At 40.7% G+C, this 72089-nt stretch overlaps 1 protein-coding gene and 1 long non-coding RNA gene across 4 annotated transcripts; one reads left to right on the top strand and one right to left on the bottom strand.

Annotated features, from left to right (window-relative positions):
* Nucleotides 1-13278: 13278 nt before the first annotated feature.
* Nucleotides 13279-24593, bottom strand: LOC147654244 (uncharacterized). The gene is made up of 3 exons (XR_015284778.1): nt 24470-24593; nt 20453-20517; nt 13279-15729 (listed from the first exon to the last, which is right to left on the bottom strand). It is a non-coding gene; the product is annotated as an uncharacterized LOC147654244 (long non-coding RNA).
* Nucleotides 24594-24847: 254 nt separating this feature from the next.
* On the top strand, nt 24848-64243 carry ZC3H12C (zinc finger CCCH-type containing 12C). 3 transcript variants are annotated; one of them, XM_086881910.1, is made up of 6 exons: nt 24848-24945; nt 45140-45906; nt 58009-58148; nt 60790-61024; nt 61861-61967; nt 62716-64243. In XM_086881910.1, the coding sequence occupies exons 2-6, from the start codon at nt 45212-45214 to the stop codon at nt 64113-64115; spliced, it is 2577 nt and encodes an 858-aa protein (XP_086738036.1). In that variant the 5' UTR covers nt 24848-24945; nt 45140-45211; the 3' UTR covers nt 64116-64243. The 3 variants fall into 3 exon arrangements, with proteins under 3 accessions (XP_086738036.1, XP_023775751.2, XP_023775743.2); XM_023919983.2 differs by lacking the exon at nt 24848-24945 and adding an exon at nt 25745-25835; XM_023919975.2 differs by lacking the exon at nt 24848-24945 and adding an exon at nt 39459-39901.
* The last annotated feature ends 7846 nt before the right edge of the window (nt 64244-72089 follow it).

The raw sequence follows: 72089 nt of genomic DNA, 5'->3' as shown, positions 1-72089 counted from the left end.
GAGATAATTTTCTGCCATAGGTTGAATTTTACATATTCTTTGAAAAGGAGCTAAGATATAATTCTGTACTAAAAGACTTTTTGGCACTAGATAGAGGGGGCAAATATGAAAACAAACCTTGAAATTCCAAGTCTATATACTTAAATTCTGACTGGTGTTGCTTTTCAGAGCCAAATTTAATATTCAAGGTCAAAAGAAAACTTGTACAGAAAATCCCTTTCTAAGCCAGGATAGCTCATTAATCTGATTGATTGAAAAAATAGCTTGGGAAGCGAGAAGTGTGCCTTTTGCTCCTAAACTTAAATCAGTACATTTAGCAGTCAATGTTTCCAAAGTTTAAGTTCAACTGAATGAAAATTGATTTTCAGAGGCTGGGAGCTGGCACGTTTGTCAAATCCAGCAATTTTTGTCAAAGTGTCAAGGTATTTATTTAGGAAATAAGATGTTAAGTGATTTGTCAGCTCTGAAAGGTACTGGCCAAAATCTGCATTTTAGAATCTGATAATTTCAATTACTCCTAAAATGCTGTGTAACCATAATAAAACTTAGGGCACAGTTGGTAACAATTGTCCATTTTTTTGATACTTCTGTTATATTCTCTTATTTTAAATAATAACCCTTTGTAAATTTGTAAAAGGCAACCAAGGTGGAAAATCAAGGTTCTTGGTGCCATCATAAAGAAGCCATAAGCTCAAATGATTGAAAATCAAGGTCCTTTTAGGAGTTTCAAACCTCACTCTAAAATCAGAGCTGATGATCAAAATACAATCAAAATACATGTCATATGATTCATTGAAATGGAAAATGAGTGTTAAAATCACACTTAGAGAAAAGTTAATATCAGGTAGAAGAAAAAATCTGCCTTTTGGCAAACTTTTCCCTGTTAAACAGTCTTCAGAGATGCTGAAGTCCAAACCAACCTCTCCACTAGCACCTTTAACACTAAGATAATTTTATTTAAAGTCCTGGAATGCAAGAGACTGGTAAAGGTAATGAAGCACAATTAAGGCAACTTCAGAAAGAGTAGCAGTGATTGATAATGTTATGCACAGTGGTACTTGTCAGTCTCAAATCTCTGGTCTAGATGAAATGAGTAAGATAATAGGCTGAGTAACCTGCTATACCATGCAGAAATTAGTAACCAAACCAGCATTAGTTACTCAGTGCACAGATAGAAATACATAGAACTTTAAATGGTCTTTCCAGGTCTCTCTGTTCGTTAAAACAATTTTAAATGTCAAGCTTATTACTCAAGCCTCAATTTTACTAACAAAAGACCTTTACTTCTTTCAGTTCACCCTAATATACTTGCCTACTGCTTGACTAAGTTTGGCATACACAAGGATTTAGCGCTCTTTGGCATGACATGGGACACCCAAGACATGGCTGGCAGACACTCTCTGCAACCTACAAAGGACCCTGGCCTGCTGGAGGCAAGGCAACTTAAACAACACTGTGTGCTGGCACCATCCAGGTGTGCAGGTCTCTAGTGCCCAGCCACTGAGCAGCTCCCTCCAGCCCAGGGATGTCTCAGCTGGGACGCCATGACCTGTGATGGGTTCCTTGGCACTACAGCTTTCATTCCCCTGCACTGAGGTTTTGTAATCTCAAACTGACTCCTACCCTGAATGTTGGACTGTTGTGTCTTTTCTTTTACTTTCTTGACAAAGAAGTTGGGGCGGCCTCTAGAGACTTTTAATTCTCAGGGGTTTAGCTATACTGATGGGTTCAAAAGGCCTGGAGAAACTCTCTTTTCTACTCTCTTCACAGGTGCAGGGAACTCTAGAAGTAGATAGTGCCTGCAGCTCTCAAGCAGAGGACTCTTAGGTAAACTTTTCCTGGTGTCAGCTTTTCTCCCCTGACCTACCCTCCTTTTCCATAGTGCATTAATCCAGTGAGTTTTCAATACCCCAACACAGTTTCACCTGAAAGGCATCTGCCTCTTACTCCATGTGCTGCAAAATTAAGCTGCCAAGGAGGAACAGCAAAATAGGAGAGAAAGGGGAGGTATGTTAAGGAGTTGTTTGACAGATTGATAACTCTACTAAATTCACTCTTGCTGTAATCCCACAACCTGTAATAAACTGCGGAGACAAACTCACTCCAAAGCCCTTGGGCTCTCATAAATTGTCTTCTATGGGCCCAAACCAAAGGCTATGGAAATTAATGAATCTCCTCTCCATGACTTTAATGATCCTCAAATGACCTTGGCATAATTTCTTCTACTTCCCATTTTTCTTCTCTATTTTCCTTCTGCTGCAAAATTTTACAGGCTCGAATATGCTGTGAATTATGGCAACCAGCTACAGAAATCTAATTCTTCAAGTGTCTGTATTATGTTCTGCCAGATAATCCATCTGTGCAAACCAGCCTCAAAACAGGAATTCAGCCCTGTTGAAATTAAGCTGAGAGGAAACAGAAAGAAACTACCTCTTGAAATGTAGGTTTGCTACTGAATTTTAAAAAGATGTGGCCATGATCTCATTTAATCTGTTCCATCTGTGACACTTTCCTATAAATAATACTGTTCTCTCTGGATGTGCATGCCTTCATAAATCTGGTGCAAGTTGACCGTGTCAAATTTTAGCTAAAAATGCTAACATTCTTTATTCATCTATTGAACCAGCCCCAAGTGCCACTTTCTCTTATTATTTCAAACTTAGGGTGTCTGGCCCAGGCTTATAGCTGAGTAAAAAGCTAAGTCACTTTCCATGTTCCTCCTGCCTTGGGGGAAGTGATAGCTGATGCATCCACAAGGCATCCAGCATGATTTGCATCATCCAGGCAACCTAGAGGAGCAATAATGGCTTTGATTAAGTACAGCTGGGAGCTTTGCTGTGAATTAGCCAAACCAAGATGAGATGTGCCACCTTTTTTTCCCAATCTCCTGTGCTCAAAAACAAGAGAAAAAAGATTTCTGTTTTTTCTTAGCATAATATTTATACTTCCATGATTCCTTTTTGCAAATGCTATATACAGGCAGAAAGACAAAGGACTGCTCAGGAAATGGTAAAGCTAGAGAAGAGCATGGGATAAAAAAATCAAAGACACATAAACCACCTCATGGTGAATAGACTGAATGTAAACCAGCAGGAAACCTGGGGAAGATATTCACAAGCAGCTCAGAGCAGGTGAGGTCTCAGCTGAGGCCTGTTCATCCCCATCATCCTGAAGAACTTACTGGATAAACATGTTTCAGGGATGGCATAGTTCCAGCTCATTTTCCCTTGGGTAGAAGGACAAGTAGGTGACCTGTAAGGAGCCATCCAGCCCTGGTTTTTCCAGATATAATTCACAGTCACATAGGAAACTGGCACAAGAAAAGGGGCCAGGGTGTCCAATATCACACCTGGGTTCCCATATTAGGAGTATAGCATGTCCCACAACACCCCCAGCTTTGACACTGCTAGAAAAACATCTGTTTACGAGGGTACTGAATCTGACGACATTTAAAACAGCACCGGGTTTCCTACGCTTATCCTAAAAAGTAATAGTTAAAGTGGCTTCTTAATAAAGTGTGAAAGATTTCTTTGGCTGGAAGCTATTAAATACTACAGCTGATTTACAATGAAAGGCATGAGTAGAAAGCAAGCTCTGTTGCACTGATTTCTAAGCACATAGTAAGGAGTGCATTCTATGACCAGGATGAGAGTTTGCAGCCTTGAGAGCTAAGGTTCACTGCAGAAACAACCTGCTGGATTTCCTGTTCTGCTATAGCAGGGTAATAATTTAGCAATTACACTGAGTTCAACTGAGGTTGAAGTTAACCTAAATAATCCATGATAGAGCATTTTCTGTGACGGATGGAAGTCCACTTCAGTAATTTCCTCGGTTTTGAAGGTCCATGGGATCAGGCCTTTGTACTCTTCCAGAGTCAGGATGTGGCCAGGAGAGTTAAACTCAGATTTTATGCTCAGGATTTTGCACACAGTAGATGTACAGCAGCCCAGACACCTGGAATACAAATCCTGTTCTCTTAACAGTGAAAAACTGACCTTTTACTGCCACCTGTAAAAAAAAAAAATGAATCATTAATTAAATTGTTGATATTAGGGTTGTCAAACAAATAGCAGTAAATGACTGAGAACTGGGGTTTTTTCAGCTTTGCATCCTATTTCATTCCAGCTATGCAGCATGTGCCCTTGCATAACAACTGGATGAGGAATAGTTTGCATGGTGTAGCAGCAGAGAAGTGTTGCTTTGTTTTAGGGACACTGTACCCCCTGGAGGAACCAGGATTGTGTCTGGCACTTAATGATCTTCCTTTAGTTCAAGTTCTCAGATTTTCCTGATTGGCTTGGCAAGACAGCGAACAGGGCAGTGAGTGTTTCTTTGCTTCATCTCAACAAAAACCTAGGTGTCTTTGCTGGAAGGCTTCAATGAAGGGGTTGAGGACTTTTTAACCTCCAAGATAGCCCACAGTCCTCGCAGGCTGAAGTAATTTTAGAAATTACTTCATTTCTGATCCCAGTTCCACTGTTAATGGGAATTTATCTGCACCCCAAAGCTGCCAGCTTCAACCAGCAGGCTGGGACAAAGGAAAAATGGGCAGCATAAGCCAAATATCGCTGCTACCATGTTACCAGTACCTGAGAGAGCTGACTAAGTTAGCCCATATTTAGCCCTGTATGGCACTTACACCTGAGGCTGTTTGATAGACAGTTTTTCAGACAGACCAAAACCATGACAGCCCTCCAAGAAGGGACTTTGTGAAATAAAACTTACATCCTATGCATAATCTTTTGGACTACAAATTTATATTATTTAGGGTTTGTAAGTAAACGGAGAATATCAGCCACTAAATTATGATTCTGCATCAACTCCTGAGCAGACAGTGATTTACAGGTTGCTACTCAGTAGGTGATACAGTATTCTTCGCTAAATTTGGTGGGAAAGTGCTTGAATGTGATTTGCTCACAGCACAAGTAAATGGCCAACAGTGCAATTGCCATTTCTCACAAATTTTGTGGGAAAATCCACTGAGGGGAAAAGAAACACTTGCAATATCTTTTTAGCTAACAGGATAAGGAAAAGAACATTAAAGGCAAATGTATATTTCCATAAATACATAGAATATTTTCTCCATCCATATAAAAGCGGAGCTATTACCAGAAAATTGATTTTTGCCCTCAATGTCTTTGAAGAAAGAAAAGGAAGGTTACATTCAGGGTGAAGCACAAGGTACTGAATCAGGGAACAGAGCATGGGGAATCATGACCAAGGAATTGCTACTGAGGCAAAGCTGCTGGTAGGTAAGGTTGATTGAACAGGACAAAAAACAAGGATGTGCTCAGGTGCTCTGGTTCCTACAATGTACTTGGGAGAAGGCTGTTATGGGTTTGCATCCAGGAGATTACACCAGAGATGTCAGTAGTTCTGGTTCAGAAAGAAGATTAAAAATAATATTAATTAGGGATTTAGCTATGTTATTAACTTTTTCCTATAATTTCAAGGACAAAATGTTCAGTTCCCCTCTCTTGACTATTGTTTCTACAAATTAGTTCTGGGTATCACTGCAAGAACTGACTACAGGAGCCTTCAGAGGTGTTAAATGCAAGGACTGTTCAGCCCTGTAGCTGGAACTGACCCACCAGGAGAGGAGTTCAGCTAATAGGAAGTTATATTTCATAACAGGGACAAAAATTATTTGTATTCTGTTTTTAGGGCTCACCCATTTTACATTTCTTATTTAAAATCTTCTTAGCAAAAAAATCTAAGTGCCTAATGAATGATCGTCTGATTTTTAAAAATTTTATGTGCAATTTTTGGCATCTTTAAGGGATATATTTTGCAGAAGATGAGTGATGAGCACTATTTTTATGCACTAATAGTTGGTGGGAAAAAACATCCTGCCATCTTTGGCTCCAACCACCAGTATCCCCTTCAAAGCACAGCACTCACCTAAATTCTTTTTGAGTTTATCCTAATGGTCTTTCAGGTCTAGATAGAAGGATGCAGTACAAAATGGACTCAGAGCAAGCCCATGCAGGACACCAACTAACAGCAGATCTAATCTTGACATATCCATGCCAAAATGTCTGCAATAGGCTGACAGCAGCCATCAGCAAAGATACAAGTAAAAACATATTTTTCTATGCATTTTAATTACTCTCAGGAAATAAAATCCCAGTCCTGGACCAATTGTAAAGTAAGGTAAGCACTTGCCATAGGCAATCCCACTAATGAGTCGGGAAGGCACAAACACCTTGATGCTGCTCCTTAATGCTTTATTTTTGCACAGAACTACAAAACTGCTCCTTGACTCCCCCATTCTCAGCCCTGTTCCTCTGTCCCTGTTAAGATACATTTTCCTGCATTTGTTTTTGCCTTCTCCCTCTGCCCTTTGAATTTGCATAAGGTCTAGGAGTGGGTTCTCCAGCTGTGGCTGAATTCTCTGGTTTCAGCTGCCTGGCTGCTATCAGAACTTCCGCCCATGTCCAGCTCAAAGCCTGGTGCCAGTGGTCACATGAGGAGCTTGGCCTTTAGCACAAATTAATCCCATTTCTGACTCTAACCGTGCAGGAATTAAGTATAGACACACGAGCAGGCAATGGGAAGGGATGGCTGGAAGAAAAAAATCAGTATTTTAAAGAAAAAAGCAGCAATCTGAGTGGGGAAGAGAGAAGGAGAGGGAGATGTAGGAATCTAAGTCACAACTTTTCAAAAACTTGTGTCAGTAATTTTGTGAACATCTTTCCAGTCCTTAACCCTATGCTGCCTCCCCTGGGCTGCTGCCCTTCTAAATAATCACTTTGCAAGGGCTACAAGCAGCTAGTCCCTGATGAGTATGAGGAATGGACAACTTGCTGCTCAGAGACCAAGGAATCTGATGGGCAGTGTCCACAAGGAACACAGAGAGGTGGAGCTCAGAGCTGTGATATCTTGTTGGACAGGAGAGATAAGAACTTCAGATCCCTGTTCCTCCATCCCACGCTTCACCCTGGGCCAAGATGTTTCAAATATCTGATTAGTGGCATCTTGTTCTGGCTCCTGAAATTCTCTGCTGGCACATCTGATCTTTAATTTGGAAAGGTAACATTCAGCCTGGCCTTCTACCTTGGAAAGGATACTGACACCTGCTACCTATTTTCACTGGGAAGACAAAGTGATTCCTGGTTTCATTAATACCGTAGATAACTGGGGTGACCCATGGGACAAACTAGATGGATATTTTGGGAATGCTGACTCCTAATTAAAAGCCCGGTTTGAAGAGAGTTTCCATATTTGTGAGTCTGCAGTTAATTTAGTATTTATTTAGCTCCTAGTATGTGCAAGTTCCTCTGACCCTAAACCAACTCCAGCACACCCAGGGCTTTAAATGCACCTTCCTCAAAGCATGGCACTGCCTTTGACCTTGAGGAAGCTGCTATGGGACAAGTCCAGCATGCCCCCTGTGGAGGCCAGTGAGCCAATTAACAATGAATCCACAACTCTCCCTTGTAGAAAAAGCTCCTAGGTGAGTTCTTCTTGGGACAACAAAAGCAGCTGCCCCCAGCATGCCTTGCAGCCCATGCAAATTTTATGTACTCCATGCAAATTATATGTACCCCATTGGTCCTTCCCCTTTGCTCTGCCCCTGAACCCTCAGCCGACTAGTCCTGCTGCTCCCATATAAACCCCTGTTTCCCTTGACTATTCTGAGTATTCTGTCCCTGACTCCTTCATTGTAGCTGGAGTTTTCCTCATCCCTGGACTAAGAATAAAGGCTTCTTGTGGAACACCACATGAGGCTCCCATCCCTCGAGGCTCCCATCCCTCCTTCTGTGTTGCCTGGACATGGGAATCACTCAAGAGCCCTTTTCAGGGCTCAGAGGTGAGATTGCTCTCAGCAGAGCAGGGAATGCCTGTGTGCCCAAGAGTGTCCTTCCAAGGACGCTTCTCTGGGAAAGTCACAGCACCCCGAGCACCGCCCAGGCTGCGACAGCTCCCTAGAAGAGAACGTCATTTTCCATCACACACCACCCCAGAACAGCAGGAGCCGGGACCAGGAGGTTCATGCTAGGGGCATAAGGGTCTTTCAGGGGATGTTGTCCATGGACCAGGCACTGTACTGGGAGGGCAGACAATACAGGATAGAGCACAATCACAAAGAAAATACACTGTCACTTGGCACAATCCGCTGTTGCTGTCTTTAAGCTTACTGAGACCCATGTAAGGGCTCTGATGTATGGCAAACCACAGCTTCGGGATAGCAGGGATGGAGCAGCATGCTGTATTCTTCTAGTCAAGATGTGTGTTAAAAGTACTGCAAGAGAGACCAAAAGGACTCCTTGGATGCAGAAAGAGCTGCTTTTTTTGGATGGCAGCATGTAGCACACTGCCTAATTTTTTAAGAGGGACTTAAAAATGCTTTTCCTTATGTCAAAGAGAGTAACAAAGAGTCACAATGGGTGAGAACAACTCACTCCTACAGGAATAGAAACTTTCACATGCTTTGCAATACAGTAATATGTGCCTTTGATGATAAGGCTAGTTTTCTATCATTTATTTAGAGGAGGGCTTATATATTATCCACTTACTTCTCCATGCTTTTTGAGTTTTACTTATGCTGAGCATGGAGGAACATTAAAGCAGAAAAAGAAATGGCAGAGATCCATTAAGTACTCTGCTCCACTTAATCAATAGTGCTTAAGTAGTCCTGATCCAGGTTTTCTGAGGATCTCACAGCCTTTTCTCAATATATGCTTTATCTCAAAGCCCTTCTGTAATACTTTCTAAACTCATATGACAGAGAGTAATTATAGACAATAAAAAAATATAGACAACGAGGCTTATGTGATGATCTGTTACAGCTTAGGAACTCCTGTCTGACCAAGTGGCTATCTGACCCCAGCTGGTTTGCAAATAACTGCAATAAGCCTGTGATAACTTTGTTTTAGTTTAATGCAATACCCATTAGTATTTGAAGTGAACAAGGCTCTTCCCAAAGCCACTAGTGCAAATCCTCTATGATCAGTCATTTTCCCCTTAGATGTTAGTATCATTATTCAATGTTTTCTCTGGACAGAAAAACATACCAGCATTTGAGATTTTGTGCCTGGCACAAAATCACCAAGCAGAGGGGGAAAATAATCCTCTATCAAAATCTTTCATGGTGAAACCACATTCATCAAATATGAAGAAAAATATGGCAAGATAGAACAATTTTTCAAGGTATCTGTTAAGTACTGCACTTCTTGAGAATGAAAAGTAAAAAAAATTAGCACAATCAACAGGTGCAGAACATCACAAGATATGTGTTAGTAATGCCACCCTCCCTGATACTACATAGCTATCAGGGCACAGTGAAACAAAAAAGACAGTTTAAAACATATTTCATTTGATTTCCACTCAATGAATAAGTTAGGAGTTCAAAGATGAATAAGCAGAAATTATTAATCTTATATTTTTATATGTGTATATACATACATAAAGGCTTTATACATAAAGCCTCTCACAAGCAATAGCTGGAGGTCTTAGAAACACACAGGCACCAGCTGGAGTTATCATAATTTGCAATAATGGAAATAAATATTTTTTAAAAAGACAAAAGTCCCAAAAGACTCCATTTCCTCCACAACCCCTCAACAGAACACTGAAGTTATGAGTGCCATCAGGCCAGGAATGAACAGTGAGAAACTGCACTATGAATCTGCTCCCTCAGCTGAACCAGGCACCTCCAAAGTAAAGACTTAGTGACAATATCTGCACAGTGTAAAATGTTATTTCACGTGCAATAACCAGCACAGAACTGCCAGAGGTTATATCAGCTTTCTAGTACACATCATGGTATCCCAGTGTCAGAAAGGCAGACCTGGGAGACCATAGGGAAAGAGGAGAGTTATTTGCTATCAGTGTTATTGTTCCCAGATGAATTTTGGTATCTTCATATCTTCATATAAAGCATGAGTAATCACTTATATTTACCTTTTTATAAACATAAACATTCTCTCTCAGATTAAATACTTAAATAATATGCTAAAACAAAATTTCATTTTCAGTGGCTACAGTTTTAATTTTACAGTTTTAAACTGTACTCCAAAAGTCCACAAATAGCTTTACAGAAGTTCACTTGAGGACTTCCTCGAATTTTTCCTTGAATGCTTCCAGAGAAAAGCAGTGATAAAAGTTTGAACCAGAATAATCAGAATCCATATCAAGCAAATGTGAAGGTGGGTTGTTGAAGAACTGGAGCCAGTGAGCAACCTGAGACTTTTGTAGGTGAAAAAAAAGGAAAGAACCTCACATATTTCTGTATGATTTTAGGGTAGGTGGAAAAGTAGACACTAAAATACACCAGAATTAGGAGTGATCCTGAAGACAACAGATTCCCTTTCAGGCTCCTTGGAAGCCTCATAGATGGTTCAGGAGTGGGATGAAAGACACATGCTAGCCTTCTTCCAAACACACAACTCTCACTCAGGCAAACAATAAATCACACTAAAGAAGGAAACATTTATCTACTCTCAAATAAAAAGTGTTAATCCCAAGGTATGACATCATTTCAATCAAATTTAATTAATCCTCTAAATAAGAACTATATGGGAAAAATTGTTGAGATATCTAAGGCAAGGACCTGTCATTTTCCTAATACAGAAGATTGTCACCTGTGCAAAAATGGCAGATGGATCATACTGATTAATTACAATGCAAATATACATGCAGTACTACTTGAAGGTGATCTGAAAATGTTTTAACAGAAAATGAGGCAAGAACAGCAAGCTTTATTCAGGCTTGCTGCAAGCTCTTCTTAGATAACAGGATACAAACTTAACTTTATGCAAAACATTATTGGAGTATCATCCTCCTGCAACCACAGCCTTCGGCAACACATTTGGAGAAGCATATAAATGCAGCAATATGTCAAGAGCCAGTCCTAATACATATTATGCTCATTTTTTGTCAAGATAACTATAAACAGTTACAAAGATGGCTAAGCTGAGCTGGGCTACAAGCATCTATTCATTGGTTAGCAATGCCTCTTGCAGGAGGAAGTCAGGCTAAACTCAAAGCCTGGCTAATGTCAGGCAGCTATCTCTTATTTTAAAGTCTCACTGCTACCTACTAAAAAGCAGCAAATATGAGACCAAATGATTCCTTTTTGAGTAAGACCTGGATGAGGCAAAGACCTTGTGATTTCTTTTTAGTACTTGGTTCCCTCTCACAGGACATGAGATTGTTCCAGGAACACCCAGCTCTATGTCTAACAGGTTATGGCTCTAAGAATCAGCTTGGGGATTTGTTTTCTCCATTGTAGGGATTAATTCTCCTGCTCAATAAACAGGCACAGTTTGGTTGCCAATCAAAAACCACCCAAAGATTAAAAGTGAACATAAATTTCATGCAGGACACATAGGTAGAAGCTCCCTGAACACACACCCCTGAAGCAGGACTGTTAGCTGCCAACCAACATGAGTTAAAATCCAAGCTGTTTAATGTTGCCATCAAGCAACTCCTCCCAACTCCAACAAGAGGATCTTCCAACATCACATAGATCTGGAACACCGTATCTCCCATCTATCCCAGGAACAGAGCAGCTCTGTGCTCACCCCTTCAAAACACATCAAGGCAGATATACTTCCAGTAAGACAAATCCATTGAGGATTTTGCAACATAGGCTTGTCCCAAACTGGGCAGCATTACATTAAAATCAGAAATACAAGTGCTCTGATGCTAAGACAGATACACAGCCCAGATTCTTCCTGCCTCCCCTGCTCCTACTGCTTTAGCAATTGTACTAATGTTGTTTCATTACCAGCCTGTGTCTCTCCTTAGGACGCAGTCTGGATATTTCTGGTATATGACGGAACCACCACGAGCTGCTGAGCTCTTTTATGTATGATCAATAAACAATTGTTGAACTCCATAACCATTTGAAGCTGAGGATATGCTTGTTAGCCAGCCCGTGTTGTGGGATACATCTAAGGTGTATTGCTCTTGGGGCCATTGACACAGTGAGCAGCATGGATTCGTAGCTCTTCCCAGAATAGAACTCCTCAGAAGTGCTCATTTTCATTTGAACAGTTGCCGCAAGCTGTGAGGCAGACGAGCCTTCCCCCTGCTGTGCATGTTTATGTATAAATGCAAATCTTTCTTACCTTTCATCTGTGAAAACTGAAACTTTACCAAATGTCCTCCTTTGCTGAAAACCCACATGCTGGGGGTTTTCAAAAAAGCAGCTTTCCATCCAGCATTATGTATATTCCTCAAGACCTGTGCTAAATTAATCCTGGGTTTCAATAAGCAATTGCACTATTATTTTTACATGAATGCAATCACAATATATTGTAGCTAATGTGTTCTGTACACAGTGAAATGCAGGAATACTTTCAGGGACTTGAAGACATTTGAAAGATTAATCATCCCTTTTTAGGGCAGGCCTAGCATGGGCCAAGTATATTTGGGTTAGGAAAGGATTTGAGCTGTTTTTTCTTCTCTGCCTAAGATTCCACCCTTTCAAATCATGTTTTGCATAAGTAATTTTGACAAATTGCCCACAGAGCAATCAAGCCATCCAGTTCTGCAGTAGGACATACTAAAACATCAAACTGGAAATGATTATGCCTCTCTAAGGTGTTCATCTTTTTACACCACCATTTTTAAATAGATGGGGTGAGATTTCACCCCATAACAGTATGCCCAAACAATAGCAAATCTTCTACTAATACAGAATCAACTCAACTTAGTGTCACTCTGCCTTAAGTTCAATAGCCTGTAGTGCTCATGAAACCAACTATATCAGACCAACTACAGATAGGACAAACATCAAGTAAAAGCAATAGTAACTAAAATTATCCTGACAGCTGACAAGAAAAAAGAAGAGAACCAGATTCAGGGCCTTTTCTACATTCTACCTCTCAAATGCTAAGCAGTGAGCTGTGGTTTCAGTTTGTTTCTCATGGTGTCCATCAAAAGAGATGTCCTTTAAAACAGGTGACCTACAGAACAGTTAACTTTAAATTTTGAGAAGTACTAGTGACATGCCTCATAATTGCCATTATATATTACTTGGAAGTAGTCAAAATCAGGGAGATTGACTATAAAATTGCTCAATATTGATCCAAAGCTGTAGAGTTTACAGTATGCAACCATGTGTTTGTGAAGTCTATGCTACAAAACCCAAACAGCCTTCCCTCATCCCACTGTCCTCTGGGAAAGAAGCAAACCGCAAATGATTTTCCCATCTGAAAAAAATTTTCAGGAACTGAGAAAAATTCTCCACCCCTAATCAGCATAAGCATTGGGAAATAAGCATAACTGGGAAAAAAAAATACAAAACCAAAAACAAACAAACAACAGTTTTAAAAAAATCAGTTTTGATTATTTGGGTTTTTTTCATCATACAGTTTCAGTAGAAAAGTCACTTTCAAATTAGAAAGATGGAACTGTCTACATGTAAATCTTGAAATCTCTCATTTTGTATCTCCAAAACCAACAGTTGTTCAGATCACATGCCTCTGACTGTGGCACTATCTTCTCTTGTTCTGAGTTAGGTATGCTATGAAGGGGACAGAGATACTTTTTTCATTCCCCATATAACATCCAGAACAAGTCCTCGATGCACTACTATTAACAAGAGTAGCAATAATACAAACAATAAATAATAACTGAATAACTGGAAGAACAGATTATCCTTTATGTCAGCAAGTCATGAGCAATGTAAAGCCTTATAAAGACAAAACCCATACCCCAAAGGCCAGGGAGAAGTATAGAAGCAGTTGTACATCACAATGAGGCAGCAGTGCCCTGGCAGCCAGGAGGGCCAACCCTGTCCTGGGGGGCATCAGGCACAGCATCACAGCTGGGCAAGGGAGGGGATTGTCCTGCTCTGCTCTGGGCTGGGGCGGCCTCACCTCAGTGCTGGGGCCAGTTCTGGGTGCCACAGTATAAAAAAGACATTAAACTATTGGAGAGTGTCCAAAGGAGGGCAACAAAGATGGAGGAAGGGCTTTTGAGGGAAAGCCCCCCCTCATGGCTGAGGTCACTTGGTCTGTTCAGCCTGGAGGAGACTGAGGGGAGACCTCACTGCAACCTTGGAGAAGGTTCTTCACCCAGAGGGTGTTTGGGCACTGGAACAGGGAAGTGGTCACTGCACCAGCCTGACAGAGTTCAAGGAGCATTTGAACACTACTCTCAGGCGCATGGTGTGACTTGAGGATGGTGCTGTGCAGGGCCAGGAGTTGGACTTAATTATCCTCTTGGGCCCCTTCCAATTTAGAATATTCTGTGATTCTGTGATTCTATGAATAAATGATTCTGATTTGCCAATAACATAATTTTCAAATTATATCAAGTAGCAGTACCAATAGGAAGAGAACACTGCAGGAGAGATTTGCTAATGAGTAGCAATATGAATTCAAAGCACTACAGTGCCAGTAGAAAATCTTACATATTATTAGACAATACCACTAAGCAGAAGGTATTCTATCAAGATGTTGATTTATCTTCAATTTCAGAATCACAAAACCAAATAATTCTAAGGTTTTTTACATAAGAGCCTTTAATCCACAGCTGGGACCCATCCAGGGTCTGCATCAAAACAACTGATCAAAAAAACTTACTCTAGTAGGCTCTGCCCTAGTGATCTGGAAGTGCAAGGACAGTTTATATTTGAAAAATTAATTCATCTCTGCCCTCACAAAGACAAGTATATCCTATCTTTCCTCTCAGATGACTTTGAACTCAGAATATCAAAGTAGCAGGAGCTAAATATGATGTTTCTAGATGAACAGACACTGGCAACAGCACATGTGTTTTGTATCTTCAGTCTTAGTTTCTATCCTTGAAAATTTGATGATTTCTCTAAAAATGATAATCATGTGAAATTCAGAATCCCAATTCAGAATATGCCTTATGGTCATTATTAGTGCCATAATGCTGTTAAACTTAGGGTATGATCAAAGTAGCATGGATTTATCCCAAATGCTCTTTGCAGATACTCATGCATTCTCCCACAGTCCTAACATCAGTCTGGTCATTTGTATTTCATTTTCCTTTGTATTTCATTTGACCTCAGACAGTTCACTCTATTTGAAGTTTGTTCTGTAATTCTCACAAAATTGTTCTGAGTTTCATATAGATTGATTGACAGATGAATAAGTACAAGATTCAGAAGCAATTTTCCTCCATCATGGGATGTACTATAGTAATAAGAATTTTTTTAAAGGAACTATCATTTAAGCTGTTCATAAAAATAGAAATGAAAAGAGTAATATTTCTGAACACTGAACTACAATGGACCATATTTTTGGATCAGCTTGATTTTCAGATATATGCAAAAAATCCTCTCAGTATTCCTCCCTCACATGTTAATTTGAAAATTTACTCCACAACTTCAAGAATGAAGATGATATCTTAAACCTGCAATAAAGGCAATAAAAGAGTACTTCTGGCATCTTGCTTTTGCATGCATCTTTTTGAAAGCATTGTAGACATAAAACATAAAGAAAGAGACAGCACTCTTTTGCTGATGTGGCGCCTGCTGATTTCGATACTCTCCAACCAGGCCTTGTAGATCACTGGTATGCAGCACTCAGCTTCACAGCAAGTACAGCCTGAAGGGAGCAATGCAGAGCTGCATGTACTGCTTTTGCTTCGGTGGTGATGTAATTGGAGAGGGCTTTTCCTCTGATCAAGTTCCCCACCTGCCCTCCTAAAAGATAAGCTGAGGTTCTCGCAGAGGATCATGCAGTCTCTCATCTACCACGTGCTTAGTTTCAAGTTCCTTATTATGAGAACTGTGTGAACCAGCTGAAAGGATCAAAAGAGGAACAAAAAGGATGAGTTAAAAATAAACAGTGTTTAAAGAAATAGCAACTGGTTTAACCTTTAGAAGATGAGAAGCAACATGAAAAATAAGGGTAAAGGGCACAACAAAGAGGAAAGGAATAAATTGCATTCCATCCTTGCCCTACAGATGGGACAGAGTGGAATGGCTTTCAATATAGATTAGACATTAGGAGTGTTCTTTCCATTTCAGACAAGTCTAAAGGCCCATCTGTAGACAAACGAAGAACAATCGATATCTCCACTTCATCTAGCAGTAACTTAGAAGCCTACACTATTTGTAGATATATACCTGTAGAAACATAAAATTAGATGATTATTTGTAAAGAATTTCCCAGGGAAATTATGAAAACAGTACAGACCAGTCAGTACTAGAGAATTTTGCCTACAGAGTATATGGTGTCTCCATCAACACACATTATCTAGAAGTAGGACAAACACTCATTTAGCACTATTACTTATATTAATCATTCAGCACTAATTTACATGGAGATGATCCTTCTGTGGAGTGTATATATATATGAGCCAAATAATGTCTCTTCTCATATTATTTTCTATGATTTCTATGATTCTGCTTATAATCACAAAACCAAAGAACATTTTGGGTGGAAAGAGACCTTAAACACCATCTCTTTCGAATCCCTCTGCTGTGGGAGGGACACCTTCCACCAGAGCAGGTTCCATCAAACCTGGCCTTGAACACTTCCAGGGATGGGGCATCCACAACTTCTCTGGGCAACCTGCGCCAGTGCCTCACCACCATCACAGGGAAGGACATACAAAGGAATGGAGGAAAAAGGCTCCAGGAGACTCAGAGACTGGAGCAGAGTGAAGGAAAGTGTCTGAAGTCAATATTGGCCCCCAACTAAAATACAGACACTGGAATATGTTCTGTTGCTTCAAAAATTGTTAAAGAAATCAAAGGGGAACAAAGTCTGACAACATGGATGCTCAGTCCCAATTATCATAGCATTTCTATCTCAAATATAATGAATTAATAAATACTGAGACAATTCAATACTTGCTTGCTTTCAGGTCTTTGTTCAAAGCAAGAGGGCAGAAAATTATATAGAGGGAATAAAGAAAGTAGAGGGTCTCATCTCCAAGGAGATGAGATATAAAGAACAGCAAACATTAGGAGAGAAGATGCTACTGATTTTTCATTAATGATATGCAAAACCACTAAGAAAATGATAGCATGTTGTTAGCAGCTTTTGGGAAAATTGCACAGTTTCTGAAAAAAAAGGTATTTTCACTGCAACCAAAAGCCATTTTGTTCATTTGTGGTAACTGTTGTGTTCATTTCTGAGCCACTATAAAACAGAACTCTATAGGAAATAACACCAACTCTCCTCCAGGAAGAAAAAAAAGCACAAGCATTGGTGTTTCGGGGGGTTTTTTGCATCAGTAAGATCAGATTTCACCAGAATTAAGGAAACAAAATGGTATCACTTCACCTTAAAGAAACACCAACTTCTCAGAGTACTGAGGTATAAAAGTTGTGATAAAAATAATGTCTGGTGGAACAGCAGAATGTGAATAAGAGTCATATTGGTTGCAGAAGAACAGAAAAGAACCTGTTCCTCTGTAATTCTCTGCCAATTTTTGCCAGTTGTGAAGAAAGTAAAACATCTGAAAACTATTTTCCAAGTGATCTTTCATTTGAATTTTTAGCATTTAAAATATTTTCAGATAAACTAAAGGAAATTTCAGTGAAAATTTCTTCCTAATCAAGGAGTCAAAACCCCAACTAAAGATGGAAGCAAAAATTATTTTACTTAACAAAAATTCTGTAAAATGTATAAATGCAAAACTGCATAATATTTTAAGGTTTTTGTTTTAAATTTTGAAATGTTGTATCAATTACTTTTGCTTGAATTTTCATTGCTTCAAAATACAAATAATCAATACTAAATACATGGGATGAGATCATTTTACACTCCCATATCCTTCTCTCCTTATTTACTAAACCACAGCATGACAATCACAGTAGATGAATATAGGGGGTAAATAAAAATTGGTTTTTTAACTGCTGAGTTACTCCATCACCCTCTACCAGTGTTCTCCACAGGCTAGAGGGGATCAGAGGTATGAAGAATGCCCCAGCACTGGCTTTCTTCCTTGGCCTGTACAGTCTCACAATTTCCCACTAAGCTGTTGCTTGAGGTGACTTATACCCTTCCTGGTCTCCAGAAGCCAATACATACACATCATGCTAATTGAAAGGCAGTTTAATATTCCTGTCAGTCAGATTTTTTCAAGCATCAAATTCATACTTTCCTGTGTTCTGCAGTGAAGAAAATTCCCATGCTGGTTTTCAGTCATACTCCTGGATATGTTGACAATGGATACTTCTTCTTGCTGATGCTCTGAAAATTTTGGTAACAGTGAGCATGACCCCTGCCCTGACCCACTTCAGGGATGCCCTGTGATGTCTCCTAGCTGCAGAAAGTAGTTTTACATCTGCTGAATTCACTTTCTAGCAGGAACAGCAAAGGACTTTCTTCATGCTTTCCCCCGCCCCCAGTATTTATTGACCTTTTCTGTGGTGCCTGAACAGAGGCTAAAATTTGCTTGGCTTTATCAGGATGCAGAAGGTGATAATGAGTCAGGCATCTGTCCATGCTTGACTGTGTCCAAGGAAGTGAGAAGCAATAATTTTTCCTTTTTTTTTCTTTTTTTTTTTAGTTTAGTTTGAAAAAAAAATTATGTATCAAAGGCAGATTCCTGCCTCCTGCTTATTCTTTTGATCACTTCCCAAGCTGTGTCTCCTGCAGTGCTGTAAGGCTGCAGAAGCACAGAGCCACACAAGTCAAAGGGTGTCAGAGACTTCTCGGTCAGCAGGGAAATGAACAACACAGTAAGAATGCTCATACTGGAGCACGTCTCAGTCCAGCCCAGGATCTCCCTCTGACAGTGGCCAGCTGAAGATGCTATCTGCCAAACACAGGAATTAAACAAATGTGTAAAGGCTCCAGCAAGACTGGAAGTTGGGGCTGCCTTAGGGAAATACTGAAATACAGATCTCTGCACTTGAGCTTTTAAAACCTTTAGGTGGACTTTTAGTCTAGGGGCATACCCACTTGCTTTCTGAAAACATGAATAGGTGCAGGGAACTACTCGCTTTTGGTCACTGAAAGCTGCATCCCACAATTTCATCTAATGCTCCCCAGCTCCAATATAAAGACAGAAGAACCATGTCATGGCAGTCCTGTGTTGCCCTTGACATGCCTTTTGCAGCTGAAGTGTGCTTGGAGCTCTGGGCTTTGTGGTTTTCTGAACCCTAACCCTAGGCATTATTCTAGTCCTAGGTAGAGCAGTAAATACATCCTTGGGCTACGGCTGGTGCCAAGCAGGAAGGCATGGAAGGAGCCATATTGTGGCAGTCTTTTGTTCCCCCTGGAATGTCTTTTGTAGCTACAATGTGCTTGGAGCTCTGGACTGTGTAGTTTTCTGAACCCTAACCCTAGATGTAACCCTAACCCTAGGCAGAGTAGTAAAAGTAGCTTCGGGTTGAGGCAGCTGCCAAGCAGAAAAATTTGAAGGGAGCCATTTTTTGGCAGTTTTGTGTTCCCTTTGGCATACCTATTGTAGTTGCACAGTCCCTGGAGCCCTGGGCTTTGTGGTTTTATGAACACTAACACTAGGGGTAACCCTAACCCTAGGCGGAGTAGTAAAAGGAGGCTTGGGCCAATGTCAGTTCCAAGTAGAAAAGTAGGGAAGGAGCCGTGTTGTGGCAGTTCTCTGTTCACCTTGGCATGTCTTTTTTAGCTGCAGTGTGCTTGGAGCTCTGGGCTTTGTGGTTTTCTGAACCCTAACCCTAGGCAGAGTAGTAACAGCAGCCGTGGGCTGAGGCTGGTGCCAAGCAGGAAGGTGTGCAGGGAGCCGTGTTGTGGCAGTCCCGTGTTGTGACAGATACTCAGTTCAGGGGGTTTGTGCCATCCTTGGTTTACAGATCCCTTTCATACCCTCTGTCGGCTGTGTCCTGTTCAGGCTAAAGAATCTGTCTGTCCAGCCACACCTCATGGAAATGTTGTCCAATATCCCTGATTATTCATATTACTTTTTTCTAGTTCTACTGTATCTCTTCTGTGATGTGAAGGCAGGAAGTGCTTGTGGCATTAAAAAACTGGAGCACCATAAATAATGGCATAATGATACTTTATGTTTCCTATTCTTTTCTTAATATGTATTTCTTTCGTCCACATTGACATTTTCATTACAATTCCAATATCCTTGGCCTTACATTAAGTCAATGGTCCTTCATTTTAGAATTTTGGTTTTTTAACCTTGAGAAATCCAGTATTACAGAGAAATTTTGTCACTTTTTTCCTCACCTTTTCTTCCCCATCACCTATGAATACATGGATCAGCAAAGGTACATGGGCAATACATGCTCTGTGTAGAAAAGTGCAGTATTAATTTTTAATAAAAATCATTTCAGAAATAAAATTCTCTGACAGGATAAAATGACTGTGCTCTTTTGTAAAGTTGTCCTTACAGTGAAAAAGAGTAAGTTTAAACTTCTGAAGAGCATTCTGTTTAAAAGCTCGGCAAATAAATTATTTAACATTGGCAATCTTTACAACAGCTTTTTTTATGTCCGAAACACACATGGGTATGCTCTGAAAGAGATGTAGATTTAAGGCTATAAACACAAAAGTGTGTAGAAAAAAGTAATACTTACTTAGAAATCATGATGAGAAGAAAAACCCCAAAAACCTATCAGAAATGGTGTCTTGTTGAACAGATCTGCCAAGTAAACAAATGTCAATTATTCTTGGTATAAGCTATTTCTTTTAAACTGAAATGTAGAAGTGGAATTTTTTAAATATACAAAACTTTTCAAAACCAAATCATGCCTAAAAAATAAGTAACATAGTACGGTTTACATTAAAAACTTCAATGGGTTTCTGTCGGTGCAGATCAGAGAATTTTGGATAACGAATTTCGGATCAGTCTGGAACAGTAACATTTTATGAAGTGAGTAATTTTTTTCTAGTATATGACTAGAGAATCTTAGATTTATGTTAGCATTTTGTACAGTTTATGTAGAACATGTCTGAATAGGTCACAACAGTCATCTAAATAATTTTTATTGCGAGTTTGACTCATATGTAATTATAATAGTTATCTCAGCAGTAAAATACAACGTAATTCATCAGTTTGTGTGTGTTGTGGGCTACCAAAAAAAATGAGAAAAGCTTTGGCCTTAACTAGACAGAAAGAAAAAAGGGACGAAGCATTCTTTTGTCCTTCAGAGAATAGAGAGATGACCAGGGATCTGACTTGAAAAGAAAACAGAATGTACAGTGGGACTGGATAAAGAAATGATGATTAATGAGAAGGCTCAGATTATATGTAATCACAGAAAAATAGGTCTGTAACAGACCATGATTAGTCATTTAGTCCATCCTCCAATTCCAATGCCAGATCAATAGTACTTAATATTTGTCCAGTACATACTTAAAGGCATCCAGTAACAGAGACACCATTACACCCTGTGAGATAAAGCTGTGCCTCACTAATGTTACCATTAGAAAAGCTTTTTCTCCTTGATGCAATTTAAGTACATTACATCTTACCCTACCTACCTAAGAATAGATGATTCCCCTTCTCTTTGCAATGGCCTTTTAAGTATATGAAGAGTCTTAGCATGTCTGTCTTCTGCCTTTTATTCTCTAGCCTGAACAACTCCAGCTTCCTCAGTCTTCCCAGTCCTCTGTCCATCCTTGTTGCCAACTGCACTGACTCCTGATAGCTCACATAGTTCTTGAGCTGTGGTGCACAAAATTAGCCCTTCCACTGATGTCCCACCAATATTGCATAGAGCCCACATATTTCTCCCCACATCTCTGTCTTCCTGGAATGCTTACTGTTTTTGCCAGGAAAACACATTGCTGACTCATACTCAGCTTGTGACTTATCGTAGACTCCAGATTCCTTTCTGGAAGATTACTTTTTCACTCCTTGTTAATTTCCTGAATTTGTGCAGATTTTTATACCTGTCTAGGTTCCTTTCTTTTGTCCCCCCAACTTGTGTCTTATGCTTTCTAGACCAGTTTTCTACATGTCAGGTCCTAATCCCCTCTTCCAGCATGCCTGCAATTTCTCACAGAACTGAACAGAACTGGATTTAGACTCTTACAGGATCCTACCTGGTAAGCCCATTTTCACAGCAGCTGTTGATACCTACTCGATAGGCATGGTTATCTACCTAGTTAAGACCCAGCTCCACAGCAGCTGCACACAGACTACATTCTCCTAGCTTTTTATCAGAATGCCAAAGTGCAATACCAAACAATGAAACACTACATTTTTGCATAACTCAGTTGCTGTGGTAACATAAATTAACAAAATGTACATTGTTGTAGCAGCTTTGTCATATAAGTACGTAGGCTTTTCCACGCAAATAATGGCAGAAGCAGCACAAGATTCTCAAATGAAAAAATATCTGGACAAAATGTGATGGCTAAAAAAGGTAAAATAATGCCAGGTGAAGGCTAACAAACCATCTGGATATTTCAAGGATGTCAGTTTGGAATCAGGGACCATAACTGTGGTTAGGTTAGGAAAGGATAAGTGTCTACCTGCCAAAGGTACTCAAACAACCAATGCAGAAAGCCAACAAGAAATACACTTAATGTTCAGGACCTTCAAGTAAAACAGCAGTTATTTAACAAGACAAAAGCAACAGGCACTGATACTGAAGACATTATGCTGAAATCAGTTATCTGCTCTGGCATGTTTGATAGTCTCTCACACAAGGCAGATCAAGAGAGTTTGGGGGGTTACTTTAGAAGCACAAAACACAGGTTTCCCAGGCTGAGAGGGTGAGGAGTAGGTTCAATTACAGGGGCTGGCCAGTGCATTGGACAACTGAAGGAATAAAAGAGCCATTCCCTGTCTGAGGCAGAAAATATTCAAGTAATGGAAAATAGCTGAAATGCACAACATAATTCAGAAGGTAAAGAAATTCTGAAAAGATGAATGTGCATTTCTTATACTAAAAAGAGAGATAACTGATGTAGAGCTGTTAATGAAAGTTTGACTTGACAGAGATTGGTAAGGAAGACAGAAGGGAAATCAGAGTTAACACATACAGGAGATCAGTTTTACAGAAAAAGTACTGTTTATAAACTTCTGCTATTCTATATTATGTTGTAGTTATGCCAATACAGATTCTGGAAACAGAAGAGGTTCTGGTTTCCAAAGAGGGCAGCTGGTCCCATTTTCCCTTTTCTTACTTTTAAGTACTGACTAATCCCATGAGAACATTCTCATTTATTAACAACTTTTTCTTTCATTAGCTGACCAGAAAAGTGTTGTGAAACATGTGAAAGTCCCAAAGAAGCTACGGAAATCCTGAGTTTCAGCAAAACCTGGAGAACAGTGATGTAGGAATGACTGGGGACATACAATGGGGAAGGAAGAAGGAGATGCGGGAAGTTCTGAAGACATAAATCCCCAGCCTCTGACTGTCCTCCCCCAAGAAAGTCTTTTAACACTAATAACCCCTCCTTCAAAAGCACTATTACTATATTGTGGGTGTGTGGTCACAGAACAGAAAAATCCTGGTTTCTGGCCCCCAAGTCAGAATCCTGTTCCTATTTTAATTGAGAAGCAAGTTGTTTCCTAAGGCAATAAGGAGGAAATGAGGTTTTACCAACAAGCACTGCAGTGACATCAAGCAGCTCGCTTCATTTTGAGTAGCCTTCCCATTTGAGCAGATGTAACTCATGCCTATGAGTGGCATCTTTGCCACAGTGTTTTAATCACTCACAATGTACTGTAGGTTTACAGAATCACAAGATCTTCTAAACAGGAGATGAGGTAAAAAAGACCCTTTAGCCAACCTCAGGAGAAGCTATAGTATACTAAGAAAAATAAGTTAATGTGAAATTCTTGTAATTTAAGTAGTTTAAAAATCAATTCCTTATTGCTCTGTTCTCTCTTATTTTAATAATTGAGAATCATTTTCTCCAGCACTGTAGTGCTTTTAACTGACTCATATGCTCCTCAATCAACGGCAAAGGCTTCCATAATAAACAGCAAAGTAGCACTGCAAGTGTGTCATTCTTTCATCTTGCTTTCACCAATTTCCTCTATTAAATTAATGCTCATAGTCACATTTGGACACCACTCTGGCTCTGAAACAGCATCAGCATATGGGACTGAGGGAACTGAGGGAAGCATTTTAATTTTTTAAGTAGAGGCATCAAATTCCTTCTGTACAGCTAAGTAAACTAACCCAGGGATAGAGGTGACCTTTTGCATCATGAACTGAACCCTCCAAACTCATGCCTAGGATGGAGATCAGATCCACTGAAAAATTCAACAAACTTTGTAATGAATGAGTCAAATGAACAAAATCATGCCATCATTCTACAGGCTACATGTGAGCTCTAACAGGGAGGGTTTGTGGAAACATATAGGAAAGCAACATAGCCCTGTGCCTCCACAGTCTTTTGTCCAGTCAAATCTTTCACATTTTATTGAAAAAATAATCCCTGCAAAGTGGCCCCTTTGGGCTCATATTTCTGTGTAGAATTGGTGTAAATTGGATGCAAATTTTTTAAAATTTAGCCCATTTTCTGCTGGATACCAGAAGAGATTTTTATAAATTCCAATAGTAGAATAGGAGCAGATAACAGTTAAATATCTCTATCTCTATCTCTATATATATATATATACACACACACACATTTGCAGCCTGTGAGTAGCAATGGCTGTATATCTTATCTTGTATACGATATGCTCCATCAGCTACAAGCCGTAATGACAACACCAGACTTTCATTCATATCTTCTAAGCAGCTCCTGGCGCTCAGCCGCCTCGGCAGAAGCACAGAAGGCTGGGTGGGATGGTGAGAGGTAGATTACTTCAACTGCATAAAAGTAACTGCGGGGTGGGAGGAAACATCTCGTAATTAGAACACGGGACGGAAATTAAGGTCTCTACCAACTCTGTCACAAAGGGAGTTCGTGATCCTTGGCGAAAAGCTTTCCGACCGCCCTCTCTCCACCTGCACAGCCGGGGCGGTGGGGGCACAGGGACACTTGCACAGCGAGCGCCCGTGAGCACCCGGAGGTTTTCTCCGATGGCGGCAGGACCTTTGCCGGGCCGGAGGACCAGCTGCCCAGGCCGCGCCGCCCAGGCCCTCCCCGCTGGCCCCAGCCGGTAACGTAGCGGCGTTTAGGGAGGGGGGCACCGCGGCAACCTTCGGGAATTCACGGCGGGAACCCACGGCGCGGGGGCTGAGCCGCGTCCCTCGGCTGCCCACCATCCACGGCCGCTGCCGAGGCCGGGCCGGCCGCTTCCCCCGCCGGGTTTCGTGGTGCCCCGGCACCAGATGCCCCCCGTCCGCCCGCCCTGGCCGTGCCCGGCGGGAGGCGGCGAGGGGCGGCCCGGCGGGGCCCCGCGGAGCGCCGCCCGCAGCACCGCGGGGGGACGCGGGCGGTGTCGGCGCCGCGGTAGGCGAGGTGAAGGCGACCTTGCGGCCGCTCCTCCCGCCCGTAGCGGCGGCTGCCGGCGGGCTGCAGGTGGGTGGCTGCGAGGCCGCGGGGGCTCGGCGGCCCCGGGCGGGCCCCGGCGATGGCGGCGGGCGAGCGCCGGGCCGCGGCCGCCGCGCTCCCGCCCCGGCGCCGCCCATTGCCGGGGCCGGGCCGGAGTCGCGGCCCCGTGTTGACACACGCGCCGGCCCTGCCCCCGGCGCCTCCCCGAGGTCGCCCGGTGGAGGTCGCCCGGGCGGCGGAGGCCGCGGCGCGGCGGCGCTTCCCGGTGAGGGAGCGGATAGCCCCGGCCCTCTGCCCCGAGGGGCCGGCGGGGTCGCCCCGCGCCTCGGCAGGCCCCGTCCCTCCGGAAAGTTTTCCCCGACCTGTTCGCTGCCGACCCCGGCGGGAGGCGCGGGCCGAGGCGGCGGGGGCGGCCGTGCCCCCTTGGGCAGCGCCGGGCTGGCCCGCCCGCTGCGCCGCGCCCCGCCCGCGGCCGTGCCGGAGCTGCGGCTGCCCCGGGGACACGCGTACCCGCGCCCACCGGCAGCCTGACAAGGAATTTAAAACTTGTTTCAGGTACTCTACCTACCCTGCCGTTCCCCTGCTTCTAACTTTGGGGTTGTTTCTGTGGATGTTTTGTTTTTAATAATCCTGCGAGGAAAGTGTAGATTTATTCCCTCTGCTTTGTGTTTGAGGACAGGCTGTGTAATTTGGTTTGCTCTATTTAACTGAACCGTAATAAGTGTTGGTTTCATCAGTCTCAGGTCTGGCTGTGGCTTCTAAGTCGTAATTTCTCGTAAAAATTAATTTTCAATCACCTGTGTGCTTTGGGCGTAATTCTGCAGGCATGTCTGAGTAGCGCCGGGCACGTAGGGTTGTATTTGTGGAGCGGTGACGCTATTTTATAATGCCCCTGAGGGAGGAAACTCCGCCGGGCTGTGCTTGTGCAACACCTTGTGCGGCCGGACCTGGCCCTGTCTCACACTCCCGTGCCTGGCTCTGGTTTGGTACCTCTGACAGGGCCAAACAGCCCTTAAGCGATGGTGTTGCCGAAAGTTGGGTTAAGTAAATCCATCCCACGGAACGGCACACCACATTTCTTGAACAACAGATGTATTGAAATGTCGTGTTTGCTTTGTCTTGTCCTCTTGATCTGTGTTTGCAAAGTGGAGACATAACTCATAATTGCGGCTCTTAGGGTTATGCAATTAAGAACATACTTAAGATAGCAGTAGCGCAGTCTTTTGATCTAGAAGGAAAATAAACCATTCAAGTACGTCTGGGTTTTCAAACTGGTAGCATACTTCTACTGTGTCCTCACCATATAGCATTTGCCTATATAGCAAGCCAGTGAGCTGACAGTAAGACTTCTTCAAGGATTATATTAAGATATATCTTAGTGAACTGAATTTTCTAACTGGCAATGCTCCAGGGTGATACTACACTTCGGCAGAGTGTAATCTGTCATGAATGAATCTGAACTCAAGCATGTTGGCATTTTAAAGAGAATTTGTTATGTCAGTGTAAAACACATTTGCAACTATTTTAGGGAATTAGGGGGGAAAATATTCTGTTTTCTCTCTCCCTGCTCCCCCTTCTTTCTTTATTAATTAGACCACTTACTCTTGAAAATTTGAAAGCTTACTTTTTTTTTTTTTTTTCCCTAATGGATGTAGTTGAACCAATTCAAAATATTTAATCTCTCTACAAAACTCACCATGGTTATTACACCTTTATTACTACACCAGACTTCTGGGCAGCAGTCATCCAGTGAACCTGCAATTACCATTACCATTTGCAATCCTTTTAAAAAGGCAGATATTATTTATGAGATCCTGATAGACAGAACTCCACTAACAGTATTTTTACACATCTGCAAATCAAAACACACATTAAAAAATAGTGTCTTAAAATGTGAGTGCAGAGAAATGGAGTTTATTGAAGGTATGCAATTTAAAAACAAACACCATACTCTCAACCTGACAGAGCATGAAGGGATTATCCAGACTTGACTCATCTGTGCAGATTGTGCATTTCATGCTGACTGCTGTGCTGAGCAACACTCCGCTGCAGTGATTTCACTGCCTGCTTCTCTGGGTTGTACCAACCTTTAAAAACATTGTTGGTGTTCCGACAGTGTAAGAGCTGTTGATATTTTTGAAGAAAACTAGGTTTGCAGTTGGTGAAACTTGAAGAGGTTGGAGATGCAGTTAGATACTTGATAAAACCCATTGACTATACGTTTACTGTTCAGTTTTACATGGGTAAGTCAAAAACCTTACAAAATTTTATTTTGTGAGATCTTATACATGCTACATACAAGTGAAAGTACTCTTAGCAAGCTGGAGAAAAAGCAGTTCAAAGTCAGCATGAAGTAAAATGAGGAACTTGTTTGGCTCAGGTCGGTTTTTGTTGTACTCAGAAATGGCCACAACTCCATTTGGTAGAAAAGAGATGTGTGATTTAGTTTGACTTCTTCCATGACAGGAGTCATAAAACCTTGTTTGGTATTTTCTGCCTCATCTTCCTAACTTCTATCTTGAACCAGTTATTAAAAAAATTCTGCCCTTGAGAACTAAAGAGTCTCAAGAGTTTCTCTTTTTTCTTTCCCCCCCTGGTTATTCTTTATTTTCAATTAAAACAAAGCATAATCTGGATTTTGCTAGCCTCAGCCTCCAGTGATGGATCCCTTCATAATCTGTATTTTAAATAATTATTAAAAATGGAAATGCTTCAGAGGGGGTAACAGTAGTAAAAAAAGTGGGAGAGAGGGTTATAGTATCTAGGAGGAAGGGTAGAAAATGTGTGATGTAAAACTTTTGCTCTTCCTCTTCTGTAAGTATTATTCTGCTTCTTTTGCTGTTCTCTGAAGCAATGTCCCACATGTAGCCAGGTAGTCATAGATAAGTTTTTCTAAGTTATTCAAAAGATACTTCATCATTTAGTCATTTCCATAGTGTTTGTTGCCATGGGAGCTAGCCAGCAGCCTTATTAATGATTGAAATGATTACACTTTGTTTTTTGACTTGGGGTACTGAAAACTGTGTCTGAGCTACTGTAAGAAGCTGATGTTGTACAAGGACTGCAGTGAGTTGTTTCTATGAAGGGACTAAAGCTGTAGAGCAGTGCTTTATATCTCTTATCGTGTATAGTTATGTGTAAAATGCCTCACGTCTCCAAGCTTGCTAAATATTTATAATAAATGTACTATTTCTACCATATGTTTGAATCAAGAAACCCATTAATTGAACAAGCCCATATTTTTATGCTTGAAAGAATCGACACTTCATTTTATTTGCTAAATTATATGTTAAAAGTAGACCATAAAAAAAGCAGAGGTGAGATGGTGTAATAAGAATCAGAGTCATTTTTCTTACTTCCTGGCCTCAAACTGTAGTTATTTTAGTTAGAAAATAGATAGAAAATCAATTGTAATCTGCTCATAATTGCCTTCCTGGTGGAGTTATGAGGCATTTCACTCCCTCTTCCCTCCCCTCTCCTCTCCCTCACTCATTTTTCTTCATCCTTTTTTTAAATTTTTTTTTTTTTTCTAAGTGTCTGTATTTTTTCCTCTGTATTTCTTGTGAAATAGGCAGATCTCCAGAGCTAGAGGAGATTTTTCATTGTAAAGCTCTTCATCTCTAAATGTTTTTGTGTAACAGCTTGAGGCTCTGTCAAAAAGCATGTTCCTTACCAAGTTTAGTGGTGAGTAGAAATTGGCAGAGGTTTTCATAACCTTGGGGATTTCTGCTTAGATGAACCAGGCATTTTCTCTTTTACCTATCAGGATTGATTACTTCAGGTTAGATCACATGTCTTATGTGAAAAGCTTAGCTTGCACTACCAGAAATCCAAATTGCGTTTTGCTGAGCACAAAGTGCTGGGCTTGACATTTGACACTGACTTTCACATTCTGCTAGGATGTTGTATGACCCATTAAAGAATTAAAGAATTATTTTAGCGCTTTGGTAAACTCAAGCTCCATTAATTCTTGAGTCATAGCTTCAGAATGAGAAGGCTTTGAAAGTATACCTCAGGTTGAAGACTTGAAACTCTGCTTTCCCGACTCAAAAGGTCCAGACGAGACGTTTTCAAAGTTTCCCCTGGGGATTAACGTAGCTCACCTCTGCAACTGTGAGATTCATCATTCTTCCAGGCTGATGTCACAACGTGCACCAGACTACCTCTCCTGATGGCTTGACCATTTTAAGGTTATGTTTGCTTGATTTATGATGCCAGTGTAACACTTTAAAATTTGACATACGTCATCCTCCTCCCTGGGAGGGTGGGTGTCTGTTTATACATTTTAGATGTACATGTGTGTGTTTACAGGTAGGTGGATACAGAATATAATGCTAGACTATCCTAGGTTCTGCTGTCCTTTAAATGTAGAAGCCTTCTGTGTGCTCATAAATGTAGGTCCCAATGCCTCTGTTTTAGATCAAAGTAATTTGGTTCTAAATTCAGGATAAAGATGTTCTTTGCATAAAATTTCTGCAGTATTATACAAAGTATTTAAAATGTATTCTTTCTTAAAATTACAGTTTTCTTCGGGGTGGATAATGAGGAAACTAAAGCTTTATTCAGGAGGAGGGATTTTACTTCATGAGAAGTTGGTATTTTGAGAAAAGAGTGGGTAGTTAGGAGGGAGGGGCAAGACATTCAGTGGATGGGAGTGCAGAAAAGTTTAATGGATGTTATTAATCCTCCCAGTGGAAGAAATAGAGTAATTTCTTTTGGTATGAAAGGAATGTCTTGGGAGGTGGTTGAAAGTTGCAGAGGAGTGCCAGAGATTGGAGAATCAGTGAAGCTGGAGGTGTTCAGTAAATGCGACACAGGTTATTGCAAAAAGCATTTTGCTTGCTGTGAGAAGGTAAAGCTCAGAGTCTGGGGAGCATCTTAAAGAGTAAAATCCTTGAGCCCTTTACTGCTTGACAGAAACTCACATGATAATTCCTAAATGACCATCTGTGTGAGCTGTGCTCCCCTATGAGCTGTAAGAAGTAATGTGCTAAGTTGTGAAATCAATGAATCAGTACGATGAAGCTTTGAAGTTTTGTGATGAACTGAAAATTTCAGTGTTACTATGACTTAGACCTTTTATCTTAGGATTAATGAAATTTGGTGGTTTGGCAGAGATTGTCTGGAAAAGGGACAGATTGCATTTCCTTTAGCAGAAGCTACTTTCCTAGTCTACTTTTATTCTTTAAACTCTTAATGTAAATAGCTGGTATCTCGTTCTTCATCTCTCTGCTCTCATAGTTACCATTATAGTTGACTTGACTCTCAACAGGTCTCTTCAGTCAGTCCTTTGTCAGCTGTAAAGCTAATATTTGAATTGCTGAGTTATCTGATCTTTCCAGATTCAATGCATGGCCTCATTCTTGATGAGAGACAGTTCTCTTATAAGAAGTGCCATAAACACTTTCATGGACATCTCAACTTTATCTTAGTGGAGAGCCTTAGACCCTCATAGCTTGCAGCAGCATCCCCTAAGGCTTTTCCCCCCTAAAACATTCAGCTAATTTGGAAACCTCAGATGATTTTTCCTTCAGCAATAATTCCAATACATGCTATGTGTAATGCCAGGTACACTTCTGGAAATTGTTTGTCCTGGCTAGGGAAGGGCTGTGATGTACAAGTGCCCAGGGCTGTGCACCTGGGTTCACAAGTCTCTGTAGCAGCTGCTTCTGGGGTTTGTACTGCCATTCTTGCTGGGCTGCCAACTCGGCTTTTGCTGTCCTTGACGAGCTGTGAGTTGGACTCATTAGTTTCTGGAACTGTCACTGTTGGGATTACTGTCTGGGTTTCTTTAAGTTGTTAAACTACAGCCCATGCTTTCTGGTGAAAGATTAAAATCAGAGTTTTCTGCTTCATGTGCTGTTTCCCCAGCCACTTGTTCACTTGTCTTTTCATAGCTTTTTACTGTAGCTGTTCTGTGGAAGAAAATAACACCTGGTATCATGCATACATTGATGGGACTTTCATCTGGTTCCAGAAAAAGACTGTGTGGCTAAATGTGCTTAGGTAGTGCTCACTTCCTGGAACTTGACCTTACTGCCAGGACTCATTCAAAATCACAACTTTTGTGTGGGCTCTTTGCCGTCTTCTCTGAATTGAGCATTGCTCATAAGTGAAACTTTGTAAACCACCCTTGCCTGATAATTTAGGAGAAGCTAAACTACAGATCTCACAGAGATTTAGTCTCTGTCTGCATCGTGAAATTATGCAGCCAGTTTTTTCCAGGAGTGAGAATAATTGTTCTTTGATAAGTTTTAATGATGTTGGTACAGTACATGGTCTCTCCCTAAAGTTTTGTTCAGTATTTGGTGATAGTCTGCCATCTAATTTGTTTATAAAACTGGCTGCTGAAAATTTTTCTAAGGCTGTGGTAGCAAGCACTCACATGGAAGGCCTTGACAAATTTTGGACATTAGTATGTTATAAATCAGTTTGCTTTTGATATATACATATATTGCAAGAGGAACCTCAGATTAGCAAACTCATTAGTGTGAAATAAGCATGATCACCTTAAAGCTGATGATCATTGCTACTTCTGTGAGCAGTTTGAAATGTTCCTCTGCAGTTTGAATGCACTTATCATTATGTCTGTGTGATCTCTGACGAGAAAATGTTTGTTAGTGGGCAGACTGAAGACAGATGCCTCCAGTGGGCATTGTAAGTAGGGTTTAGTTCAACTGCTGACATGGGATCCTTTTGTGGAAAGTAAAGCCTCATATCTTGGCAAGTGTAAGATGATGTTGCAGAAATAGATAATAAGGCTAAATAGGGCATATTAGCAAGAGCATCACCATCAGGCCAAGTGGAGTGATCATTTACCTCGTCTTGGCACTGGTGAGATGGTACTTGGAGCACTGAGTCTGGTTTTGGTCTCTAAAGGACAGAAGACACTGCCTTACAGGGACCAGTCTAGTGGATGGCTACCAGGTTGACTGGGGGGCTGAGTACATTGTGTGACAAGGTGAGACACTGGGAGAACAGAGTTTGTTCAGCCTTATTTAAGAAAAGACAAAGGGGGATCTTATTGCTGTCTTCAACTCGGTAACTTGTTTGGAGAAGACAAAGTACTCTATTTGGAGGCAGGTAGCAAAAGGGCAAGAGGCAGCAGTTAGCAAGGTGTAGTGAGAAATTCTGACTGAAGATGAAGAAAAATGTCACCATGAGAATATGTACACACTGGGGAAGTTGTTTGGGGAAGTTGTGGAGTCTCCAGCCTTGGAAATTCTCCAAAATTGACTTGGAAAAGACACAGAGCAACCTACTGTAGCTGACCCTTTATTAAGTGGGGGTTTCTTGGACTAGCTGACCTCCAGAGATTCTTTCTGAACTAATTTAATACTGAATGTTAATAACATCACCAGTTCTGAATGATGCATTCCCATTTGCACGTCTTTATCAGATCTAACTTTATGAAAGGACTCTGAATAGCAAAGTATGAGTGCTGGGGGCTCAAAATGTCAGCCTTATTAAAGAAATGTGTGCATGAATTCACAGGTCTAAAATCTAGCTGGCTTTTCAACTAAATACAAGAAAATTTCGTCAGCAGTATTAATTATTACTTTAAAAGACTTCCGACTTCAGAATGACTCTGAGACTCCAAATAGCTGGAAGAATTATGTGAAATTGCTGACGCAGTTTGTCACTTTCTGTTGTATTAAGTTACTAAACATGAGCAAGCTGTTTTATTAATGTGTAAAATACTTGGATTTCAAAGCCTGTATGTAGCCCAGTGTGGAGACTTTCTCATGGGCTTTCCTGAGTACAGGAATACAGTAAATCTGAAGAAAAGCTATACTTAATTGACAGGTAATAAGATAGACTTCTGTGCAGCTATTTTCTTTCATTTCAAGAATCCAAATTAATTTGGATTTGCAGCTACAGTAACGTACTTTTTGTAAGATCTGGCTATTGCTGCCCCTTCTCAGGTCTGTTAAAAGCTTCCTCATAAAGTAAGAAACAGTTGCATACTAAATGTGTCTTGAGAAACCACATGATCATCTCTGTCTTCCCTGATTCTTGGCTTACTAAATCCGGGTAAAAAAATTGAACCTTAACATGTTCTCTGTCTCTTTCATCCCAGTAGAGAGTAAATGGCAAGGCTGAAAGTTGTGCAGAAAATCCGCTGCTGGCAGCTCTCTTGCAGAAGGCTCCAGGCCAAAAAGACAACTGCAGCCGTGTGGTACAGGCATAGGAATTGTGTCTCAAATAAGCATAACACTGTGAAGCCATTTAGGGCGACACAGAGTCCAACCAACACCTTGAACTGTGTCCAGGAACCCTGGAGATTATGGGGTTCTATTGCCAGCAACATGGCCTGAAACACAACCTGGCCATGTCTCTAGACAGTTTGAGAGGCCTATTTTCCTCTGACAAACCTTTCAAACTCTTAACAATAGTCTGTGGCACAGATAAAAGATATTAAGTTGACTAGCTAAGTGTATTTAAGTGAAGAGAATACTTTTTTTTTCACATAACCGTGTCAGTTTTGTTAGAGGATTTTCTTCTGACAGAACAAATTTGAATAAAAGTACTTTGCTAAGCATGATGGTATACACTTTGTATAGTTGTAGGCATTATCTGGCCACCCAGTATTGTCACAGGGAAAAGTAATTAGACAGTTCAGATTTTCATGCTCAGAAAGCATCCAGACAATGTGACTATTTCTGGAAGTGGGAGGAGGACAAACCTAACATGTATGTATTGATGGAAATTTTTTTCTTCCATAGAATGCTTTGTATCTCAGTGTCTGCATCAATTAATAAATAATAAAATTTTAAAATAAACAGTTACTATATTAAATAAATTAAATATTAAAGTAAGCACTCCTCCCCCATTTGTTGCAGAAATGGACAGTTGATTTCACACTGGAAGTTTATAAGATGGTGTTGATGAGAGCAGTTGCTGAACAGCCACATTAGTGCAGAAGAGGGTTTCAGTGCTTTCTGTCTTGCAAACCCCTGAATACTTTCCAGTAGAACTTTGTGTCTGTTCCTAAAAAACTCTCCAAGAATTTCTGGCCATGTGACTTACTGCCCTTGGAAACAAGATATCTTTGATTGTCTATCTGTGTGCATACCCCAGTGTGCTTGTCCAGGTGTGGTTACAGTGGCTTGTATGTTTGTGCTGGGGTTTAACCACACTTGAGTTGGAGCATCCACTTAAAGATGGGAAAATCCCTGAGCCTGCTGTATGTCACTGTGCTGGAGGCAGCCAGCAGTGGCCTGGTTGTGCTAGGACAGGTGCTATAGCACATCAAAGGAGGTGATCCTTCCCCTCTGCTTTGCACTGGTGAGATAAATCTGAATCCTCCAGTAGAAGAGAGACATGGAGTTACTGGAGTGAGTCTAATAAAGGGCCAGAAAGATGATGAAGGGACTGGAGGATCTCCCCTAGGAGGAAAGGCTGAGAAAGCTGTGACTGTTCCTCCTGGAGAAGAGAAGGCCTGTGGGTTTCTTACCAATGCAATAAATACCTGAAGGTATTTATAGTGTGCAAAGCACACAGAGCCAGCCTCTTTTCACTGGTGCCGATGGACAGGACCAGAAGCAGTGGGCACAAGCTATTCCTTCTGAACATTAGGAAATGCACTTTTACTGTGAGGATAACCAAGCACTGGCAGCTGCCCAGGGAGGTTGAGGAGCGTCCGTTCTTGGAGATGTTCAGATGCTGTCTGGACAGGGTCCAGCAGTTGGCTCTTGGTGGCCCTGCTGGAGTAGGGGAGTTGGACCTGATGTCCTACAGAGGTCTCTTCCAGCTTTAGCGATTCTGTGATGCTGTGAGAGGAGTACAGCTTAGGAATCCGTGCCTACAATGAATATCTGTAAGTTACTGTACTGAGGCAATGACTTTTTCATCATCCTCTTAGGTAAACATAGTGGAGGGGTTTTTATCACATGATCAAAACTATTCACTTTTAAAATTAAAATCTGCTTCAGAAAATGTATTTCATTTCAGGTGCTATGTCTCAGTGTGGTAGTGCGGGGTGACTCCAGTGTTTTTTGGTGTTGCAGATTACTGCTTTGTGCTTTCTGTGTAGTTGACTGGTGTGGCTCAAGCCTGTTGGACTCCTAATGCAGGCAAGCTGTGCAGCTGCAGGCGGGTGCCTTGTCATGTTGTGATGAACAGCTCATGGTCACTGCCTTTGTCTACCAACAGAAAAGCAAAGACTGGATCTGTTCTAGCCATGGTTAGCAAAAAAGTAATCCCTGCTTACGATAAAACTTGAGGTTTTGCGCTTCTCTTCAAAACCTCAGAGGACATCCTGATAAATGTTGCAGTGGTTTGCCCAAGTCTTGCATGCAGCCAATGTACTGATGATCTAATGGGATTATACTAGAAACTGTAGACATTCTGACCTTCTTTTAAGGTGATGCCCTGCTGGAAAATGCATCTCTGCTTTTTTAATTTGAAGGATAACTAGAGGGAGATGAGTCTTTTTTCAAAGAATGAAAAAACTCTTTCCCACTTTGTTTTAATACATTTGAAAGTGTATATTTTTTTACAGACCAATTGCACTGCACTTGAAAATACAGTTGAACCTTATTTTAAAATATCGTGGTTTCAAAAGGTTAGTTATTCTCTAGGCAAACTGTTACTCATCATAATATCAGTTCCTTTTCTGAATTCTGGGCACTCTTTACAGGTTATTTAATTCACTCCTTTGTGTGGCTGTAGAGTGGTGGTTTTTTGTCTGGTTTTGACTGTGAGTAGATTCAGTCTAGAGCACCACATACCACTCCTCAAAATTAGGTGAACTTCTTTCAAGTGTTCTACTTAAGATAGTCTATCTCTTCATATAACTTGAAAAAAATTATTTTTTTGTATTGCCACCTTGTAATTTTAAAATAATCATCTCCCGTGCATCTCCCAAGTCCAACAGTAAATATAAGTTTTTTACTTTTTTGGGGGGGCTGCATTTTGTCTGTAGCCTATAACCTTAATTTCTATTTCATAAATGCAGTGGTACTTGATTGATTTAACCTGTGCAGTATATTCTTGCAAAGGCATCATTTATAACAAGACGCTTAATGCAAAGTTCTAAAATAAAAGATAATTAAATAGGTTAATGGGACAAATTGTCTTTCTAATTGCTGCAATAATACCATTTGAGTTACAGAATTTCAGAATGACCATTTTGTATGCTTGCATAAAATAATTTCTTTTTAAATAAGGCTTTGTTTTCAATGTGTTTGAAACAAGATTTGGCTGGAACTAGCAGCTTTTTTGGGGTTTTTTTTAGGGGTTTTTTTCTGCCTTAGAGTAATGCTTCCCTAATGTCTTCAGCCTCTGCTGTCTGAATTTCCCAGCTGCTCCAGCTCTCCCCACTTTGGTCTCTCTGGTTCTTTCATGCGTGCTTTTCACACTGTACTGGGCAGTGGCAGGCAGGGTGAGGAAGGGGAAAGGGGACTGGGAGGGATAAAAGGGAAGCTCTCCTTCCAGCCCCTCACCCAAACTGAGAGACATCCTGATCTGTGTCTCTGTGCAGCATCCCATCCCCTTCTTGTGTGCCGTTCCGAAATCTCCTTCCACTATGGATTCTCCAAGCCTATCACCTCCAGGCAATTCAGGATTTTGTGCTGGCCTGCTGTTTAATGAAGTGGTACTAAGGGCCTGACAAACACTGTACAAACTGTCCCATACCTAGCAGCCACAAATATAGGTTTTTATAGCTTACTCATCTTGCAATACCAGAAATATGAAGGAGCTGTTGCATTTGCTGTGTCTGGATTTAATTTACTACCTCTTTGTATTTTGTGTATTGCAATAGGAAGCTGTTGAACTTGTTAATTGGATTTGCAGGTTTTAGCACAAGAAGTAAAACTTGATTTGTCCTTTTGTGCTGTGTACCTTGTGCTTGCTTTGTACCTTCTGGTGATGCTGTTACAGCCTTTCACAGATGTGGTGGCAGAACCCCACTGTTTCATACTAAGGTGGTTTTGGTGAGCTCATTATTCTCACAAAGAAACCTCATCTACTTGATAAGCCTTAATATGAATGCTTTTCTGTCATCACAAGCATGATTTAATAGGGTGATCTGACACCTTGTAAACCTTCAACAACCCAACTTCTTTTAGGGAAGAGCTGAGAAGGTGCTTCCAGAAGAGGCAGCTGGTTTAAGTAACTGACGTTGTGTACAAGACAGAATTGGAAAATGTCTTCTTAATTCACACAACTATAGCTTGCTAGAATATTTTCTGTAAATTTAATAATATAATGGAAGTCTTCAGATTGCATCCATTCTTATTTTGGTCATAGTGCTGCAGCAGGGTGTTTGCATGAACTTTAATCTGCAACTAAAGTTTATCCCTGGTTCTCTGAAGACAAGCACATGGTATGTGGAGAGTCGGGGGGTACACGAGAAAGGGTGCTAGTCTTATTGTTACTGTAGAAGACTTAGAGGGGGCAGGTCTTTGCAAGTGAACTTCTTACAGCATTATTTCTAAGGCAGTTTTCTAAGCCAGGTAATACACTTGCACTAGGTTGTGCTTGCAGAGCCGTAAGTGCAGCACTTCTCTGCCACGGAGCTCTCTGTTATAGGTCTATATAAAGGGTGTCATACGTGTCTGCAAAGCAGGCATCTCTGTATTGTAAAAGAAATGCCTGGCTTTGATCAGGGAGATAACAAATGACTAGCCAAATGATCCTGCTTGCATTTAAGTGCACTTCTTGGACATAGGTGAACTGGACTGGCTTCAATTTTGCCTACAGAAGTTTTAATATGCTTAACGTTATCCAATACCGGCCACTGAGGTAGTCTAAATACCACAGCAGGGACTGATTAGCTTTTTCAGATCACTGCTTTTATTCGCTGTTTGCAAAGAGGCTTAATCCAGTGCTGGGGATCAGGCGTCCCACTGTGCTCGTGGGTAGCTTTCTCTCAGTCTTTGTGTTCACAGTGGCAGAAATTAGTGTGGAGTCTCCTCCTGCCTCTGACTTAAAAGCTCCAAAATTGTAGTGTTAGTAGTTGTTTTTAGGAGTGTTTAATGGACAGTGCAGAGAAACTGTGGTTGGGGTTTCTTCTTTGAAGCTTAATATGTGGCCACCTGATAAGTGCAACAGTGTAATAGCGTGACAGTATGTAATTTCATTTACTGTGTTGAATTGCTTTAATATCCACATAAAGCTTGGAAAGTTACTCAGAACAGTTCTAACAAACCTATTCTCATTCTTTTCTTCTATTAAATCACAGTAGATATTTCCCAGCATGTCCTCGAAAGCAGAGGACAGCAACTGCCTCTGTGGTTCTCATTACTGCTTTTAGTTATGTAATGATGCTGAAGTTCAGTAAATGCACTTTTCTAGTAGTCATTTGGATGAACATTTGCAAATGCAGAATCCTTTCCTTCTGTGTGTTGACCTGTCTTCAGATGAAGTTATCAGCAGTGGCAAATTCTTATTTGGAAGTCCACAGTGTGCCACCTTTTTTTATCAAGCTTCAAACCTTGCTACAATTATGTTGCTAAATGTCTGTGTTGGGCAGTGGAAATGTTGGGCAGTGAGGGGAGATGTGGACTGGAGTTTTTGTTTCTATGTGGATTACTTCAATTGAAAATAAAAACAGTAAAGAGTTGCCTAGCTCCAGACTTCTGTTCAAATATTCTGTCATCGAGAAGAGATAGAAAGATCTTGGCATCTAGAACAGATCTGTGAAAAAAATAAAAGAGGAAATAAGTTATTTTGCAAACAAATATAAGGGACTCCAGAACAAAAGAGTGGTTCATAGTTCCTTTCTGTCAAGTGCTCTAATGTCTCTACTGCCTAAAAATATCCATTATTCTATGTATTAATATTATGTGGTTTTAGTTTAAACACTATCACCCCTTCCATTGAAATTATCCACAAGTACTCTTAGAGTTGTGTGTAAATGCAAGTTTGTTGCAATTATTGACTAATGTAGAAAAGTGTCAGAAAATCCAGAAAGCACTTTCATTTCAGTGTTTAGTGTGGGCTCCTTTCATACCTCCTTGTGCTTTATACCACTGTGATTAATTTTGCTAACAAGAAAAGGGGACTACAATAGCTCCTGATAGATTTATTTTTCTTTAATATTTTCCCTGACAAAGAACTTTTTGTTTCCATAATAGAAGGGGTTATATTCCTTCAGACTGATATATTTTAATAGAAACTCACAATTTTTACTGCTTAAAAAATAATTCTTTTCTTTGTTTCATGAATTAGAAACAATGAGGAGAAGCTGAAGTCTGCCCAAGCCAGGTGTTTCTTGTTGGCAGCCTGCTCCCTAATGACTCTGGCTCTCATACAGCAGCTGCCTGCTAGTCTCTTTTGTATGGCCTATTGTTGCTGCACACCCCTCGTTAATACACATGCTGCCCGGGGCAGACCCTGAGAATGACATCAACTTGCTTATCTTAGAAACCTCCGAACCTGATGCAGGGTGGGGAGGTTGCCTTGCATCTGCCCAGCCAACTAATTGTGAGCTCTGCGGGCCGTGATTGGCTCCGCGGCCGCTCAGTAGTAGGTTAAGCAAAGACATCGTGGGTCCATCTGTTCGTCCATTCATTGTTCTGCTTGCTTGCCTGAAGTCTGCAGCTGAAATCGTGTTAAGGAGTTGCTTCTGGAACAGCTACGAGAAACCAATGTCTGTGTGTTTTCCAGCCAACGTAAGTATAGGGGCTTCTCTCTGCACAAACGGGATGGTTCACCTTTCTGGTGTTGCAGCGTTAGCAGTTTGCGTTTGGACAACGAGCTAGCCTGCATGTCGGCTGAGGTTTGCACACTTTGGGTGTCTCTTGCAAAAAGACAGGAAAAAAACCCAGTTGTGCGCTAAGATTAAGTATATTAAAGAGCATTGATCTCACACAGTGTGTTCTACTAAGGAACTTTTGAAAGCATCAGTAACGGTGTCTTTCCCAGAATTTGGAAGTGGTAGGGAGTAGCCATCAACAGAACGAATTCTCTAGCCCACTGGGGAGAAGGAGAAGTTTCAACTTCTAAGTTACAGGTATTTACCCTTTTTTTTTTTTTTTTTTTTTTGCAAATAAGCTGTTATTTAAATCATGACTAGTAGAAAAAACTCTTAAAGAAAAACAAAATTAGACACCTTTTCCATTATACTGCACCATGGGTGAAATTTACCATTTTTGTGGAAATAGGAAGAGCTCCATTATGGGCTATCTGAAGATACTGTAGTGTAAGATTGAGCATTAGGGTGCTCTCAGATAGGAAGGTGTTACAGTCAAAGGTTTTGAGTTTTGAAAACTCAAGTTATCGGTGTGTCAGATCTGCCCGGCTGTTTTTATAAAGTTTCTAATCTGTTTTGTGTTTTGAGTTCAGATGTTAGGCTGAAGAACAAACACTGTGCACTCCATGAGCCTGTGTTCCAAGGATCCTGTAAAAAAAAAAGTCCAAAACAAAGACCTTCATATATCAGTTGAGAGGGAAAGAGAGCATATAAAAGGGTTAAAAAGAGGTTTGCATTTCTACCACATGCCCTATTGTGTGAACATATGCATGAGTCTATTGAAAGTTTTCAGAAGATGGGCAGGCCACCAGTTGCTGGTCTCCTGCAGTTCCAGTAGACATCTGTTGCCCCAGAGCATTAACCAATCTGTTCAATGGGACATCCCTCCTTTGTTGGATAGAATGATGCAGACAACAGCACTCGCTCAAATACAATGGTAATTAAATACATAGAAACTACAGCAGTAGGTATTTATTACATATTCATTATTTTATTTGCATTGTTGCAGTATCTTTATCATTTGGATAGCGGATACGTTCTTCTTTGTTTCTTTTCTGATCAGCTCTGCACTTCTGTTTGTGACAAGCAGTGAGTGTTTCAACAAAATTATTTCAATATTTTCCATTTTGTGTTTAGAAGACTTAGAAAAAGTCTACCTGTGTGAAAACATGTTGAGCTATTTCCTTGTAGAGTGTATCTTCAAAAACTTGTTGATGGTCTTTTGAGAATACACATTTTCTGTTATAATGTGCCACCTGACACTACTTTACTCTGTTATTTTCCTCTGTGAACTAAATTTGCATTAAATTACTTCTTTTATGCTCAGTTTTAAGTGGAAAATATTCTGAATACACAGTAAAAGATGAGGTGATCTACTTGCCCACATCCCTTTGAGAAATATTTCTGTTTTGTGTGGAGGTGAACTGATGGGCTGGTTGTTATTAAAGGCTAGTGGAAAATAGTGGCAACTTCTAAGAAATGGTAAAAGATGATACTTCTGCAATGAAGTGCTCATCTGCATTATTATATTTATACTTGATAAATGTATGTACAGTACTTCAAGCCCTTAACAGTGAACACAGTATAAGATACTGTAGTTTCAAACAGGCTACAGTTTAAAACTTATCATAGTTATGTCTAAATTGGGAGTTACCCATTTTATTAACTTTTTCATAAATACAAATTATTTTACTGAGCTGTAGTGAGCATAACCAAAAGGTGAAGACTTTCATGACTGGAATTTTTTAGATTATTTTTGTTTGTTTATCTCTCATTTGAGTCAGAATTGATAGTAGATATTTTTCTTAGCCATATTGCATTGTATCAGTCAGCACACTTTAAAACCATGTGTGTGTGTGATAAAAGCTCCGTGTAAATAAAGGAGTTCTTAGCTGATGTTGCTCCTTAGATAAATGTGACATTTTCTGGTTTTCATGAGCTTCATTGTCCTGTATATCGGTACACTAGTGTTTATTTGGAATAAAAATTCATTCAGATTGACTGCCTGGCATGTTGCTCTTCACTAACCAAACCAAGACAAAATAATCAGCAGCACTCAACAGTGACATCTGATTTTCATGGTTCTAGTCAATGAATCTCATAAAGGACATCATGATGTGGTCTCCAAAGTGTAATGTTTCTGAGACATGCCACTGACCACAAGTACGATATACAAAGTTCCCAGGCATTGTAAATTTTGTCTGAAAACAAATGCAATTTGCATGTAGGGTTTAGGCCAAATGCCAGGAATAGTGTACTTCTTATGCAAAACTACTTCAGAAATATTTAGCTTTGGATTTACAGTACAAATACAGTTTTAACTACCCTTTTAAAGCAATAGTGTAATGACTGTATATTGTCTAGGAGATGTTAAAGCGGCTACTTTCATTATTCTGTTCTTTAAATAGTTTCTGAAAACCAGTAGAGTTCTTTGCAAAACAAGCAGTTATATATTGGAGCATGATGGAGATTGACAGGAGAATTAAAGTAGATAGATGTGAGACTGATTATGTATATATTCCTAACAATGGACCAAGCTCAGGCTATGGTCATTTTTCATATGCAGTTGATGTGCAAATCACCTAAAATAAGTTTCATATAATGCCTGATCTTCAGCATTCATATGCTAGTGACTTCTTTGAATCCCACTGGAGGGTGTTATGATTGTAGTTGCTGTAAAGCACTTAAACTTCAAGAAAGAAGTGGTTGGAAAATGACTTAAGTATTATTTTAACTAACACAAAAAAAAAAAAAAATCCTCTTTCTAATCTATGCACTTCAGGCTTTCAGTATTTGATGCTGTTAATATGCAAACTCTTCTTCCCCCACTTCCAAAAAAACCCTCCCTTCACTTTTAGTTCAATACTAAAATGACATTTCACAGTACACGGATTTAGGCAGTGACCCATTATCTCCCTGTATTCTGCAGCAGCGGTACATGAGCCAGCTCAACTTTTCAGTCCAGCTTAAAAGTATTGCCCATTAACTAGACTTCCTCGAGTCAGAGCAGATTGTGGGGTTGGTGGAACAATGATGTCGGGGCTTCCAGATTGGTTTGGCAGCTGCATTGTTCTCTGAGGGGAAACCAGACGCACTTAAGTCCCGCTCTCTTTCATGGGCTTTTGTTCATACCAAATTATTCTTTGGCTGTGCTAGTATTCATGATGGTATGTTAAAGGAGCGCATCCTAGCAACTAGAGGCTGGTTGCTAAGCAGCCTGGCTTCCAATAGGGGCAGCTTGTTTGCGATTTGTTTTAATTTTTGTGTGTGTGTGTGTGTGTCAGTTCTGTGAAGGCCACAGTGTTGGTTTTTTAACTGTATCTTTTTATTGGAATATTGTGGTTTGTTACTACCTCTGTGCTATCAAGTGTATTACATTAGTTAATAAAGCACTGTGTGAAAAGGTCCATTTCCTAAATTCTTGTTGTGTTTAATCTGTGGGGTGCTTGAAATCCTAAAGCTTTACATTAAGAGAAGGCAATATTCATTAATACACTGTCTGAGAATTACAGCCCTGCTGCCTTCTAACAAGATAACACCTTAATAAAACTTTGTTTTCTTCCCTGTCAGTCTTGCTGGGATTAAGGTGTTGGAGATGAAAGCACCTATGACAGATAAGATTTATTTATGTTAGCTAGAAGTGTTTAGGTTAAAGTAAGATTTTTGTACCCCATAACCAGAATGTTCTACCACAATGGTGATGTCTTGGCCCTCCCTTCCTGTAGAATCTACTTTTACTGAACCATGGATTAGATTGTTTGTTTGATTCTCTCTAATCTTAAACCTGGATGAATTTCTCTAGTGCATACTCTCAAATCTTTATTGCAAGAAGAGGAAAGTACACTTTATTTTAAAGATATTGTGTCAATCTTAAATGCTCACCTGTAAGGGGATGGGAGAATTAATGGAATTGCTTACAGAAATTTTAAATTCAAGTGAAGTCCTTTGTCTCTATATCTTGCTTTATATTCTGCCTTACAAGATGGAAATGTGAAAGAACTCTTTGTGTTGTAGTCTTTCCTTAATTTAAATTCTTTTTCTTCATGGTAACCTTGCAGTACAAGTGGTCCATATGGTCCATTTTTATTTATGAGAAATAATTTATGTTTTATTTCCTTTATTGAAGCAGTTAGCAAAGATTCCTTCTTAAAAGAACAAAGTAAGGGAAAGAGGTAGCAATCTGTCTTTAAATGTAGGTTGTTGAAGTAATGTGATGAAGTATTGTGATGAAATGGGTAACTAACTTCTGTATAGCTACTGCTATGCAAAATTCCTCAAGAAAATCCTATATAGCAAGTATACCAAGTCCAGAAAACTGCATAATTTTTCTTCTATTCTTCCTAAGCGGCTCATATCTGTACATGAATGGTTTTGATTTATCGACAGGCTTGCACAAATCTAGTGCAGGAGCTGAAATCAGCTTTTAATTTTGTTGGCTTGTTGGCTTAATGAATGGTCTGTTGTAATTGGTGCAAAGACTTGCATTGGCTTTATTGGCCATTAGATCAGTCCATGTCCCTAAATGCTGTATGTGTTAGTAATACAACACTCTGTTGAGAGCAATTAGTCTTTCTTGATTTAATTATCACTTTATAAGGGAATTCAGAAATAGTTTGAGTGTATTCAGTTGAACTGATAGTGTCTTTCAGAGCCAATAAGTTGTTATTTAATCATGTTTTCTGTTACTAAGCAGAGAATTTAGCACTATGCTAATTTCTTTCTGTTCAACATAATGTAAGGTATGTGGTTTGAAAACCTTTTCTAATGTATTTTATAGTCACTTTGTTTTTTCATTGTTACAATATAGCCTTATGCTAGAAGAAATATCTCATTGTTTTTAAATAATGACTGTACTCCTGTCTCTGCATTACAGTAGGTGAACTTGGAGTCTTTGGTTTTTTATTCTTTCATAAATCCATTTCTAGACACATATAAGTAACATTTGATACGTTCAGAAGACAGGTGGCTAGTTATCTATCCACTTATTTACAGATATTCCTTAGGAAGAGTTTTTCCCACAAAAAGCCTTCCATGTTTAAAAAAAGTAAAGTTCTATTTCTCTGCTGCAAGAGAATAAATGCAGTTCTGAGGAAGCAGCAAGAAAATGGAAAACAAGTAATGCGTGTAACCAGTTGCAACGTTTTTGTTTTCTCTTTAGGAATACGGAACACTTTATATTCAGGAGTACAAGAAAAACAGCAAAGTGGAGTCAAGTACATGCAGCAGCTTCATGGGCTTGAAGGATCATCTGGGGCATGACTTAGGCCACCTTTATGTGGGGAGCACTGGCACACAAATAAATGCAATTGTACCTTGGTCTATGGCGGAGAAGCCAACGATGGATAAGGTTAATTCTAGGAAAGAAGACAGAGAAAAGGAGGCATCTGAAGAGACTTCTGGAAGCTCCAGCTGTGACTCTGAAGAAAGCACAAATTCTGATAATGATTCAGAGAGACTGAATAATTCTGCATCGGAGTCACATTTATTGCCTAAGACTCACCGACAGCTGTGCCGATCTCCTTGCTTAGAGCCTCATATATTAAAAAGAAATGAAATCTTGCAAGACTTTAGGATAGAAGAGGCTCAGTTAGTACCTAAGGAAGTCAAAAAGCCTCCTGATGTGGTGAAAGAATATCAAACCAAACTGGAGTTTGCACTTAAGTTGGGTTACTCTGAAGAGCAGGTTCAACTTGTACTAAATAAACTTGGTACTGATGCTTTAATAAATGATATTTTGGGAGAACTTGTCAAACTTGGGAATAAAACTGAGACTGATCAGACTGTAACTAATGCTAACACTAGTGTAATGCGTGAAGCGTCTTCCATAGAGTCTCAGAGGTCAGAGTCTCCACTGCAGGAGGATGTGACAGAGGATGGAGACAACCTGAGGCCAATAGTTATTGATGGCAGCAATGTTGCAATGAGGTATGTGACCATGAAGGTTTTGCTTTTCTATTTAAATGGAAACAGAAGGGTCTTACCCATCAGTTCAAGCACTGATGTTTGGTGTGACTGCCTTAAGCTGTATGCAGGGTCTCTTGTGTCTTTGTCAACCACACAGTGTACTGATATTGTAATCAGGCTACAGGTCTGTAGGACTTCAGTGGTGTACTACTCACTGTTAGAGCAACCAGAGATAGTGCCAGTCTCCCTTTATAGGCAGATACCAAATCTGTCCTTCTCAATACCAGTCTAGTCCTTAATTTTTGGTAGTCACCATTGCTACAGGCAATTGCTGGATGGAATTACATACAGAAAGTTACAGCAAATGGAAGATCCCTTAGGATTATAAAATAGTGATATAGAATCAAGCAGCTTAAGGGATACTTCTTATTCTACTAATCTGTGAGAACTGATCTGCCCATAATATTGGTCTTGGTTATCAGTTTTGGAGTTAGGTTTTATTACCACCCATTGTTGAGATTAGTGTGTGAAAGATGACTTTCACTTACATGCCCATGGAGAGCTCATTCACCTACAGCATTCACTGATCCTGACCCAGTCATCTGGGTGCATAACAAGAAACTTGCCTGTGAAGGCGAGAGGTTCATGCTTCATCGGTGATTAAAGAGAGAAGGAAATGGCAGAGAGACATGCTGAGAGATTAGGTTTTTATGGTAGTACAAATGATTAAATGAGCAATTGATTGGTAACTGTTTCAGTAAGTCATGAGGATTATCTGATTACTAACAGGAACGTTTAGGAGGTCAGTTTTCATTTTCTGACAACCTGATGTGGTTTTCATTAGCTTAGGAATAAAAGTTAATGCAAGACTTTCCTGCACTAAAAAAAAAAAAAAACCAGCCTGGCATTTCCATGGGACTTTATTTTAGCTTCAATCAAGTGAATTCCCTTTAAATTAAGCTTTTTAAAAATGGAATTTAAATATATCACTTATTTATGCCAATATGATGGGGTGTTTTTTTTTAAGTAGAGGAGTTAGCACATAAGGCAAGGATATTACTTTTTTAATATAGTATATTCCTGTGAGTTCTTTTTGCTGGATGTGTCATTCCTTTTCTCTTGGTTCAACTTGAGCTATAGAGGAGGCATGTCCAGTTGAACAAACACAATTGTGGCACTCAACCAAGAAGTTATCCAGAGACTTCTAAAATGAGTTTTTATTGTACTTCACATAAATCCAAAATGGTTGTTAGTTAGTTAGCATGGCTCAGACTTGGTGGGTAGACTTAGGTTCAACTTTTCCTACAAACTGTACTGAACACATTCCACAATTAGCTCCAGATCTGTCATGTTTCTTTAATGTTTGTATAGCTATTAGCATGAATATTTTGGATCTGCCTTCTTATGTTCAATTTACTTTCTTGACCACCTGCATCAACTATGAATGTATGTAATGCATGCTGCAATGCCTTAGAACAGATTAAATCTATTAATTGAACAATTGTTCTGTATCCAAGAATCAAATGAACAGGTCTTTACTTGTTTTCTACCAAATATAATCACAGAGTCATTCCATTTGGAAGGGGTTTTGAAGATCCCTGCACAGAGCTGTGTCATTTCACGGCCATGTCCAGTTGGGTTTTTAATGTCTCTAAGGAGATGGAGACTTTACATACTCTCTGGGCCAGTGTTTGAATACCCTTATTGTAAGAAAGTTTATCTTATGTTTAAGCAACATTTCTTGTATTCTATTTTGTGCCCATTATCTCTTGTTTTGTCACTGCATACCAATGAGAAATCAATTTCTGTTCCCTTTTTTCCTTCCCTTTAGATATTTAGACACATGGCTAAGATCTTCCCAAGCCTTCTTCTCTCTAGGTTACACAGTCCAAGATCTCTCAGCCCTTTCTCCAGTATTGTCTGTCTTATATAGGGGAGCCCAGAACTGAGCCCAGCACCCCAGATGTGTGAGCAGAGAAGGATCCCTTCCCTTGACCTGCTGGCAGTGCTTTTCCTAAGGCAGCCCAGGAAGCTGTTGGCCTTCTGTGCTGCAAATGCACATTGGTGCCTCATGATCAGCTTGGTGTTCTCCAGAACTCCAGTGTCCTTCACTGCAGAGTTGCTTTCCAGGTGTTCAGCCACCAGCCAGTACTGATGATTGGTATTAAACCTCTGCAGCTGCAGGATTGGCATTTCCCTCTGTTGAATTTGCTGAGGTACCTGTTGGCCCGTTGCTCTACCCTGACCAGGGTCTCTTTGAATGAGAGTGCACCCGTCTGGTGTTCTCCTCCCAGGTGAGCATCTTCTGCAGACTTGCTGAGGGTGGACTCTGTTCTGTTACCTAGGTCATTATGAAGATGTTAAGCAGTGCATTCCCTCGTGTCAGTCCCTGGAGTACACAGATACTGATTGACCTTTGACTGGACTTCATGCTACTAATCACCTTTGAGTGCAGCAGTTCAGTCAGGTTTCAGTCCATCTCTGCCCTCTAACATTTCCCCTACTTCCTTACTTTGTCAGTGAGGCTGTGGTAAGGGAAGGCTGTTACAAGAACAAAGCTGTCAGAAGCTTTGTTAAAGCCACAATAAACAGTCTGTCCACTGAGCACAATAGTGTGCTCTCCTCATCCACTGAACAAGTCACTATAAAAGGCTATGAGGCTGCTCAAGCATATTTCTTCTTCATAAATCCATGCTGACTGTTCCCAGTCACCTTCATCCAATCTACATACACAGAAAGGTTTTGCAGGGAGCAGAGTAGGGCTGACAAGCTTTGTAGGTCCTTTGCCTGCCTTTAAAATGGAAGGGATATTTGCCCTTTTCTAGACATTAGGAACATCCCAAATCACCACAACCTTCCAAAAATTGCCAGGAGAGGCCTTAAAATGTCATTAGCCAGCTCCTTGAACACCCATCAGGGCCCAGCAGCCTGGCAATATCCCGTTTCAGTGTTCACAAAAGTCGGCTGAGGGAAAGTCTTGTCCTGTTACCTTTGCCCAGCTTCCTGCACATTGCTGTGGCCAGTCTTCAGGTTGGCATGGGTGATCCTTGGAAAATCCACCATCTCTCCTGTCCACTCTTCTCTGCTTGGGATTCTCCTCAGGAGGCCAAAATCTGCTCTCCTGAATTCTGATCTCATCATCCTGCTTTTTGCCTTGCTCTTTTTTCACAGGATCTGCCTCTCATAGTCCCTACAGCAAAGGCTACCCCTGATTTTCCCATCTCAGTCTCCTCATTTCTAAGTATGAGGCCCAGCTGGTGCACTTGGTAGGTACTCAGTCGCCCATGTTAAGAAGTTACAAAAAGCAAAAGCACTCTAGAAACTTCCTGGATTGCTGATGCCTTGCTGTGTTGGTCAGAGCAAAGGCATCTTTGCCAACTGGCTGGTTGGTGCCTTGCGTGCCACCTTTTTCTAGAAATCAATCCTTGATTAGGGAAGCCACTCCCATGTATGTAAAAGCTGAGTGTCAGCTTCTGATGCCAGTTGTGCAACCAGTTGTTTGCCCACAGGATCTGTGCTTTCTCCTCCAAGAAAATAGGTACCAGTAACTAAGCACTTCAAATACTGGAAAGATTTCAGTTTTTACATGCAGGAGAGACAAGAGTTCACCTGCAGTTCAGTCTTCTTCAGGTTTCTGTATGTGAATGTCCAGCATCCTGTAGCTATGAATTGTCAGTTTTGTCTCTTCTCTTTGCTCTTCCAAGCTGTGGCAAATGAGTTCACTCTGGAATTGCTAAAGGAAAATGGGTCTGTGCCCTAAGCAAGATTGTCGATAGTCTTTTGAGAGGTGTTCTTAGAAGTCTTCTCACACATTATCACAGGAATGGTTAAACTGTGATCTATATCCTTACTCCCATGCTGTTGTAATGCACATATTCGATGATACCATTTACTATTAGAATTATTTTTGATAGGAACTACTAATTTTCATTTAAAAGATGTATTTGATGGTGAGGGAAAATTGTATGGAGAAGGTTGAGGCAACTGATGTCCAGTAATTCAAGTGGGAGGAGACAGATGTCCTCTTCTAGAAGGATCAAACACTGTGCTACCCTGTGTCTGCATTCCATGACTAATTAAAGATGTAGTTTGACAAAACATCCAGTAAGTGACAGAGAATGATTTACTTTTAGTCTTGCCTCTTTACCACTGCCAGGGATGCTTTCCTATCTGCATCTCATCTAGTGACTGGGTGGCTGCAAAATGAGTTGATTCACCTTTCTAATTCAGAGAGCGGGGGAATCAGAAAGGATTACTTTTCCTTTAGACATGTAAACGTAACCTGATGTTTTTATTACTGGGAGAACAACTCAGTCCAACATAAATGAGGAAGGATATGTCTGATTGTGTGACTGGATGTTCGTATTTGTGGAACTGGCTGCATCTAATGAACTGATGGATTCATAAATTCATTTAGAGCAGCACAGAAAAAGGTCAGAACAACTTACTCTGGCAAGCCAGAGCCTGCCTGTATGCCAGTCTAGTCTGGTGACTGATCCTGTTACAGACAAGCTGCTTTAGCAAACTGTAGTTTCAGAAAAACCCAACACTCAACTTTTCTGCCTTTAGTTACATTTGGAAAGTTTTCCTTAAGCTTTCATATGAAAGTTTTTTCAAATGCTTGTCGTTTGTGCTGTAAACTGTAAATAAGTCATCAAATGCATCTTGTGTATATCAAGTTTAAAGCTCCAATATGATCTAAATAATAGGAATTGGCTGAAGTTTTAAAAACAAAGAAGACACCCTCTTTCAACTGAATAGCAGAAAGGAGGCTTTTGCAAGCTATGACCTGAAGAATTGCTATTTAACTTCTATAGGATACTTCAAATCTGATCTTGTTTTGTTATTCTGCCTTTCTTGATGTTGACTTAATCATTTTCCAGAAGTGGAAGGATGCCCACAGTTTAAGCCTTAATCATGTTTTTTTTGTTAGAATGCTCTTATAGGTGATTTTTCTGTGTATATAAACTTAAAATCAGAGCTGAACAGCAAATTAGATAATCCCCTAGAACTATTGTGGACCTTGATAGACCCTTCCCACAGCAGGGAGTGAGGCTGAACTAAGTGATAGAACCCAGAATTCAGTTGTGCCATACCTGAGCAGTGACCTATGTCAGTTTTCCAGAGAACTATGTAGTTCTAACTCTGCTTCATAAGATGAGCTAGGTGTTTTGCATGTAGATGATAATATTGTAAAGCAAAATCTTCATTTAGAACTTCAGTCCATGTGAGTGAGAGAGGCATTTGTTCTCAATAAAAATGCACTCAGGATTATTTAGTGTAAGCTGCACAGCATTGATACTAGCCAGGCAACACATTTCACTAGTAGTTCTGTATCCCTCCTTGTGTAATAAGATTTTAGCTACCCTAAATTTTCCTTTTACATAATTAAGGTAAGCAAAAGAGGTGATCTCTATCCATCTAACAGCAGCATATTGTAAGCTCTTTGTCACCCCTTCATCTGTCTGTTCTCCAGTGAGTTCTTGGACCTGCTCTTTCATGCATCCCCAGCTGATTCATCTGAGACTCCTTAGTTTGGGGTTGAGGGGGGAAGGTCCTATTTCTCCATGAGGCAGCAGAAGCAAGATTTTAAGGTTCTCTTTTGGCCCTTTTAAGACTTTACTGCTAAGATTGAGAGCAAAGAAGTTCCTTCTGAAGAGAGAAATATATGACAGCACTTTAGCACAGTCCTTTGCCTTTGCTTGTCCTTTTCAAGGATAAGGTTGGGATGTTGAAAATGGCCTAAAATTGGTTATTGCTATAATACTTTCCTTTGCTGGAATCAAAGTAAGGGTTTTGTCAACAAGAAATGACGAATGAAGAACAAAGTTGTTAGTTACAAAGACAGTGAGAAAATTACAACCATTTTATTAATTTGCTTCTGTTCCATATTAGTTTTCCCTGGGTATCCTAGGTACCTTCAGACTTTTTTACTCACCATGGAAAGTGTTTCAAATATATATAAGACTTTATGCTGAAAACTTACTGGCAGAAAATAAGTTGCTGTGCCTACACAGAGTGCAAGATGAAGATAACACTGATGTATTTTATTGATGTAAAATTATTTGATTATTTTACTTTCTTTATTATAAGTTTTGGACAACTACTTTCCAAAGTTTATGGGCAGAGGAATCAAAGTATTTTGGTCATGTGCTGCTTTGATTTGCAGATTGAAATCAATTGATCTTGTTTCAGATAGTTAGATTCCTCTAAAAACTTCACCCTTGGGATTCCCAGGCCATGGAGGAGATGCATTTCAGCTTCCCTTTCTGGGAAACCTTGGCCTGTGTATTTAAAATGGTCCTTGATTGTACATCATTGCACAAGGGAAACAGCATGAAATAAATAGTGTACTAATTTTTGGGGGGGAAGAGGAAGATGATGATTTGGACAGTTGTTTTTTAGTAAAATACATTCCCACTTTTAAAACAGATATTTTACAATTTTCTTCCAGCTTTCATGCCCAGCCATCCTGCCAGCTGTGGATGTTGTAGGTGCTTGGTGGCACCAGAAACATACACCCAGGCCTGACAGCCATGGGCAGAGCCCCCAGTGCCATTCAGGAGTGGCATTCAGCTGGAGGAGGTGTCACTGGGGTGCCTAACCAGTGTTAGGCATCTCTTCAGGCAACTGAGCCTTGGTCCTGTATGTTAACCCTGAGGCAGGTAATTCGGCTGTAGTAAAAGGTTCACTGATACCCTGCCTACACAGAAGGTTCTTCACTGCACAGCTGCACATTGTGTCAGCCAAAGGATGGCTCAGTTGTCTTATCTATGCCATATGGAGTTTTGTGACAATTTAATTGTTCATTTGTTTTAAATTAACAGTGTAGCTGCATTAGCTCCTCCTCAGATTGTGTTGCAGAGTTCGGTAGGCATGGTTGCATCTTGGTACCTTGATTCAGACATTCATCTTTCAGTAGCACTGTCTTATCATCTGTCTACTTTTTGGGTTTGAGAAGTCACTTTAAGGAATAGATAAAAATATTTTTCCAGCAAGTAACAATCACATGGATAGGAGCTTGTCACTGGCAGCTTCGAGTGTACCTTCTCTTTGACTGTTTTGACTTTGAGTGCTGAGTGTGTGGCTCTTGCTCAGACAGAGACCCACGTGCAGTTCTGGCTGGAGACAGCACCTGTTGCACTTGTAGTGTGCTCCAGCATTGGAAGCCCTACAGGCAAAAGGTATCTTGAAATACGTGACAGCTTCCAAGGCTTTTTTTCTTTAAAACACCTCGAAGTATTGAAGTAATGTGAGCCAATGGAGAAAAAAAACCAAACATTTGGCATCTGTTCTATCTGCTTCATGTCAGCACCAAAATATACATATATAGAGGGAACAAATGCAGGACTGATAGAAGGCTCAGGTTAATGAAAAATGGTTTGGGAGAAATTATTTCTGTGATTCGGGAATTAGTAAAGCTTTAAAAAAAGTGATTAAAAAAGGATGAGGCTAGTTACAAAACTGGGCTGCCAGGGTTATGAGTCACTGATATGATACAGGATGGAAATTCTTCTCTCTCTGTGCTGTGGACTGAACACTCTTTCTCCCATGACATGATAGAAGAAAATAGTTTGGTAACTCTGTAATAACTCATACTGGGCAGGTATGTGTTTTAGTTTTGTTCTGGCTTTTAGTCAATATGCTTTTACCTGGTGTGTGGATGTGTCCAGATTCCAATTGTATAAAAACCTATATGCAACAGATGTTATTCTAGACCTCACCTCTTATCATCAATGTGCATGTTTTCTGTAGCTTTCAGAATCTGGGTGTTGGTTTGGATATTGTATTAGAGCACACTAGAAGTCTTGAAAGTATTCTAAATAGTCTTTTAAGTGTGTGTACCACAAGTCTTTCCAAGATAGTCACTAGGAAATCTAATATGAGGTCTAGGAAGGTAACAGGGAAATTGAAAAGTGCTCTCATCAGAAGTTTTACATTTTTTACTTATTCTCCTAGCTTAAAAAATGCTTGATTGATTTTTTGCTCAAGAGACATGCTACTTTATTTTATTTCATTTAAAAATAAAACTATGGCTATCAGCAGTCAAAATATAGAAGTAGTGGTAAAAGGAATCATTCATACATGATATTAAAAAGAAACAGGTACTTCTAAAGGAATATACTTTATCTTGCAACTGAGAGTGGTAGATGAAACATAGTCAGCAAACAGAACCAAAGTACTATGAACCACCCAGTATCTCACCCAGGGCTACAGTTGTCAACCTGACTGGTCTGAGCTTTCTCATATTCCTAATAATTGGAAAGAGATTTTTAAAAGGACGTTTCTTGACAAAGAAGTACAATTTCTTATCTTTTTCACAGCTAAGAAGAAGAAGTCAGAAGCAGTAGCATGATTTCAGTCTTTTCACCATATGACATATCATAAAGCTGACGAAGCACAAAGATCACAAAATGAAGAGCATCAAATCTGCATAACAACAAAACAAAAGAACAAATTTTAATTGCACATCTCTTTCACAGACTTTTTCACTAATGGTTTAAATTCCTTGGAATTTGTATCCGCTCAGATCTGAGCTTAGGCATGTGTCTGAAAAGGAGCGGAAAAGAAGATTGAAGATTTATACAAGTTATAAATTCACTTGCTCAGCAGTGCAGAATAGCTGGTATGCGTTGTAATGCATTCCCCACTTCTGCTTCGTACAGTTTATTTAAAATTTCTATTCTGGGTGAAAGAATTTTATAGTCTGTACTTAGTTTAATAGAAAACTAAGGAGATGAACTGCCTGGTCCTCCCTCTGCCTTTCAAAGAATGACCTGAACTACAACCTGATGGAAAGCAGTAGGCAAGAACATCTTTTTTTTTCCAAGAGTCACGGATTTTTTCCGGAAATTATTTCTCAGATTTCCAGAAAGAAACATAGTGCTGCTAAAATGTAGCCTAACACACCCATTTTTCACTGTCAGGAGTAAAAAGTGGGTTTATCCACTTGAAACCATGGGGATTGTGTAGAATAATCACAGTACGGTGATTCCACTGGAATTTAATAGCTGGAACAAGATCTCCCTGACTGTTTTAAAATGGATTGCAATATGTTTATGGTTGTACCCAGCCTGCTGATAGCATGAGCAGTAACCTCTTGTCTCAGGCTTTGCAAAGGAGGCCTTATGTCTGCTCCCTGGGCATTGAATGTGCAGTGTGCACCAAGTGTCCCAATCTTGTGTTGTTGAGGGAAGATGGAATTAGACCATGGATGAAATACTGTTGGCCATTTTCGCTATGCACTGTGTGCGTGTGTGCACCTTAAGTGTGTCACATCTGTGTGTGGTTTGGTTTCCCATTCCTGGTAAGTTTTGAAATACACAGAGATACTACTCTTGCAGCCAAACAAGCAGAAGAATAGTTGCATAGTACAAAACAACGCCTAGGAAAAAATACTGGTCTTTTATTGTTACAGTGTTATTATGATGTAATACTGTATTGTGTGATATGATCACAGAAAACAGGGAATGCATTACTGCATTCTGCATATTGAGGTACATAGATATATTGTTCCTGACAGTGTTCCTAGTGTAGCCCTAAAGGCACAGAAGATGGGCTTAAACTATCCTTTGAGTACCCCATGCCAGCTAAAATGTACAAGCTTTGATCATTATGGTTGGCAACAATTGCGATATCAGAGTATATGGTTATGTTTACAGGTACTGTCTCCAGGTTCATTAGAAGAGGAAGTAGGACACTTCCTCACTTAAATGGTTAATGGTAGTGGGCTCTTCTTTTCCTTTTTCCATTTTTTTGTGTGTTTGGTTGGTTTGGTTTTTGGATTTTTTTCTTCTCCTTTTGTTGGGATCTGTGACCTTCAGCAGAGCCATTGCTGAGAATGATGCATTGTAAGAGGTGTTAGCCATGACTCACTCTCTCTTGACACAGGTGCAGGTGTACACCACCTCCTTCACAGACTTCTGAAATCAGAACATTTTTGCAAAAGTCTTCTCGCTTTTTTATTTGGCACTTTGTCTACTGCACAATTACCCAAGCTCCCACAGTGTGAAGAAAGACACAGCAGTGCTATGCTTTAGAAAGGTAGAGAAAGCAGGTACTTATTTTCCTGCTGAGGGGGAAAATGTTTTTAAATAACTTTCTGGTGTTTTATTTGCCTCAAAATATGCAAGGAGAAGGGACTTCTAAAATTCCTGTGGCTTTCTGTCATGATATTGTCCCCTTCACTAATCACAGACAAAGAATTCTCTTTTACCCTTCTGGAAAGCAGATTGTGGCATACCTGCTATACATGACAAGCCAGCCAAGTGAAAGGTGATGGCTTGTTTCCATGCCCCTGTGTTTCTTCTGCTACGCAGAGCAGCAGGGTTGGGACAGATGTCACTAAAGTTGCTTGTCTCCTCCTGTGCATGGAGAACCTAGACAGGCCTCAGAGGAACTTGTCTTGCAAAGTGTCCAATGAGGAGATCCCAAAATCCCTGGCCAGACTGTCCCACAGATAAGGGAGAAAGCTTTTACTAACATCATACTTAACTGTTCCTGACTCTAGTTAAGGACTTTTCTGTCCTTATCCCGTGAGACTATAGTGAGTTGGCTGTGGCTCCTCCCAGCAGAATGGGAGAAAAAACGGGAGGAGCAGAAGCAAGAAAAGCCATGGCTCCAAACAATGACAGCAAGATCACTCATCAAGTAATTTTTTATGTCAGACAGACTTGGCTTGGGGAATTCAATTTAATTTGTAGCCAGTTAATATAAATATTTAATTCCAAATTAGGTATCATGAAACAAAAAAGGCAAACATTAAAATATTTAGGGGGAAGACTGTCTCTCCTTTTCCAGGCTCACTTCACTCCAAACATGTGTCCCCCTCACTACCTCACCACAGCATCACTCTTACGCATTGTCACGGCTGCAGGTGGCAGTCAGTCCTTCCAGAGCAGCCGTGAGCAGTGCAGGGGATGGGGTCAGAATGTCGCAGTTTTTGTCTGCTGATTCTTCCTTCTTGCATTTTTCCTGTTCTTCAGTGAGAAAGTCCCTCTGGGCATGCACCATGAAGCAGCTACTCATCCTCATGCCTTGGGGTTCCCTCATTCCCATCTCCTGCACTGTGGAGCTGACTAGAGCTGGGTGTGCCCGTCATGGGGCAATCCCAGATTCTTCTCACAGCAACCACCTTGCAGCTCCCTGCTCCCAGAACCTTTCTATGAGCACCCATTGCTGTCTTCCATTTGTTAGTTCCTATACATGGCAGATTGGTGGTTTGTTCTTCCACAAAGTGCTTTTTTTCCCCAGATTAGCTAAATGTGCTTCCTTCAGCCTTTCCCCATAGGTCTCCTTTCACTTTCTTTTGGATTCTTTCTATTTCATCTATGTCTTTTATAACGTCATGCCTGAAACTGGGTGTAGAAGTAGGGCAAGGACTTTGTCTGACTTTAGAAAATGACATAATTGCATCTCTTGCCTTACCCCAGACAGTTATTGCACAACAGACACATATTTTGTTTTGCTTGTGTCTGATCACAATTGTCTCTTCACAGCTTTTTAAATACATGTTAATTTCTCCTTCTGAAGTACTTACTAAGCACATTCTTAGTTATACCATGTTGATTTTGGACAGTCTCTCCAGTTTGCCTAATTTGTCCTGTTGAGTGCCTGCCATCCCCTTGGGCTTGGCGGCCTTATCCTCCCTTTTTCCTTGTTCACACACGATCTTGTGGAGCTCCTGCAGCAGCTGGCTCTGCTGTCCCTTCCCCTGTTGCTATGCTCACCTCTACTTGCTCATCTGCTACCATTTCCTAAACACAGTGCACTCTCATGTTGGTATTTTGGGTCTCCTGCTTTCCCTCATCAAGTTATTGAGCTGCCTGTTATATCCCATACTTTTGGTTGGGCTGTGACAATTTTTAAAAGCCCCTACTTATATTTTTGTTTGCTTGTCAAATCTGTGCACAGGTAATAAATATGCTTGGCAGATTTAGTAGCCTCTCCCACATTGTTTTGGAGATGATGGCTGTGTTTGGGCAAGGCTCAGATAGACTCCAAACTGCCTTTACAAACCGTGGAGCAAGTGAAGAGCATGGCTATGACATCTGCATTTTACTGAGCTCCATTTATGGTGAATACAAAAAGTCATCTAATAAAGAATTTTAATGTGTGTTTCAGCCACGGGAACAAAGAAGTATTTTCTTGTCGAGGAATCAAATTGGCAGTAGATTGGTTTTTGGAAAGAGGCCACAAGGATGTTACTGTGTTTGTGCCAGCGTGGAGGAAAGAACAGTCGAGACCAGATGCTCTTATAACAGGTAAGCTCCATCTTTGCTTGTTTGTTCAGTGTTTTGCCCAGCAGGAGTGCTACTGCTCAAATGAACAAACCTTTAGCAATGGAAGGCTGTAACAGAAAGTATCATTGGTGTAGTAACTTCCTTGTGATCTATAGGCAGGAAAAAGATAAAGCAACTCCTTCTCCAAGTCCTCCTGTTCTGTTCTGCTCATCTACTCAAGTTTCCATAACGTTGCTACTTACTTCTTGAAGAATGTAATTGCCTTTTTTAAAATCTGCTATGTCTGTGCAGTATTAGTAGCAAAGAGGTTTGAAGTTAGTCATTTGCTGGGTATTATTTCTTGTGAGTAAATTCTGCCAGGCTGGCCTGTCACTGCCCATGTTTTAGGTTATGTGAATTAAATGGACAGGAAGGGAATGGTTCCCCTCTTTGTCATTACTATTAGCAATTTTAATTTTCAATGTGTTTACCTAGAAAAAAAATGGAACAGAGGTATTCTTTCCTTCATCAAATTAACAGGTTCTTTGTGATGACTGGACAGACATCCTGCAACTGCCATAAAGTTGAAACAGAAAGGAATTGGGGGTTAAATAAACCCTAGAACTTGGAGAGGAGGAAGGGTTTGGTTTGTTTTTTTAGGGGGAGGGGTGTCCAACACAGCTACCATTAAGAGAGAGGAAACTTTTAAGACTAATAGCTGTCACTTCTAAAAGAATACAGACACACGTTTTGATTGCCATGTGCATTTTCAAATATCTGGAAAGATCCTCTCAACACTTCTTTCCATTTGCTTGATTCCTACTACTACATAGCACGTTAACACAAGGAAACACTTGGAAAGCTGCTGTTACCCTGTTGGCACTGGTAGTCTGGAGCCTTTCTCTTGAAGACATTCTCTTTTGTTGTACTAGTGTTTGGGGTATGAGAAGAGCACTGGCTAAGTAATAAAAATTTGGCCACTCAGAATTAAATTGTGACATCTGCTTGAAGCGTGCATAGGGCTGAATGTCCGCAGGTTATTTTATCTTCTATAAAAATTGCACCTTCTGTTTTCCTCTAAGGATGCAGGAAGCCTTTGTGCTACCTGTAAAAATACCTGGTGCTGACACTCTGTTTTCCAGAGATATGCACCTGAAATACTCAGCCAGCTGAGTTTTGAAAAAGCCCTAGATGACTAACGTGGGGATGTTTCTAGACTGTCAGCATTCATGGAAGCCTCTTGGACTAAACAACAGCCACATCTTTCTTACCAGTACCTGCCAGTCATCACATGGCAATTTTTTTACTCTTTTTTAGCAGGGAAAAAAAATCACCTTCCATCTCACTCTCACTCATCATTTAGCACATTGTGGGGGGTTGAATTCAAAAAGGTTGTATTTAATTTAAAATCTTGTGCTTTTTCTACTAAGCAAATAAATGCTTGTGTCAAATATATTGCTTATTTGTAATATTAATCCTGTATTTCTCCATGTTGGAATATTTATTTTTTTTTCCCAGATGGAACATGTTTCCTGTCAAGTTTCTTATGCTACAAAACAGTTGAGTTATTTGAGATCTTAACCATTACTAATAGCCATGACTCATATTCACTATGCAAGCATCTTCTGCTGGTTTAGATGCTGCCTATTTTTTTTTTGTGTGTGTGTATTTTTCTTTTATAGCTTGTCTGCTCCTAGGAGAGTGATAGGTATGAGAATCAACATAGGGTAGGTGCCCCAGTACTAGATACAACCTCCTTCGTAGCCAGAGGTCTGTGTTTCAAAGCTCCTTGGGATCTCCAGGTTCTACACAGGAAAAAGGAAAATAAAATACTTTTGGGATATGTGAGTGACAGATTGTGTAGAGCAAGAAGGAACTACATAAAATGCTAAATATGCTTATTTAGAGGGATTGAAGAGAAATCTGTTTGGCTTTGATAAGAACTTACGTATAAATGTGTAAATCATTCAAGGAAATACACAATCTAAACTATTACTGGTGTTCCTAAAAAAACCAAAACAAAACAAACCACCAACCTTTTTGCTGTTGGTTATAAAATGACATCAGATGTCTTTCTAGGGAATGCTGTTAATATTTGTGGAGAACCTGAGTGCTTGTACAGAATGTGGGTTTTCTAGTCCTTGTGGGTACCCCTCCTCTTGATGTGCAGAGACTTTCATGAGACAGTCCCATTAATGTGAGCTACTGGAATGCTTTCAAAAGATGTTTCTTGCTGGGTTCTACAAAGAGATGAAAAAGATCTGTCTTTACCAAGGAGTTCAGTTATGGAAAGACCATGGCTGTACTTGGGTATAATCTTCGTATTCAGTGGTGTTTAAAATGACCCTTTCAAGTCAGAGGAGTTCTGCAGTGGCGTTTTGATAAAAAGTTTTTTCTTTTGAGCCACAGGAACATGAACAAGGTCCCCTGTGTTAGCCTTAGAGAAATGGTTTGGAGCAGGAGGTTTTGATTTGTTTTTAAGGTTTTTTGGAAGTATTGCCAGCTGACTGCTGACTATAAGTTCAGATATCACATCTGGGACACCTTCTGAAGGGTTATAACCATCCAAGACATTTTTAGTCCTAAATGCTTGGATTTTCCTCCTCAAGTCTAATATCTTTAGAGATTAAACAAACTTTTTTCTTTTCTTTCTTGTTTGACTTTTGATTCTTATTCCTTGTAGATCAAGAAATCTTACGTAAATTAGAAAAGGAGAAGATTCTCGTGTTCACGCCATCCCGGAGGGTGCAAGGGAGAAGGGTGGTGTGCTACGATGACCGATTTATAGTGAAGTTGGCCTTCGAGTCAGATGGCATCATTGTCTCTAATGATAACTACAGAGATCTAGCTAATGAAAAGCCAGAATGGAAGAAGTTCATAGATGAACGCTTGTTGATGTATTCTTTTGTTAATGACAAGTAAGTCATTCTGTCTTTACGTGTGCCACTAAAATAATTGAGGAAAGGACAGTTTGAAGATTTGTACCATTTTTTTTATTTTACACAGAAATCATTAGGTATGTGTAGGAAAGCAAGAGGAGTAGTCAATAAATAAATTTGGTCTTCTGATTAAAAGTACTTGGAATTGATTTTGTAGCAATATTTTTATGTCTTTTTACATTATTTTTTCCTCTTACGTGTTTTCCTCATACATGTATGCCAGCGTATGTTTGATATATGCTATGTTCCAGCTCTGTTGATGTACTGAGCCAACAGTTCTGAGTGCCTGTGGTTAGACTCCTAAGTCCTAGAGTCATAGAAAAATCCATGTTGGAATGAACCTCAGGGGGTCTGTAGTTCAACTGTTTGATTAGTTTCATCTATAGTGATTGTACCCCAGCCTACAGATCAACTGCAGTTACTGCTGGTGGCTTCTTCTAATGGGAGGGACTCGGTGCTCCCCTGAGCAGGCTGTTGTGTTGAGGTACCTGAATGCTGATGCAAGAATCCTAGGCTGTCAGCACAGTTTTGCAAAGCCAGTAGTGGTGTTTTAAGAAATGGCTGTCTGTATTGCAGCCCTTACGTTTGATTTTGGGATGGGTTGTTTGCAGCCCTGCTTTGCCACAAAGCATCAGCTGAGCTGGACCAAAGGTGTCTGTAGCAGTCCAGAGGTGTCCACGCAGTCTTTTCCTGTGGCCTACCTCTCAGGCAGTACCTGCAGCAGAAAGACGGCCTTCCAAAACGATGTACTTCCAAAACTACTAAAGTATGAAAAGGCTTGTTTGCTTCCATAACACTTTGTTCTTTCTTTATAGATTTATGCCTCCTGATGATCCTCTTGGCCGCCATGGTCCAAGTCTGGACAATTTTCTTAGGAAGAAACCTATTGTGCCAGAACATAAGAAGCAACCATGTCCATATGGTAATCTGATTTAACCCATCAAATTTTATATACTGGGACTAGGTACCAAGCTCCTGCTTTATTTTAACACTCCCAGAACTGTTTAAAACTCTTTAACATTGGTTTTAATATTGTTGTCTTAGCCTGAGACGGGTTGAACTGCTGAGCTGATGGTGGAAACTGAAGCAATTTTTTCATGTGCTACTTAAAAAACATTTCTAACTACTAATTGAACTAAAGGACCAACTTAGTTAATCATTCATTGAAATAAATCCAAATCAGCACCCAAATTCTGCAGATTCCAGAAGCCCTTTTCTAATGTCATGAGATATTGAGGTTTTCTTCCTGAAAATTAATTGAGCTATCTGAAGTTTAGCTACTGAGCATTCCTACAGGCATCTTGACTGAGCTGAAACCTGCTGGCCTTTTGGCTGTGGGACCTCCCTATTGAGTTTTCAGCCTTTATATTGCCTTGGCCCGACAGAGCAGGTGTGTACAGACTCCCTGGCAGTGCCACATCCAGCTCAAAACATGGCTGGTAGTGTTGGTCTGCATTCCCAGAGCACCAGCTGCAGGACACTACCACTGCCTCTTTTTTCCCCACAAGAGAGGAGCTCTTAGAGCACACCCTGTGTTGCACAAAACCAGTCTTGTTTGCAAGATCTTTCAAATCAACAATAAAATTTCAAATGAGGCGCATTTCTGTTATTTGATGGCTAACATATTTTGTCTGAAGGTTTTAAATCTGATTATGTTTGTATTATAATAGGGAAAAAATGTACCTATGGACACAAATGCAAATACTATCATCCAGAAAGAGGAAATCAGCCTCAGCGATCCGTAGCTGATGAACTCCGTGCCATGTCTAGAAGCACAGCTGCCAAAACTACAAGTGAAGGAGGACTGGTAAAAAGCAATAGTGTTCCCTGTAGCACTAAAAGCGAAGGCACTTCAGAGCTGAAGCGTGCTGCTCCAAAGAGGCAATCGGATCCTAGTATAAGGACTCAAGTCTATCAAGACTTGGAGGAAAAGCTTCCCACCAAAAACAAATTGGAAACCAGGTCTGTACCTTCTTTAGTTAGCATACCAAGTTCCTCTGCTGGAAAACCCCAAAGTACTGCACCTTTAACTAACGGCCTTCCATCCGGAGTTCACTTCCCACCTCAGGATCAAAGACCACAGGGACAGTATCCTACAGTGATGATGGCAACCAAAAATCATGGAACACCAATGCCTTATGACCAGTATCCAAAATGTGAGTCTCCGGTGGATGTAGGGTATTACTCTATGCTGAGCGCGTATTCAAATCTCAGTCTGTCTGGACCGCGTAGTCCTGAAAGGCGCTTCTCCTTGGACACAGATTATCGGATTAGCTCTGTAGCTTCCGACTGCAGCAGCGAGGGGAGCGTCAGCTGCGGCAGTAGCGATTCCTACGTGGGTTACAGCGACCGCTCTTACATGAGTTCGCCTGACCCACAGCTGGAGGAGAACTTGAAGTGCCAACACATGCACCCCCACAGCCGCCTTAACGCTCAGCCCTTCCTGCAGAGCTACCACGAGCCCCTCACTCGAGTGCAGAGCTATAGTCACGAAGAACCAAAGCATCACCACAAATCTCCCATTCCGTATATGGCTGTGCATCTGCAGCATCCAGCCGTCGGTGCTCGATCCAGTTGTCCCAACGACTACTCCGCACCTCAGGGCTCGTCTCATTCAAAGACGCTGCATCTGGGGAGAGCCCTGGTGTCCACGAGAATAGACAGCATTTCAGACTCACGTTTGTACGAAAACTCTCCGTTAAGACACAGAAAGCCTTACTCTGGCCAGGAGGGGCTGGGAGGTTGGGATAGGCAGAGTTACGGGATGGATGCCTACGGCTACCGCCAGACGTACTCCTTGCCCAGCAACCCCACGCAGCCGTGCTACGAGCAGTTCGCCTTCCAAAGCCTTCCCGAGCAGCAGGACCAGCCCTGGCGCGTACCTTACTGTGGAATCCCGCAAGACCACCCCCCGAGGCTCCAAGACACCCGGGAGAAGGTTTACATTAACCTCTGCAACATCTTCCCCCCCGATCTCGTGAGGATGGTGATGAAGAAGAACCCTCACGTGACGGACGCTCAGCAGCTCGCTGCGGCCATCTTAGTGGAGAAATCTCAGCTAGGTTATTGAGAGATGACGCATCTTTGTGGTGTCTCGTAGTTTTCAGCTCAGCTAACGCTGAGGGAGGTTTGCTACAATAGCATTTGGGATCTCCTTCTCAGCAAGGAGGTTATATAGTAATCCGTTTATGTGAAATACTGTATCATGGAGTCTGTATGTATAGCCCCATGCATTGGAAGTACCGGATAAGTTTTGTGTTCTAGTTTGAAATTTTTTAAATGGCTATTTTCACATCTGGAGGATGTTTCTGTTTAAATTAATATATATATATATATATATATATAAAAAAAAAAAAAAATCTGTGGTCTCTGGTTATAATCTTTGGTGCATCAGGGGTTTATATGCAGCACTTTCTTATCATTGTTACATTTTGTTGGAATTTTTTGGTTTTGTTTTTTAACTTGCTGGATGCTTATCCTTGGGCTGTGAGATATTAACCTGCAGAAAGAGGATTTTGCTACTTCTGGCAGGCAATTTTCAAGCCAATTTTCAAGCCAAGTTTCTGAACTTTTTACACCACCACAAGTATGTCTGATGTATGTTTGTTTGTTTGTTTGTTTGTTTGTTTTTGTGAGTTTTTTGTGCTGTAATCACCTGTTTGTAGAAAACAAAGATTTACTGCAGCACTGACTTAACTTTTTGAAACAAGTAACTAAGTTACCAGTTAACAGTGGAATGGGTAACAATATATTGGTAATTTATATTATGGCACTTTTCGTTGCTTTCTTTGTTTTGCTCAAATAGTTACAGGTTTTTGTTGATGCAGTCAATTAGTAAGATCAGATGCAAGCAGAGGAGAAGAAGAATTATTTTACTTTTTTTTACTAATTTATGGGTATGTTAAAAGCCTTATTGCCTGATTTCCAAAGGTACTGAGAATTTGCAGCCCCCTGGGAAGCTAAGAGAAACTGCAAATGCTCAGAACCACCCCAAACCAGGCCATCCTGTTTCAGTTCCTGTGTGTTGTTACCCAGCTCTGTGTATTTCTGGTCAGTAGATGGGGACCTGAAATCGTAGGGCCCCCTTTAGTTGTTTATATGTTTTTCCTTTGTATTGCTGCACAACTGTACTGGATAAAATATGCTTTTCATAAAATATTTACCTGTTTTTAAATGAATTTAATTATCTCAATGCAAGTTTTGTATTTAAGATACTGTTTGATTTCTCTTGCTATTTATCAAGGCTGGCCTGAAAAGGTTTTGTGTGTTCAGGATATGCAACATTTTTAACTGCACTATGGTAATGATATTGTAGCTCAAAATAATAACTTAAACTTTTTTTTTTTTTCCTTTTCTTAGCTGGGGAGGGGAGGGTTGTGGGGAAAGAAGATACCATATGTGTTCCTGGAGTTAGTTTTTCGCTTTTTGCATTGTGTAGGCCTGATTCTTGCCACAAATAGGGTAGTTTTAGACACAGACAAGCCAAGTCTGTTTTAGCATTAGTAAGGGATTTTTCTGGTTTAAAGTCATGGGTTTTACTAGCACCTCTTAAGCTTTTTATATATATATATATATATGAAAAATAGAAATAGTTTTTGCAAATGATGTCAGATGTACTTCCATGACATGATCAGCTGCCCACAGTTTTAGGTTTCCATCCATTGTAACGATGTTCAGTGTTAAAAAAATGTCACTCGTTTACACTATTACAGCTGATAATTTTGGTACACTCGCTGGAATTTTAAGTAAGGCCCTGAAGAACCAGAAAGTACCTTTTACTGTTGATACAAATTGTATCTTTTTAACTGAGAACTATTTTGATTTGTAGATTAGAAACACAAATGTATAATTATAACTAGTCTTTTGGGCAACATTTTATCCCTTATTTAAAAATTAGAGATTTCAGACATAGAATAGATTTAGGAAAGTAAAAGTAGGTATTTATTTAGGTGTCTGTCTCAATTTCACATACTAAAAGGAAAAAAATAAACTATTGGCATCTTCCTTCTAAAATCTTTGTAGTGGGAACTCACTAAAATAAAGGTAAAATGCTGCCTGAAAATGATGTCCAAGCACCTTTGAATACGAAGACATTTTCACTACTTGTGCGACACCATGTGTTGCAGCAAGTAGGGTTTGGGTATACAGTAAATGCTTCTAAAGAGCATTGTGCTATAGACATATCCAATAATCTGAACCATGTTCAGCAAACCAATTCAGGACGTGGTGCTCCTGCAGCTTCCACTGCCGGAGCGCTGCAGGTTCTGCCATTGCCTGCCCACGTGGCAAGGCCATGGGGGCTCCACACCATCTGTCCTGCACTGTCTGTTAGGGAGAAGACCTCTTCACATGTGGCAACAGTTTTCCCTGGATTTGGTTGGTCACCATCCGTAGAGCATGTTTTAATGTAGAGACTGATGCAGCGCTGACGCTGAGGTTTGGACTGGGAAATGGGTCTCATCTTAGTTGTACGCTAAGATTTGGTTAAATTGAATTACACTGAAGTACTACACCATAGTGTAGATGCAGCTGTTTTAATAATGCAATGATTGTGTTTGTGTTTTTAATGGGTTTCTACTTTTTTTTTTTTTTTTATGTAGGTATATACTTCTGCCAAAAGTTCAATTCCTTTAAGCATGAACTGAAACGTGCATATGTAATAGAAGTGTTTTGTGTTTTTTTCTGTGGTGTGGGCACCAGGATGCTCCTGCCATGCACATGTCACAGCCTGGCCTAGAGCAGGGGCTCGGCAGGCTTAGCCACTGGGATAGCAGTGCGAGGAGCTGCACTGCCCAGGCCTGAGTTACCAGTGTCCATTGCCTCTGCACACAGCCAGGGCAGTACTGAATCCCCACAGGGCGGTGATCGCTAGGGAATTCTTGTGATAGGTTCTGTGCTTTGCACCCAGGTGCTGAAAATGCTTTAAAAATACAAGAGCAGGAGTAATTTGGTGGATTTTAATGTTGTGCAATGATGTGCTAGTTCCCCTTAGACTCGCTTATGTTGGGTAAAGGACATTTACTGTGGACAAAATGTTTGCCTTGATACTTCCTTTTGTTTTGCTGTGGTAACAGATGGAGGAATTGTGTGTGAACATCTCCATGATGAGATCATTCTGTATGTTTAACAACTTCTAAAGAGCTCACCAGTAACAAACATGGATGCAATGATGCTGGTCGAATACTGCCTTTGTCTATGTAATTGCATTGATGCAAATAACTGAACTGTAACCTCCCGTGATCCTTAAATATCAGAGGTAATTATTCAGTGACACTGGCTTGGCCCCAGCTGAGTGCCAGAGATGCAGTGAAGGATTTAGTACATTCAAGGCAGAGCTGTCCCTCAGCTAAGAAGGCCCTTTGTCTTCAGTACTTGAGAGATGTTTTGATACTTAGCAGAAGCTCTGTATTTTTAGATAAAATCCCGGGCTGTTATAACTGCATCAGTAATAGTATATACATATACAGTATTTTTAATGCACATACATTAGGCATTTGCCCACAACTGTTTTCAATACAGCAATGTGTTGCAAATATTTAGAGTTTTTAAGTATGTCCTGTAGATAACTAACTTTGAGCTAAATATGCCCAGGCTATGACAGTATTAATCACTTTGGTTTTTTTTATTTTTTTCAAATATGTGTTTTCTATATATATATTTGTATATACACACACATATGTTTGGCAGGTGGGTTTAAGATACTGCTAATGGTCTGAAGTAGGATCATACCTTTCCAGGTGTCCTATTTTCTTTGGGATGTCTGAATTGTAGCTTGGTCCTCCACTGCAGAATAGCTCTGGGGAGAGCCAAAAGCCTGATGTGTTCATATGACGCCCCAAAAAGAGAAGGTGTGTCGGGCTGGGGAAGCCTTCGAAGGAGATTTCTGCAAGCCTCGGTGGGTGTGGACTGTTGCTGAGATGTTGATGAACTTCTGCTGTGAAAGTTGTAGCTAATGGTGAACACCTTTCCAAAAATATCAAAGCTGTCAGTGTAAACCAGAGTACCTCACTTGGAAGGGGACACTGGGGGCGTTTGCCCCAGCAGGGTGAGCGCCGGAGGACTGGACACCTTGGGTGAGAGATACTGCAGCATCTTGCCACAGTAAGAGACTACCAAAACATTTACCAGATTTTTGATGGTTTGACCAAGGTATTTTCAATGTGTAAAGCTTGAAAAAGGAGACACAATGCTTTCCTGCTCTCTGGAGCATTTAGAAAAATACCCAACTGACTTTTCATTGCTACTGAAAATTTAAAATACTGTGCAATTTAAAAGACCATTAAAAAAAAAAAAAAAAAACCTAAAAAAACCCGTAGAACTTATTTATTTACAGTGTGACTTGCTAATTTATTCGTTGCATTATAAGGCCATGGTGGAATGCCATTTGTTGAAGTTCTTTTATCATAGGAATTAAAACTGCTGAGAAGAAAAACCAATAGATTTAAACTTAAAACTCTATGGCCTTGTTTTGTTTTCTGTAAAAGGGCTGAGGTTTTATAAATGTCAAATCTCATGTTTTATAGACTTTGTAAATTTTAGAGAGGCACAGTTCAAGAACTTTGTTCAAATGAAATACATTTGGGCACATTGTTTAGCCTAATCATGTAACTAAACCTAGAATCACCTGTGTTAAATGGTTTTTCCAGCTAACCTTTTGCTCGGTAACATGAGAGATGTTCAGATTTCATCTTTAGATGTTCTAGAATACATTTCTCAAGGTTTCATCAGAAGCTGCTGACCCAGTCACATAGGAAATGCACATTTGCCTGGGAAGCATCCTGCAGAATGCTGGGTTTTCCTTGCCATGCCGTACAGGGAGATGTGCCAGTGCACATCAAGTCTCTCACAGATGTTTTTTAAGGCACTAATAATTACCATGTGTGGTTCATAGTTACCAGTGTGCTTGAAATAACTTTCCACCATCCATTTCCAGGTCTTAAAGGGTTGTCATAACTTGTGCTTGGAGTGTTTATTTCTCTGTCTACGCTTTAAGCCAAATGATTGCAATAGCTCTCGTTCCCAGTCACACTCAATAGCGCTGGGAGGGCTCCGTCTCCCAAACACCAACACCTACGCCTGACTTCAGCAGGCGTAGCAGAGGTGTGGGCTGGCTTGTGGTGTGAGAGAAGACCTGAGTCAGACTGGCGTGTGTGTAAGTGCAGCTGGGCTGGGACCTTGAGGAGCACAGCTGGAGAGCCACCTCCTCCCAAGCACAGAGATCTCACTGGTGCTGAGAGGTCATTTGGCCAGAACTGCCCTTTGCAGGCATTGGGAACACCTACAAACCAAATTCACTTAGATGTTTAAGCACATCCATCCTCTGTTTTTCAAAGTATACCAATCTGCTCTTTGCCTTATAAAACAAAACCTCTCTGCTTTTTTTGTAGAGATAAATTTTTTGTCTCAGATAAATTAACCATGTGAGATTGGCTGGTTGGTTACTTTTTATTTATCTAAAGTACATTCTTAATGAAACTGAAATTTAAAAACTGCTTTCCCAGCAAACAGTAGAGTATCCTGCAAGGAAGCAATGCAGATACAGCAGCAATAATTGTATTTTGTAGCTCTTTTCCCAGTCATTATCTGTGTTGAGTAGATGAGATTTTAATATTGTCCTGAAGTCCACTCTGGCAAAACCATTAGTTAAAAATAATGTTTGGGCTACTTGATAAAGCAATTGTCAAAATGGCTCTTCATTCCTTCACTGGTTGTTCTGTATTATTTCTGTGATGTGACTATTCACATCTTAAAACCACCTCTAAACCATACAAAAAACCATGTACATGGATTCTGCTTTCAGAGAAAAAAAATAAAGATTCATTTTCCTCATTGATGGGCTGGTTTTGTTTCATAAAAAAATCTCTAGAGCAGTTAGCAATGAGTTATAGACAGCTTTGAGTTCCTACCTTCACAAAACCTGCAACAAAACTGCTCACTTTGAATAAACTGGAACAGTTTAAAAAACAGAAGCATGGAAAGGTTTGGTTTAGAAGGGATTTCAGAGATCATCCAGTCCCAACCCCTTGCCATGGGCAGAGACACCTGTCACTGGACCTGGTAAACCTGGCCTTGGACATCAGCAGGGATGGGGCATCCACAGCTTCCCTGGGCAACCTGTTCCAGTGTCTCACCATTGTCACAGTGAAGAATTTCTTCCTAATATCTAATCTAAACCTATTTTATTTTAGTTTAAAACCATTGCCCCTTGTCCTATCTGCCCCTTTCCCTCCTTTTTGTAATCCTCAAGATCCTAGAAGGTGCTGTAAGGCTTCCTGGAGCCTCTCTTCTCCAGGCTGAATAAACACAACTCTCTCTCTCTTTGATCAATGGACTGCTTTAACCATCCAGCTGTAACTTCTGTCTTCAGTGAGACCTCACAGCCAGTTCCACGCTTACATTCATTCCTCATTTTTGAAGAAACAGGTGTGCTGGATAATTAAGAGTTAATAAAGCCACAGTTGTGATTTGCCATGTCCCTAAACATGCTGGTTTCTTCATAGGTGATTTGCTGGCACAGGTTGGATTTCTGTTTTTCAGATTGCTTCAAGAATGCCAAACAGCTAGCTTTTTTTTTTTTTTTTTTTTTTTTTTTTTTCCTCAAAACATCAAGCTGCTGGTATTTGTATAATCTGGTTTGGTCTCTTTGGATGGTACTCCTACCACCACCTGAGGCTTCTCCTCCATAGCTCTTCTTTCTCCCTTGGGCTGATCAAGGACCGTGAGTTTTCCCAATTCAGTCAATTCTCTAAATCCCATGGGATCTGCCTACATCACCTGCAGGGCAGGCCTGGAGACCCTGTCACCAGTTTGTAAATTTCTCTTGCAAAAGCTTTAACAAAATGCCTGCGAGCCTGGCAGGCATCAGAGCAGCCCCTGATGCAGGTTGAAGTATTGTGACACTGGAGATGAAAGGGCTCTGTCACTCATCCTGGAGCTGAAACCTGAACTTGACAACCTGCATGACCTTGTCTGGTGAAGCTAAGGACAGGCTGCTGTACAAACACACAGGGATGCTCCTTGTGAGACCATTTCCAAGCAGGACAAAGTGTCACTTGGGCTGCTCTGGGCAGCATCCTCCAGTCTCACGGGATCTTTGAGCTCATTCTGTGCTGAAGAAATGGAAAGGACATTTAGAGGTTTTGTGTCCTGGTGCATAAACTGCCCCTTCACTATAACTGTAAAGAAAAGTCTGGCACAGAACTGGGCACATTATGAGCCCATGCATTAAATACCACCATCATCCTGCTCCTCAGTGTCACAGCAGAGGAGGACCTGTGTTCAGTAACCTCAGCACCCACATTTGGGACACCTGGTGTGGCAGACCCAGCAGCGTAAGTGTTGAAAATAGTTGAAGCTGCCTCCACCAACCAGCTCTGTCACACCCCATTTCACTCAGCCTTCCCAGCAGGCTCCCACTCCTACAACCAACACCAGGGAGGAGCTGCTGCCCTGCATTTCCCTGCCCAGCCCTGGGGACATGTTCAACCCACAAGCCCATTCAAGGAGAGCTTGGGAAAAACTTCACACTGAGGAAGACATGCGTAAATCCACCTTGCAGGAGAGCCAGGAGATCAGTCCTCCCTGGAGTTCTGCAGGGGAGGAGCAGGGCTGTTCCACTCCCAGCATGGGCACCAGTCGGGTGCTGGGACAGACGTGAGCACGCGGTGGCAGTGGTGCAGAAGATGTTCTGGTGCCATTCCATCTGATGGTCTCTATAGCAACCATCAGGCTTTTTCTTTCCCAGCTGAACTGCCAGGAGCAGCAGGTAGATATGACGGAAATTCAACGCTGCTATTAATTTACATGAGCTGGGTGAAGCGTAAGCAAGAGGAGTGTGGGGGAGAAGGAGCTGGCAACGTTCTCCAGGCAAGTTCCTTACGCCAGCCAGGATCGCCTTACAGAGATCCCCAACTGCACCCTGGAACCAGAGATGCGGCGGTGGTTTGGGTGACCCAACATTCCAACCCACGAGAAGTGTCCTGAAAGGGGGAAAATTGTATTGGGGTCTGGCCAGGGTGCCTGGGAGAAGGAATTTTTTGGGTTT

The sequence above is a fragment of the Cyanistes caeruleus genome, chromosome 3 (assembly GCF_971803275.1).
Source record: "Cyanistes caeruleus chromosome 3, bCyaCae1.hap1.1, whole genome shotgun sequence".
Lineage (NCBI taxonomy): Eukaryota > Metazoa > Chordata > Aves > Passeriformes > Paridae > Cyanistes > Cyanistes caeruleus.
Note: the sequence above shows the minus strand (reverse complement) of the source record. Positions and strands in the feature narration are given on the sequence as shown.

Coding starts and splice junctions, on each gene's coding strand:
- ZC3H12C (XM_023919975.2), top strand. CDS start 39,878: ATGTCTGTGTGTTTTCCAGCCAAC. Junction 39,902..45,139: donor CTGTGTGTTTTCCAGCCAAC/GTAAGTATAGGG, acceptor TTTTCTCTTTAG/GAATACGGAACACTTTATAT. Junction 45,907..58,008: donor GGCAGCAATGTTGCAATGAG/GTATGTGACCAT, acceptor TGTGTGTTTCAG/CCACGGGAACAAAGAAGTAT.